Genomic DNA, 51,267 nt, shown 5'->3' with positions numbered 1-51,267 from the left:
AGGGCCAATTACAAGAATGTTTCCAACTTTATTGGTACCACACCAATAACTATCTATTGGACTTTTATTATGCACACTTAACTAACACCTTTCAAACAGTCACATCAGAAATAAAAGCAATTACATCCAAACCTACTGTACCAGCACTGCCCGAAGTAAGCAATAACTGCTTTATTGGACGCAACACACATAACAGGTTTTTGTTCTGTTTTTAGATGACACACTTTTCGGGGAGAAGAAGGATATTAAAGGGCCTGTTGAGATGTCATAGCCCTTTAAGTGTCTCATCTCCTCCCATCTCCTTGACATGGGAAGAAAATGAAGGCAGATCTATGCTGTATTTTGTTTGAACATAGTGTATCTCCCAAATGCCACCGCAGAGGTCAGTTATTCTTTCTGGGGATGGATTCTGTGGGGGGAGGCAGGTTCAACGGAGTTCCTGCTTTTATTAGACTATGGTACAGCCCAAGATCAGACTGTAAAGGATGAGGAAGTCTGAGACTTACCCCAGGTTTTCTATCTGGTTAAGGAACATCTTAATAGGCCCAATACATTTTTTTTTAAAAGGAAGCCAGGTATAGATAATTTTGCTCAAGGTTATAGTGATGCATTCTGAGAGTTTTGCAGAAAGGAGCATATTACTGCTTGTGATGCACACATTTTTTTCATAACAACCTTTAACTAAGATGCTTACATACAAGAAGCATCTTTTAGAGAACACTCTTAATCAGAAAAATCACTGTCAAAAAATAACGGGCAATATGTTCTAGTCTTCTGCTGGGCTGGTTTACCACAAGCAGATGAGTAATCATCAGAGAGATTGAGCCATCTCACTTGGTTTTCGGAAAAAGAGCTTTCTGGAGAGGAGCCTGCCCAGAAACTATTGTTTTTTGAACAAGAAAGATCCACTTTCTTTTTAACTCCGGACGTTACTGGCATATTTGGTATATTCTGTGAATTTTCATGGAATTGGAGCAGAAGTTGTGGAGACTTGATGGACTTAGAAAACCCTTGTCTGGCATTAGTAGTAACCTTTGAATGATTTCCTCCTTTCCTGGAGGAATAAAGTATTTTCTTCTCGCTATATTTTTGGGGTTCTCTTTTTATCCTGCTTCCTCCACCTTTAATTTGCATCATGCTCTCTCTGGCCAGCTTCATATTTTTGTGGCTGTCTGCACTGTCGATGTGAGTCCAGTTCAACTGTGGCTGCTTTGGCGTGTTAAGTCCCTTTGCCCGACTGCCTTTCTTGATCACTTTCCTCAGTGGTGTGGATAGACTTGGTCCTTGAGTATATAACAAGCATTCCTCGTGGCTGCCTGCAGTGGTGTCTGCACTGGAGCGGCAGGTGCAATGAAGACGGTCAGCATCACGGCTCCCAGCCCCAGAACGGCTGCTCTGCTGAATGTCAGCATTTTCTTTGCCCTGTGAGGCTGCGGCAGTAGAAATGACCAGGCTGCCTGGAGGAGCATCACTCGAGTGGGAATTGTTAGGTACCTGTCTGGACATCATGTCTGGGGAAGTCTGGGAAACACTGTCCTTTATATGAATTGGTACTCTGGGTGCAGAAATGAATGTTTGCAAATCAGCCAGAAGGCTAGGGAGCTGCAGGTGTTCTAAACGCTCACAGAGCTTCAAGTGTTGCTCTTTCTGCTGAGCTGTGAGCTGCTCCAAACTCTCCGTCAGCGATTGCAGGCTGGATTTCAGATCTGAGATCTCTGTATCTTTCTGCGGAAAGTGATGAGGGGAGTAGAATCATTAAACGGTATGAATTAACAATCTAGAACAGAAATGCTTTCAATTCTAAAACAAAACCAAAACAAAACAAAACGAAGAAATAGTGAAGCGAGCATGGATCAACCGATGTTCTAATTAGCCCAGCATCCTGTTCTCACAGTGGCCAACCAGATCCCTGTGGAAAGCCCACAAGCAGGACCCAGGAACAAGAAAACCTTCCTCTCCTGTGGTTTCCAGCAACAGCTTTTCAGAAGCATTATTACTTCCAAGTATGGAGACAAGAAGGCCTTCTTAAACGAGCAATGCAAACAAATAGAGGAAAACAACAGAATGGGAAGAACTAGAGATCTGTTCAAGAAAATTGGAGATATGAAAGGAACATTTCGTACAAAGATTACCATAATAAAGGACAAAAGTGGTAATGACCTAACAGAAGCAGAAGACATCAAGAAGAGGTGGCAAGAATACACAGAGGAATTATACCAGAAAGATATGGATGTCTCGTACACCCCAGGTAGTGTGGTTGCTGACCTTGAGCCAGACATCCTGGAAAGTGAAGTCAAATGGGCCTTAGAAAGCATTGCAAATAACAAGGCCAGTGGAAGTGACGGTATTCCAGCTGAACTATTTAAAATTTTAAAAGATGATGCTGTTAAGGTGCTACACTCAATATGCCAGCAAATTTGGAAAACTCAGCAGTGGCCAGAAGATTGGAGAAGATCAGTCTACATCCCAATCCCAAAGAAGGGCAGTGCCAAAGAATGCTCCAACTACCGCACAATTGCACTCATTTCACACGCTAGCAAGGTTATGCTTAAAATTCTACAAGGAAGGCTCAAACAGTATGTGGATCGAGAACTCCCAGAAGTGCAAGCTGGATTTAGAAGAGGCAGAGGAACCAGAGACCAAATTGCAAACATGCGCTGGATTATGGAGAAAGCTAGAGAGTTCCAGAAAGACATCTACTTCTGCTTCATTGACTATGCAAAAGCCTTTGACTGTGTCGACCACAGCAAACTATGGCAAGTTCTTAAAGAAATGGGAGTGCCTGATCACCTCATCTGTCTCCTGAGAAATCTCTATGTGGGACAAGAAGCTACAGTTAGAACTGGATATGGAACAACTGATTGGTTCAAAATTGGGAAAGGAGTACGACAAGGCTGTATTTTATCTCCCTGCTTATTTAATTTATATGCAGAATACATCATGCGAAAGGCTGGGCTGGATGAATCCCAAGCTGGAATTAAGATTGCCGGAAGAAATATCAACAACCTCAGATATGCAGATGACACAACCTTGATGGCAGAAAGTGAGGAGGAATTAAAGAACCTTTTAATGAGGGTGAAAGAGGAGAGCGCAAAATATGGTCTGAGGCTCAACATCAAAAAAACGAAGATCATGGCCACTGGTCCCATCACCTCCTGGCAAATAGAAGGTGAAGAAATGGAGGCAGTGAGAGATTTTACTTTCTTGGGCTCCATGATCACTGCAGATGGTGACAGCAGCCACGGAATTAAAAGACGCCTGCTTCTTGGGAGAAGGGCAATGACAGGCCTAGACAGCATCTTGAGAAGTAGAGACGTCACCTTGCCAACAAAGGTCCGTATAGTTAAAGCCATGGTTTTCCCAGTAGTGATGTATGGAAGTGAGAGCTGGACCATAAAGAAGGCTGATCGCCGAAGAATTGATGCTTTTGAATTATGGTGCTGGAGAAGACTCTTGAGAGTCCCATGGACTGCAAGAAGATCAAACGCTTCCATTCTTAAGGAAATCAGCCCTGAGTGCTCACTGGAAGGACAGATCGTGAAGCTGAGGCTCCAGTACTTTGGCCACCTCATGAGAAGAGAAGACTCCCTGGAGAAGACACTGATGCTGGGAAAGATGGAGGGCACAAGGAGAAGGGGGCGACAGAGGACGAGATGGTTGGACAGTGTTCTCGAAGCTACAAACATGAGTCTGTCCAAACTGCGGGAGGCAGTGAAAGACAGAGGTGCCTGGCGTGCTCTGGTCCATGGGGTCACGAAGAGTCGGACACGACTAAACGACTAAACAACAACAACAACATGGAGGCAGAACATAGCCATCACGATACCTCTCACTTTCATGAATGTGGACGAGTGCTGATAATTTACTCAGCTGAATAATTTACTGAGCCGATAATTTATTGACCTGAATGACATTTCACATGCATATTTTACCTATTGGAGTAGAAATTGGGGTAGAAATTTCCGTTATTAGAAGGTAGTAGATATTAGTCAAAATCATTCTCTTCCCCCCCTTTTTTTGCAGCATCCCTATTCTTCATTGACTTGTTTTAGATTCATTCTATTCCTGTCATGGCTTTTTCTCTGATCATTCATGAAACAGTGTTCCCAAATTATTCACCTAATTTCATTAATTTTATGACATTCCTAACTTCTCTTTTTTGACTCAAGAAGTTTCCTTATTTTCGTAGGAGTTCCAGGTTCTGAAAGCTACATTTTTAATATATTTGATTCCTGCATAGTACAGTTTTGAAAGCTGACATCTTAAACAGAGACAGCTCTTTGTGACCCTGGTTGATTAATTCCATCCTTGAGACCCTTATTAACCCGTGTCCCTTGTTAGGCTGACTTCAGAGGTGTTGCATTGGCATTCCAGGGCAAGATAATTTATTCTGCAAATCAAAGGCAAGAGGGTGATCGCAAGAGTATAGCAGCACTGCTCTGAATGTGCCTGATGCCTCTTTTTCATACAGAGCAATTCTCCTCATAGGCTTGAAAGCACCCACTCACCTGCAACAGTTAAGAATTACATGGGGGCAATCTAGCAGTTTGAAAGCACGTCAAAGTGCAAGTAGATAAATAGGTACCACTCCGGCGGGAAGGTAAACGGCGTTTCCGTGCGGTGGTCTGGTTCGCCAGAAGCGGCTTAGTCATGCTGGCCACATGACCCGGAAGCTGTACGCCGGCTCCCTCAGCCAATAAAGCAAGATGAGCGCCGCAACCCCAGAGTTGGTCACGACTGGACCTAATGGTCAGGGGTCCCTTTACCTTTACACTACAAACAACTAAAGGTACCTCCAAGGTTTCAGTATTTGCAAAAGTAAAGTAGATTAAAGCACCCTGTCACACTAGTGCAACAAATCCACTTTTTAAAGGACTTTGAGAAGTTGGGAAAGAGACAGAGAAAAGCATTGTAAAGTATGGAAAAACGCATGATTAATAGAAGGATGTTCCACTCCACAAGCAAATCAGGACACACGCCTATTGTCATATGGCCTCCTCGCAAACAAATCAGAACAAATGTGCAATAAAGACCCAATTTAAACTAACTTCCATGTAAGCTTTGTGCAAGCAAATTAGGATGAATGCTTAATAAATAGGTCATCCTGAGGAGCCCTAACAAAAATGTAGTGGACTGCTCTGGTAGTTTATGTTTTCTCATCAAACGTGTGCTTGGAAGGGAACTTGCAACTTTATTATTAAGGGGGAAATGATAATGAAGGTGATTTTTAGTTTCTTAATAAAACTGAATATCATTGTTTTTGTTAAGTCCACTCAATCCCAAGAAAAATATGTCAATTCCAGACCCACCCTGTTTTCCAGGGACAGTCCTGGATTTACAGAAGCTGTTCCAGTTTCTGATTTGATCCCAAAATGTCCCGCTTTTCCCCATTTTCATAGGATAAATTTTGGATGGTATGAAACAGGACACCCCTATTTTCACCAGAAAAAAATGTTGCAAGGATACACAGTTCCCCTGTGAAAAGTCCCCACTGCCTGAAAGAGGAGTCTATACATAAGTGATACTTTGGAAAAAATAATAATGGTGGAGGGACCAATTTATTCTGCCAGTTGTGAACCTGAGTGTTGGGGGTTTTCTTTTTGGCATTTTGGAGTCTTGTTTGTGGCAAACTACAGTCCCTGACAACAATGCACTACAGCTCAAAAGCTGGTTATTATTTCGTTACAGGAAATGTACAGATGTGTCTCTGAAGGCACCATCCGATAATTAGTCTGCATTTTCTGAAGAGAGAAAAGGAGAAGTAGGGGCAGAGTTCAGCTAAATAAAGTAGAACAATCTCCACACTTACGTTTTCCAGCCTTTTCTTCTCCACTCCTAGTAATGCTTGTTCCATTTCATTTTTGTCTCTCAGAGCATTCAGCACCAATTCATAATAGGATTGAGACGTTTCTTGCACTAGACACAGAAATCAATACAAACCACATTTATCCTGTCACATTTACTCTGTCAAAGATAAAATGCCACTCAGTGTTTCTCAGCGAGGTTGGAATGAAATTGTATACTGTGGGTTATGAAGTGGGCGCAACATTTCACAACGAGAACTAGAAAATGTCTCCACCACCACCACCACAGTGTTATTTAAAACTGACACAATGGTGCTTCCAAGTGGGCATGTGCAACGAAGGAAGATTCATTTTATAAATGTTATAAATGTTATAAAGCCCACTTGCTTCTTCTTTTATACATACAGATCCCTAGCCCAATCTCTTCCATATAATTCCAAGTAATTCAAGGCATTTTCACAGCACATCCCAACCCAATACACGTCATCATGCCACAGTTCTACCAATGACTAAGATGAGACATGTGCGGAAGGTTCTTGGAAATGCCACTTTTGGAAATGGCACTCAAAAGGCAAAACTTTTGTACAGTTTGTATAGTGCATGCTTGTTAATCAGAACAACAACCCCACACTATGAATAACAGAGCTGGAAAGAACTTTTGAGGCCCATCTGGTCCACCACATACCACATTCCACCCCTCCCACAAAACCCAGAGCCCCGTTTGCTGCAAGCAGGAAGTAAGTGTACAGTGCCAATGATATACCCACAAAGGGATTAGCTACAAGAGAAGTCAGAGAAGGGGGAGGTGGGGTTATGGGTTGTTTTGTTTTTATTACGTATTTTGTGTTTTTATCTTGTATTTTTATGCTGCGAACCACCCTGGGATCTACAGATGAAGGGCGGTATACAAATATTATTATTATTATTATTATTATTATTATTATTATTATTATTATCATCATCATCATCATCATCATCATCGTGGTTATTTGCTTGGTTTTTGGTACATAACACATAGAGCATGCATCAGCCGATGCAAGGTCTAGCTATAACTGAAAGCCCATGAAGTGCCTCTGCCAATAACTTCAAATCGGCCACTGCTATCTGCAATAATTTTGATCGTAGTTAACAGGCCTCAGTATACAAATTTTGGGTTCTGTGTATCCTGCATTTTTACTCAGGCATGGGAAAAGTGCCCCAAAAAGTGCAAAACTTTGTACAGTAGTTAATTTCCTGAAAATTTTTAGTATTGACTAATTATATAGTGCTATGTACTCTACGTATAGCAAGAAGAAGAGGAGGAGTTTGGATTTGATATCCCGCTTTATCACTATCCTAAGGAGTCTCAAAGCGGCTAACAATCTCCTTTCCCTTCCTCTCACACAACAAACACTCTGTGAGATGAGTGGGGCTGAGAGACTTCAGAGAAGTGTGACTGGCCCAAGGTCACCCAGCAGCTGCATGTGGAGGAGCGGGAAATTGAACCCGGTTCCCCAGATTACGAGTCTATTACTCTTAACCACTACACCACACTCCCTGCCAGAGAAGCCTACAATCTAAAAGGCTACACAGGATAGTCAACACAGGACAAACAGCAGAGGAAGAGGTGATGGAGCAGTAAATGAGGAAATTTATCAATTTATTTCAGTCACAGTCACACACACACACACACACACACACACACAAACACACACACAGCATTGGAAATAAAAGATTGTGGCAACTATTGGAATTTTATGTTGCTGTGCTTGTTTTTGTTCTATGATGAAACATTATGTAGACCACTTTTGTTGTGGTTTCAGGCCTAATTTGGGGATATGGGTGGCTTTGGCCACCCTGCTTAACATTGGAGAGGGTGACTCATCAAAATGGGCTTCAGAAGGAGAGAAGGGATTCTAACAGAACGATCACCTTAGTAGAACATTGAATTCCTCCTGATGTGTATAGCTAATAACCAATGCCAATGAGACAGGAAGTGGTACATCTATTCTGACCTTTGTTTTCATATATGATACCCATTTTACATTTTTAATATATTCCACCCTTTTCCTAACCATTCACATTTTGTCAGGAAAGTTGATGCTTTTCAATATTTCACTGAAGTCAGTAAAGTCAATCTTGCAGCTTATCAAATTCAAGATTATCTCCTGTTTACACACTGCTTCTTTCATATAATCCATCTGGCAAACTAGTGGATCTCAGGGTATTTTACAATTCATCATTTCCTCAACTGAATTGAATTTACCACCGTTTTCAAAAAGGTCATCACTCTTGTACAGTATCAACACATATGATTAAATAAGAAACTCCTTTTGTGTTATTACAGCACCATCATTTCTCATTATTATTATTTTTATAAATGTTCTATAGCTGTTTTCACGGCAGAAGCACATTTAGATCCATCACTGATGCCACAGTCGCAGCCAAGCATATTACTTGACCCCAGTCAACCTTGCTCAAAAACTAGACAAAAAGCAAAAGCCTCATTAAAAGTCTGGCTGCTACATCTAAGACAAGTTTCCTGAAATAAAAAAGGCTCTTTCCCTCTATGGCGGTTATCCTTATTAATGGCTAATACATTACCGCACAAGGCTATAGACTGAAAGCAGAATGCAGATGATGGGTTATCTTTCTTTTCCTTTTCAAAGAAAAAATAATACTGCTAAGTGACAGTTTCTCCACTAATAGCCAACACAATCGCTTTTGGGCTTATTAGTTTTAAGCAGCCCTGTGAAGTCTTGGTGCCCTGGGCATGGCTTCTAAATTTATTTGCTCAAAAACCCATCCATTTCCGTAAATTACTGGATTTGAATGCCGAGCCTCATGTATTATTTGGGTTAGAGTCCTAATGGGAATCTTGAACTTTTACAGTAATTCTCAGCAATTCTCCTGGTGACACCATCCAGTGGAGACGGCGTCAGTTTCTCAAAGGGTGCTTTCAGATGACTTGAGAAAAGGCACAGCAGTCTGGAAGTCATCTTTAGAACTGTATAGTTCGGGAGAGCTGTTTAATCAAATCTCCACACAGGTGTTTCACTGATGGACAGCAACCCATCCAGCCACCTGCTGTTTGTTCTTATGAAGTCGGACAACGGCAGTATAAGGGTTCCCTTTTAAAAATCTGTGAACACAGTGCAGCACCTAAGAAATTACAATCCTGTTTGATTTAGCAAGGGATGTTCATCCAGTTTAGGACCAACAGGTGCCTATATTCAGAAATACGGTTCTTTGGCAACATGACACCAGTATACAGTGGTGCCTCGGGTTAAGTACTTAATTCATTTCGGAGGTCCGTTCTTAACCTAAAACTGTTCTTAACCTGAAGCACCACTTTAGCTAATGGGGCCTCCTGCTGCCGCCGCACCGCCGGAGCCCGATTTCTGTTCTTATCCTGAAGCAAAGTTCTTAACCTGAAGCACTATTTCTGGGTTAGCGGAGTGTGTAACCTGAAGCGTATGTAACCTAAAGCGTATGTAACCCGAGGTACCACTGTATAGATATCAAAGCTGGTGTTTCTCTTTAATAAAATGGCTACAGCTCAGTGGTGGAGCCCATGTTTTGTATGTGGAAGGCTCAATCTCTGGCATCTGCATGTAGGACTAAGAAAGGAACTCTCGTCTGAAAGCCTGGAGAACTACTGCCAGTCACCATAGCCCAGCAGCAGGCAGCATTCAGGCTTGTTGAATCTACCTTTGCTACTTATCAGAAAGGTTTCCTATGTTTATGAATTACACCAAGGAATACCTCCATGTGCTGCTGTCTGCAGACCTGTTGCCCATTGCAATTATGCAGATGTTGCATTAGTTAATTCTAAATATTTTAATGGGCTACTCCGAGTCCTCACATCAGCTGCGGTAGTCACAATCAAAGGGGAAGCATTTCTTGCTAATGTAGCTTGTACATACAACAATTTTTCAGACATGCTACATTAGCAAGGATAATGACACCTTCGATTGTATCATTGTTGTTTGCCACAGCACCCCATTACTGTGATGGGTAGATAATCAAGAGACAAATAATGTCCAATCTCTGACTCCATTCATACACAATAATTTCAGTGACAATTATTTTGCTTTGTGCTCATTCAGATACTACATTATTCAGATATGTTGCTGAAGTCTGTAATTTCAGGCATGGATTTGAATTTGTCTAGTTTGTAATGTTCAGGTGTGCTATGTTTAGAGTGCCATTTACCCCCAAAATAATTTCTTTTGCTTGAAATGCAAATATGAGAAATGTAGAATTAGCAGTCAGGCTGACCTGGCTGCTTTGTTCATATATATGCAAAAGTTCTTGAAGGAAGCCCTTTACTCTCAATGAAGCTCTCATTGATTGCTGTTACGCTGTGTTAACTGCAAAGCTGACTGCTTTGTAAGTGCATGCACAGATGTTCTTAACTGTTGGCCTCTTACTTTCAATCAGACTCTCAAAGATCACCGCACAACCATACTACTTTTTGTTTGGTAAATATATGCTCTAGATTTGGCTTAATTCTCTTGATTGTTTCTTGCAAGCATGTTGTAGGTTAGCCATTCCCCCATCCCCACTTGTTCTCAGGTGTATCCGTATTGGTAGAAGCATAGCTGTCAACTTACAAATTTGAAAATAAGGGACCAGCAGCCTCAAAAATAAGGGATCAGCAGCCAAAATAAGGGATTTTCCAAGCACAGGTATGTTCAACTTCTGAGCCCCTCCAAGCTAAAGGCAGAAAGCCCAGCCAGCAGCCAAACGAAGCCTCAAGCGGTGGTTCCCACAGCGCAGCAACCCGGCAAAGGGGATGCAGCAAGGAAAACCACCGTCACCTCTCCGCTGGGAAGCGCTGAGCAAAGGCGAGTCCCCAGGCAACGCTGCCGATTTGATCAGCACAAGGCATGCAAGCTCCACCCCCAAGTCGTTCTTAGACTCCTTATTGAGTGAGCAACGCAGCCAAGCAACACAGTTCATAGAATCATAGAATCATAGAGTTGGAAGAGACCACAAGGGCCATCGAGTCCAACCCCCTGCCAAGCAGGAAACACCATCAGAGCACTCCTGACATATGGTTGTCAAGCCTCTGCTTAAAGACCTCCAAAGAAGGAGACTCCACCACACTCCTTGGCAGCAAATTCCACTGTCGAACAGCTCTTACTGTCAGGAAGTTCTTCCTAATGTTTAGGTGGAATCTTCTTTCTTGTAGTTTGGATCCATTGCTCCGTGTCCGCTTCTCTGGAGCAGCAGAAAACAACCTTTCTCCCTCCTCTATGTGACATCCTTTTATATATTTGAACATGGCTATCATATCACCCCTTAACCTCCTCTTCTCCAGGCTAAACATGCCCAGCTCCCTTAGCCGTTCCTCATAAGGCATCGTTTCCAGGCCTTTGACCATTTTGGTTGCCCTCCTCTGGACACGTTCCAGTTTGTCAATGTCCTTCTTGAACTGTGGTGCCCAGAACTGGACACAGTACTCCAGGTGAGGTCTGACCAGAGCAGAATACAGTGGTAGTATTACTTCCCTTGATCTAGATGCTATACTCCTATTGATGCAGCCCAGAATTGCATTGGCTTTTTTAGCTGCCGCGTCACACTGTTGGCTCATGTCAAGTTTGTGGTCAACCAAGACTCCTAGATCCTTTTCACATGTAGTGCTCTCAAGCCAGGTGTCACCCATCTTGTATTTGTGCCTCTCATTTTTTTTGCCCAAGTGCAATACTTTACATTTCTCCCTGTTAAAATTCATCTTGTTTGTTTTGGCCCAGTTCTCTAATCTGTCAAGGTCGTTTTGAAGTGTGTTCCTGTCCTCTGGGGTGTTAGCCACCCCTCCCAGTTTGGTGTCATCTGCAAATTTGATCAGGATGCCCTTGAGTCCATCATCCAAGTCGTTGATAAAGATGTTGAATAAGACCGGGCCCAAGACAGAACCCTGTGGCACCCCACTAGTCACTCTTCTCCAGGATGAAGAGGAACCATTGATGAGCACCCTTTGGGTTCGGTCAGTCAGCCAGTTACAAATCCACTGAGTGGTAGCATAGTCAAGACCGCATTTTACCAGCTTCTTTACAAGAATATCATGGGGCACCTTGTCAAATGCCTTGCTGAAATCAAGGTAGGCTACATCCACTGCGTTCCCTTCATCTACCAGGCTTGTAATTCTGTCAAAAAACGAGATCAGGTTAGTCTGACATGACTTATTTTTCAGAAATCCATGCTGACTATTGGTGATCACAGCATTCCTTTCCAGGTGCTCACAGACTGTTTGCTTAATGATCTGCTCCAGAATCTTCCCTGGTATTGATGTCAGACTGACTGGGCGGTAATTATTTGGGTCCTCTCTTTTCCCCTTTTTGAAAATAGGGACAACATTTGCCCTCCTCCAGTCTGCCGGGACTTCGCCTGTTCTCCAGGAATTCTCAAAGATGACTGCCAGTGGTTCTGAAATCACATCTGCCAGTTCTTTTAATACTCTTGGATGCAGTTCATCTGGCCCTGGAGACTTGAATACATCTAGACTAGCCAAGTATTCTTGTACTATCTCCTTAGTTATTCTGGGCTGTGTTTCCTCTGCTGAATCATTTGCTCCAAATTCTTCAGGTCGGGCATTGTTTTCTTTATCGGAGAAGACTGAGGCAAAGAAGGCATTGAGGAGTTCAGCCCTTTCTGTGTCCCCTGTTTGCATTTCACCATCTTCTCCTCTGAGTGACCCCACTGTTTCTTTGTTCTTCCTTTTGCTACGAACATACCCATAAAAGCCTTTTTTGTTGCTTTTAACCTCTCTAGCAAGCCTGAGTTCATTCTGTGCTTTAGCTTTTCTGACTTTGTGTCTACACGTGCTGGCTATTTGTTTGAATTCCTCTTTGGTGGTTTCCCCCCTTTTCCATTTTTTGTACACATCCTTTTTTAATCTTAACTCAGTTAAAAGTTCTTTAGATAGCCACCCTGGCTTCTTTAGGCACCTTCCATGTTTCCGTCTCATTGGTATTGCCTGAAGTTGTGCTTTTACTATCTCCCTCTTAACAAACTCCCAGCCATCATGAACTCCCTTTCCTTTTAGTATTACTGTCCATGGGATCTCACCCAGCACTTCCCTAAGTTTTATGAAGTCGGCTTTCTTAAAGTCGAGAAATTGAGTCCTAGTATGCTTGGCTGCTCCTTTCCGCTGTATAGTAAACTTCAGAAGAGCATGATCACTCGCGCCTAATGATCCTTCCACTTCTACCCCACTAACCAGGTCATCAACATTGGTTAGGACCAGATCTAAAATGGCTGTTCCTCTTGTAGCTTCTCCCACTTTCTGGACAATGAAGTTGTCTGCAAGGCCAGTGAGGAATCTGTTTGACCTTATGCTCTTGGCTGAGTTTGACATCCAACAAATATCCGGGTAATTGAAGTCCCCCATTACTACTATCTCCCTTCCTTTTGCATGCTTGGCCATCTGTTCCAGGAAGGCATCATCTATGTCCTCCGTTTGGCTTGGGGATCTATAGTAAACTCCCACAATGAGGTCACTGTTATTCTTCTCTCCCTTAATTTTGACCCAAATGCTCTCACTTTGGCTTTGAGGTTCTAAATCTTGGATCTCTTCACAGGTATACACATCCCTGACATATAACGCCACTCCTCCTCCTTTCTTGTCTGGTCTGTTTCTCTGAAATAGATTGTATCCCTCCATTATTACATTCCAATCGTGGGACTTATCCCACCAGGTTTCAGTGATGCCTATTATGTCATATTTAGTTTGCTGTACCAAGAGCTCAAGCTCATCTTGTTTATTTCCCAGTTGGCCGGCAGGGAGGGAGGGAGAGGAGCTGCTTCCTTTGAAACCAGGGAAAATTAAGGGACATCATCAATATAGGACAGCAGCGGCACACAGCGCTGGGATATGGGACTTTCCCACCAAGTAAGGGACAGTTGACAGCTATGGGCAGAAGGGAGGAAGCAGATAGATTTCCAAGCTGCTCTATGGCATGGTTGGGGCACAATTCTCTAGGGCGCATATGCACTTTGGTACTATCCATGCACACATGCCAGTGTTACAAGCTGGGAAAAAACAATTGGGGGAATATGCGAGTTTCTTTCTAATTGCTCGCTAAGAAAGCTAGTAAATAACAAGCCGGTTCTAAATTGAACATTGTGTTAGCTTACCATATATTTAGAAACTGCACACTCGAAACAAATCAGTATAACTCAAAATCTTCAGAGAATAAATTATTTGGTGGTAAATGCAGCAATCTGATGTTAAAGATGGTACCATTGCAGAGCCCATTCAGTAATAGTGAGTGGGAATTCCAACCATTAGAAATATGGTCCTTCAGCACCATGACACCAGTTTAGCTGTCCTAGATCTGTAGGCAACATTCTGTTCTCACAGCAGCCAAACAGATGCCTATGAGAAGCCTGCAAGCACAACCTGAAGGCAACATCCCCCTCCCCACTTTTGAGTCCCAGCAACTGGCATTCAGACGCATGCTGCCTCCAAACAGTGGAGGCAGAAAGAGACTGAAAGGCTCTGGTAGCTTTTGCATTTTATGTTATACTGTATAAAACTAAAAGGGAAGGCAGACTCTGTTATGCAAAACAAATGTTAACATTAACAGTTTTAATGTTTTGTTTGTTTTACTGGTTAGAATAATTTCCACAATTTGTTCATAATGCAAATGTGAAAAGCTGCCTTGAGTTTGGAAAGATGAGATATAGATGTTTTAACTGTGCTCACTTGCCTAGGGGCTTCGGACAGCAACTCCCCCTACTCTTCATGGGAGCAATTTTTCCAACTCTTTTGAAACTGAGTGGGCGAGGGGTTTAAGGAAAAACAGGGTGCACCAAACAAACATTAGCTCAATAAAATAAATTTGCTAGTAGTCTGTTTTAAGTGGGCAGCTGACCTGAAGCCTGCAAGGAAATGTAAAACAGACAGCTTGGTCAGTGCTTCATTTGCTGTTATGTATGTCAAGTCAAAAGCATCGCACAAAGGAGAATCTGGGCTTGCTCTGCTGAGTCCTTTTTGAAAGGTACACCTGACCTTTAGGTCAGCACTTCTGTGAAGCAGCAGATGGGAGATGGTTTCCTTTCATAGCAGAATTTCAGCATATATGCTTGAATTGCTCACTACTAGGGGATATTTGGAAGCAAAGGTGAATATGAATATATATATATATATATATATATATATATATATATATATATATATATCCCCTAGGTCTTTTAATCTTAGTTTTATCTCTGGTCCATTATGCTACTTTTATCTGCTGTTTTAAAAATAATATTGTTGTTTCACGATGTATTTTACTTAGCCGCTCATTGTTTTATTTGTAAGTTGCCCTGAAAATATGTGTTTTTTCCCTGCTGAAGGGCAGCACATGAATTCTTAAATAAAGATGCAATGGTGGGGAGGGTGCTGCTGTGCAGCTGAGTATGGGGGCACCAACAAGCTATGGAAATAGAAGGTGATATTAAGTCTGCCCCGCTTCCCCGGGGGCAGTATTGCAGGAGGGCACCTGGGCACCTGGCTGTGGGAGGGATGCCACCCACATCGTAGGGACTCCCGGCCGCGTTACGCCCCCCCAGCTGACCAATCAGGATAGCCGGGGGGCATGGCCACTAGCAGTTTAAATAGCAGCATGGTCTCCTTTCGCCTCCTCGCGTTTATGTGTTGCTTGACAGCGGCCTTGCTATGGACTAAGGTCGGCTGCCATATTGTTGGGGCCAGGTAGGAGTTTTTTCAGCTTGGCAAATTGGCACCAGCCATTTGGTTTTCGCCTACCTTGTAGCAACTGTCACAACTTTGTAAGGTTAGGCATTGGGTAAGCCTTGTTTATGGGAGGGGAGGTGGTGGCCTCCACATTAAGGGTACCCCGTTAAAGGGATCTAGGGGGTGTGGTTCCTGTCCAAAGCTTGGCCATGGGCTAGGGCCATGGCACGACCCCACTGGGACCCTGGGGGTGCCCCAATTTGACGTATATAATAGGGCTCCCCCTACCAGTGGTTTACCCTTATGAGACTCCCTGCAGATGGGCAGAAGTCAGGATATAGTCTGGTTTTACCCAATGCCTAAGCCAAACCACTCACATCTGTAACCAATAAAGTTGTAGCCTATTTTATCCCATTAACCTAAACATTCGTGTCTGTGTGTTTGTTAGCTAAGGGAACTGCGGGGCCCAGGGCCTCGCTATGCAAGTTCCCATTGGGATGAGCCACTTAGCTGTGAAGTTCCCAAAGTTGAGTTTAGGTGACATTCCCTTAGCTGAGTTTGTGTCCTTTAATGCCTCATCTAGAACACCTAAAGCTGTCTGGGGCTATGGCCGGGAGGAACCACATGGCAAGACAATGGATGGTGATGGAATAAACTGTTGATTTTCAAGCCAAAAGTCAGAGGAATTGGCCACCCTCCAGGTGCCCGGCTTGAATCCTTGTTGACCTCCCTGTCAGCGACTCCCGGCAAGACCAGGCGAGGTCTCAATCGGCGATTCTTCTCAACGTGAGAAGAACACACCTCCCCTCTCATCCCCAGGGAGGGGAAAGAGACAGACAGAAATGTATTTACATGCCTTTATTTCTGTCCTTCCAGCAGCACAGAGAAAACGTGACTGCACTCTCTCATCACCAACAGCAGAGAGAGAAAAAAACTCCTCCCATGTACTTCCAGTACAGATCATGTGCCACTCTGAGCTAACATCCGGTGCTCAGTGCACTGAATAGACCGTCCCTTGTTCCCACGGTACAGTCCCATAACGTCAACATCCTGTTTGGCTTTCCAGCCATCTGGAGCTCGCTGCTGCATTGCTCCTTTTTCGTAACATCAACTGCCCATGTGGAAGGTTTCGTTCTAACATCTGCCAGTGAAAAATCTGCCAAGCAGCAGGAAAGCTGAGATTTCTCCTGAAGTCATTATTACATTAAACGTTTTTGGATCCCACTGTGCTAAATCAATGGCATACATGTCTATGGAAATTCCCCGCCCTCCCCAGCTGACGAACTGCACAGCCAGGCACAGAGGCAAAAAAGGAAAAGGAGTAACAGCTTAGTTATGAGCAGCACAACTCTAAATAATGAGCTTAAAATGAGCTAAGCCATTGCCTTCTTCACATGAGGCCACATTCTCAAAACAAATTCCCTATATTCACAGCAGCTAGAGACTAGGGCATTGCCCATTTGATACACTGGGAAGTCTAATACATCGACCCAATTCCTGCTGCTTTCCCTATCTACCAATAACATATAATATATACAATATTCTCCCAGAGGCACACGCTGACAGCTGCAGACTGCAAAATGCCTGTCACTTGGAGGAGGAAAACTTTCTCATCTTTTTGCACCAGATGCAGGAGGTGAGAGACTTGGATTTCAAAGGGAACACATTTAACTGATATCTTTCCAAGACTCCACTGCAGTTACTTAATGGTAGGAAGATAATTAACCATCACTGTGATCCCAGTCGAACAGCAGGGTTTATTGGCAACCAGATATGTACAGATGAACCGGTGTAGATGGAAGAAGTAATATGCTGAACATGGCTGATGCAACATTCTGCTGAAATATAGCTTGTTAATACAGCAGATGCCAAGTGTTCTGCTATATGAAAACTAACATTTCACAATGCCTTATAGGAACATAGCTAAGTTTTCAAGCAACACTAACATATTTTGCTTTTAAATGATTGGCAGGTAGTTTTTTACACACACACACACACACACACACACACACACACACACACGTGTGCACCTGTCCAAAGCAATTTTTTCCAATATAGTAGCCAGTGTTTCAATTATACTTCAATATGAGTTTAATATTTAAATCCCAGCCTGCCGATAGACTTCCTGGACTACCTTATGTAAATCCTTAGCTCATGGCTGCACTTTCTCCTTCAGTACAAAAGGAAATTAGTTCCATGTTATTCAAACCAAATTTTCTAGTCATGCCATACTAGAATTCATACTCCTATTCCGTGTCTGAATTTGCCACTGTTGGTGCATCTAAAGTGCCTCTAGGCTGCCACTATTTTGCAGGAGGGATTCAAGAGCATACCATATATTTAGGTTTGGGCAATTAAAGTGGACTAATAATAGTACTAGCCACCTCAGGCGCCACTCCTATAGTCACCTAAGTGAAAAGGGATTTGAGGTAGCATTAGTGTGGGAAAATGAGCTGGCTCCATAGGGAAAGAGCCTTCATTTTCAGAAGTGAGTGCTCTAACCATGGAAAGGATAGGTGCACAATTTCTGGGGTTCACAGGGGAGACAGATGGAGGGAAAGTAATCTGAGTGAAAATAACACAGCTTAGCAGATTTGCCAACATGCCTCAAGTGCACCAAACAATGCCCCACCCCCCCTTCCAAGACACTAATACAGTGGTACCTCGGGTTAAGAATTTAATTCATTCTGGAGGTCTATTCTTAACCTGAAACTGTTCTTAACCTGAGGTACCACTTTAACTAATGGAACCTCCTGCTGCTGCCACCACACGATTTCTGTTCTCATCCTGAAGCAAAGTTCTTAACCCGAGGTACTATTTCTGGGTTAGCCGAGTCTGTAACCTGAAGCGTCTGTTGACCCGAGGTACCACTGTAAAACTATCCCCACAATAAGTGACTCCCAAACAGTCATGCTTTTATGGGGCAAAAGTAATTTACTAGAGATGTGGATAACTAGTGTGTCATTCACAACAAGTGGAGAGCCAGGATCACACAGTGGTTAGAGCGCTACTGTGTTCAAATTCCTGCTCAGCCTTGAGGCTTACTGGGCGACCTTTTGCCAAGTCCCTATCTGATATGGTTCTTTTGAGGATAGAAGTGTGTTCCTTGGAGGAAGGATGGGATAAAGATGAAATTAATACAGTAAATCACTGCATTTCCTATGGTGATAGTGGCTGGTTCATGATCACCCAGGTGAAACCATAGCACCTGGAAAGGTCTCCCATAGCTATGAAGAGATGCAGATGCAATGATCAGTCTGACCCCACACTCTGATGGGAATAGAAATATCCCAAGTACTTACTCGACTTAGAGAAGCTTCCGAAGCCATCCAAAATAGATTTCAGAGTTTCTTCAAACTTATCTAAGGAAAAGTGCAGCTGCAAAATAAATAGTTTTGTGAAAGACTTAATATTTATTCATTTCCCTTATGGTGTTTTCAGTATAGTCAGTGTTTCCAGCTGAATCGAAAAGCATTCAAACCAAAGGTTCAATTATATTTTATCATAGGGCATGACAAAAGGCAAATGCTCTATTAATTAGAAAATAGGAGAAATGCATGAAACATTTCCCACCCCTGCTTCCAGCTTATAATTTGGATTCACTTACCCTTTGAAGACTCTCTTTAGTGTTCAAAATAAAGGTGTTTAAAAGCTCGCTGAATGGGAGATACACACAAAAAACACAGAATTTGTATGCAAATTAGTCAAATGCAAATACAGGGAAAAGCCAAGATAATCTCACGAGACAGCATGCACCACACAGCAAAATGTAGATTTAACACATTTTAATTCCTCATTTAAGTATTTATCTCCGTGGAACTTTCACCTCTATAGTCAAGTAAATTCCATTAGCAAGAATCCCCAGTGAACTTGTTTTTCTGAAATGCTGACAGATGGCAAGTGCTAAATCAGGGGTTCTAGTAATTGTAGGAGAGCTTGTTTCAATAAGTCAGTTTTACCTGCTAAGATCTGATGATGGGAAAAAAGAAAATGGGGGGGGGGGGAGAGGACATGGTAGGTTTGTGGAAGAGGAAACATTTGAAAACGGTGCCAGCAACCAGAGGAAGTGAAGGAATAACAAATGAAAAGTGAACTGGAGAATGTGTCTGGGAGGTATTCCTTCTAGGTAGGTGACAAATGCAGAGGAAAAGATTGAGATTGTGGCTTGGGAGCCCTTACCTGGGTGAATGAAGGACACTCATACAGTGGTACCTCTGGTTATGTACTTAATTCGTTCCGGAGTTCCGTTCTTAACCTGAAACTGTTCTTAACCTGAAGCACCACTTTAGCTAATGGGGCCTCCCGCTGCCGCTGCGGTGCCGGAGCACGATTTCTGTTCTCATCCTGAAGCAAAGTTCTTAACCCCAGGTAGTATTTCTGGGTTAGCGGAGTCTGTAACCTGAAACGTATGTAACCTGAAGCGTATGTAACCCGAGGTACCACTGTATTTGGTGAAACTGTGGCAGAGATAGTTACAAATAAAAAACCGGGGGGCGGGGGGGAGAGAAATGTTTCTAAGAAAGGTTGTACCATCTTGAAAATGTAAAGTATTGTTGTATGTACCATTTTACATCTGTGTGCACTGGCTAATAAAAAGCCACAAAGTACCAGTTGCAGTTCCTGTAGCACAGGTCACACACATTCAGAATTTGTGGAGACTTGGGGCCATCCTAGATCATTTTGCTGCAGGAGCCAAAGGACAAGGTGGTGCCTCCTAAATTTTCCACATACAGAATCTGACCATCTGGCAGGTGACCTTACTTCAGCTTTGGCAATAAGACAACATCCTCCACTTAACCTCAGGGCAGCCGGCTAGCATAGGAGGCACAAAACGCCAGGCTATGGTAGGAAGGCTGAGGGAGAAGTGTGGGGAGCTGCTACATTCACTAAACATGTGAGGAATCAGGAACACTCCACAGAGAATCCAGTGAGGAACAAAGATTCCTGCACAGCTCAACAAGGGAACAAAGCTAAAATGGCAAGATTCTTTCCACCAAATGATTTTTATTTTAGAAGGCCTGCTGGATGGCCAGATGAGAAACCACTGCTCTCTCATTATTGGTATTGCCGCAAAACTTACTACAGAAGTAGAAGAAATCCAGATATGCTCCCCATTTAAAATAATAATAATAAATTTTGCTCCTCAAGCTGTTTTTTAAAAAATGATTTATCAACACCATTATTATTAGTTTTTGAGTGATTATGGAACTACAGAGACAAGTAAACAATAACAAAAAAAATCAGTATTATAGTCAATATGCCCTAATTTGTGCCCACAGGCACAACAGTTATTGAAATCTTTTTCATTTGCTCCTAGTCTTGCGGAAAATTGATGAGTGGCAAAGATGAACCATATTCACGAAAGGGCCTGCTTTCAACAAAGAAAACCGAAACCAAGGAAATCTACTGAGGCCATGAGAGGTGTCACTGCAAATTAATGGCATTGTGCTGACATACTGGAGCTGATGCAAGTGCGATCCAGAGTCTGTCTGAAGAAGTTTTTACAATCCACCCTGTCTCCAGCACGCTTTCACAGTGCTCGCTAGCTCTGGAAGACAGAATCCAAATTGTGCAAAATATTTCATGGCTAGAAACTCAATACAGAGGTAGAGATTGCACCCTTTAAAATATATGTGCTCCAAGCTGAGACCAATAATCTTTTGAGACATGTCAGAGCTACAACAATGGGCCTGGTGTGTGGCTGAGAATAACACTTTGCAGAGCCTCACAATGGGATAGGAATTTTGAAGACTATATCAATAAAGGTAAGACATGAGGAAGGAACTGTACCCTATGCAGCCCACATAGAATATCAACCCTGCTACTTCCCAAGGTACCAGCTGAACTAGAGAAGATGGTTCGATGTGGGGTTATAGAACCAATCATGGAACTCACTGACTTGTGCACGCGAGGTGCCAGTTCCGAAAAAGGATAGTACCTACATATGTGTGTGGAGTTGAAACAGCTGGATAAAACCGTAAAAAAGAGAAATCTACATTCTTCCCACCACGGATGACATCATTCCTCAGCTAGCAGGTGTTAGGAGTGACGGATAGTTTACTCATGACCCCAGGGTAAAATAACAAAAAACAGACTGTTAATAGGTGTTCATGATTTGTTCTTTAGCTCACTCCTTTGCTTCAGGACAGTTTATAACTCAAAGGAGGGGGAACTGTGATACTGAACAGACAGGCAATGCCTTATTGGTATGGCATGAAAAGTGAAACTAGAGCCAAGACTAAAGGACTTACAAGGTACACGAAAGGTCTGCATTCATGAGTTTGTTAGGTCTGCTGTATAGTCACTTTTAGATGATAAAAGAGTTAGTGTTAATCCACCGCAGTATCTGGCATTCATTAAACAAGGAGAGGGAGATATTGCTAGTGGCAGCAATGCTGTCATGCTTTTCATTGTCCTTTTTAAAATAAAGCTTAAAGGTACGTTCTCTTTCAAGAATTGTACAGCAGGAGAAGAGGCAGAAGCATAGGTGAGAATTAAAACATTTACAACACTTAGAATATGCATGAAATGGCATGAGCACTAGAATACAGTGATACCTCTGGTTAAGAACTTAATTCGTTCTGGAGGTCCGTTCTTAACCTGAAACTGTTCTTAACCTGAGGTACCACTTTAGCTAATGAGGCCTCCCGCTGCCGCCATGCGATTTCTGTTCTCATCCTGAAGCAAAGTTCTTAACCTGAAGCACTATTTCTGGGTTAGCGGAGTCTGTAACCTGAAGCGTCTGTAGCCCGAGGTACCACTGTATATGAAATGAAGCTATGTTTGTCACAGAGAAAACATCACAAAGGAAAAACAGTGGCCTGTTTAGCACTGTGGTGAACCCAGTCTTAGAATGTCTCAAAACAAAGGAAATGTCTGATCACCTATGATTGCGTGGGCACACAGAAATTACAGAGGAGAAAGTCCTGCTTAATATTTCAACTGACAGGAATACAATGCAACAAAATTACTACTGTATATTGACCTTTTACAAGAAGGGTGCATTTATTACTATGGGAAATGAGCTTTCTCAATGCATTATATCCAACTCCTTTTCACCTGTGGAAGTCTTCCATGTGGGGTGGGGTGGAGTGGGAGACAACATGTCATCAAGAGGTTCAACACGAAGTCACGTTACTGACACCATGGATAGGTGTCATGTAAAGATACCAAATTACCGTATTTTTCGTCCCATAGAACGCTCCGTCCCATAGGACACACCTAGTTTTTTGGGGGGGAAATAAAGGAAAAAATTTTCCCCTTTATTTCCCCCCCAAAACCAGGTCGGGGAAACCGAACCAGGTTGAGGAACAGCGGGATGGCGGCGCCGCGCCTCCCTGCTGTCCCCCAAGCTTGTGGGGCTGGCCGATGTCTGCCCGGTGCGCGGGGCGCTCTGCTTCAGGGTTGCTGCTATCCGCACCGTGGGGAGCCCTGCGGGGAACTCCTGCAGGGCTCCCCACGCTGCGGATGTCTGCCCGGTGCGAGGGACGCTCTGCTTTCAGGGCGCCCAGCGCTCCGGGAAGCAGGCTGCGGATGCGTTCCCGAAGCGCCGGGTGCTCTGGGAAGCAGGCTGCGGGTGTCTTCCTGAAGCCTGGAGAGCGAGAGGGGTCGGTGCGCACCGACCCCTCTCGCTCTCCAAGCTTCAGCGAAAGCCTGCATTCGCCCCATAGGCCGCACCCAGATTTCCCCTTCATTTTTGGAAGGGGAAAAGTGCGTCCTATAGGGTGAAAAATATGGTAGATTAGAGCTAACTTGGCAGGCTCTGCATTGTTTTGCCTTGCAGTTCTCTCTCTAGCAGAAAGTAACCTACACAAGGGAAGCAGAGTTGCAAAGCTGGCCTAATGGGCCTTCACTCTGAGGTCTCAGGGCAGGTTACAGTATTAAAGCACAATATTAAAAGCAATTTATAACCATAAAAATAAGGGGGCCTTAATAACATACACCTCAAATGTCAAAAGCCTGGGTAAAGAGGTGCATTATCAGCATCATCTGAAAGTCATATAATGAAGGTGCCCGGAGTATAGGAACCAACTCCTAGAAGAAGAAGAGTTTGGATTTGATATCCCGCTTTATCACTACCCGAAGGAGTCTCAAAGTGGCTAACATTCTCCTTTCCCTTCCTCCCCCACAACAAACACTCTGTAAGGTGAGTGGGGCTGAGAGACTTCAGAGAAGTGTGACTGGCCCAAGGTCACCCAGCAGCTGCATGTGGAGGAACGGAGATGCGAACCCGGTTCCCCAGATTACGAGTCTACCACTCTTAACCACTGCACCACACTGGCTCACCATACTAGGGGCTTCGGGGGCTTCGGCTCTCCCAATAAAATGTTTGAGGGGACTGCTCCTTCCCCCAGTTTATGGACAGTGCCATTCAAAAGGTGTGCGTGAACCACATCTTACCCCCAATATTTTATTCAAGAATATAGTTCTTAACCTGCGGTCTGAGGACCAGCAATGGTCCTTGATGTAGTTTCATACAGTCCTCAAGATTTCAGTGAAAATAACAGAGGAAAAAGGTTGGAGGTTTTTTTAAGTAAGTTCCAGATGCAGGAACTTACTTTGTAAACTATAAACTGAAAAGCTGCCTGCCTTTTCAGTACTTCAAATTGCTGCAGTGGAAAATTTCTCCTCCAAGCCCACAGAAAGCTTTTTTGGACTGTGTTCCTAGAGGACAAGCACGCCAATTAATTTTAATTTAGAAGCAACTTCCCAAGAGCGGCCGTAAGGAACAAAGTTGTGGTGATTTGTGAAAAGCAAGCAAAACAGAACCGTGATACTCAACACAACCAAGTTTCTTCCATTTTAACTGAACTCTAGATAAACTCATACCACATAGTGAACTTGTCAATAAACTAAGATGAAAATTAAATTTGGAAATTAGAAGGCAAAAGGTTTGAAAAACCAAGATAAAAACAATGTTGTAAAGAAAATAATTTGATTTTACACAAAACCATCAAAACAAAGTTGCAGATCTATAATAATTTTATGCCGGATATTATTTTTGTGTAGGGGCTGTATCCATTTGAAAAGAGAATTCTTGTAGAGGAGAGAGGTGTCCATAAACATTTGATAAACTTTATAATTTACAAGATGAGGAGCCTTTGTTATAGAAAGCCATAGCTTACCTGTTGCTTAATCATTCTGCTACCCAGAGGGGCCTTCCAGTCTCACATGATGCACTTAGGCACAACCCAGTTAAAGGGACAGTGTTCCCACAACACTGGCTTTCAACTGGGGTGCTGGGACCCAGTACTTACTGGATGTGGGTCACAACAGCAGCACTGCCACCACACAAATATATTATTAAAAAGAAAGGCCTGGGTTCCCAAATCCTTGTTTGGGTTAAAAGAGGGTCTTGGGTCAGGAAAGGTTGAAGACTACTGACTTAAATTAAATGTCCTCCTTTGTGTTGCTCAGTGCCAGAGCAGAAGGCCAGCATCTCTCCCTCCCTCTCTCTCTCTCTCTCTCTCTCTCTCTCTCTCTCTCTCATCCATCCATCCAACCAACCAAACAACCAACCACCCTTCATGCAAAGAGCTCAGGCTGCTTCACAGCATAAAAACACAAAATGAAGAAACACAAAATACATAACAAAAACAAGAACAAAAGGGGGGGACGGACCTCCACAATCCCCTCTCCCAAAAACACATTTAAAATGACATATAATCTTAATCAGCTTCTTCCTTTGGGGGGGGCAGGAGAGGAAGCATTTGGGGGATAAGGCTGCAGTGTGCATTAGAATGTTAACCTTTTCCTCTCCAGCTGCATTTCCCCCCTCTACAAACTTCACCCCCATCTACACAGTTGTTAGGCTTGGGGGAGGAGAGAAGCTTTAATCGGGCGCAACTGGCATTGAGGCTGTGAGTAGGATCCAAAGATGCCACAGGCCAGGTCTGGTCCATGGGCTGCCAGTTCCCTGTCCCTGATTAAGAAAGAACAACATCTTCAACAGGAGCAATTGAGAGATGCCAAATACAGTTCCAGATTTGTATTTGTTACATCATAGCAAAGGGCTAGTACTCAAGTTATCCTTTGCAATGCTGCTCTGTGTGGCATAAAAGAGGCATGGCCTCACAGAGACTTCTTTCTGCTCAGCCCTGGTTGCTGACAACGCAACAGAGAGGTATACAGTGGTACCTCAGGTTACATATGCTTCAGGTTACATGTGCTTCAGGTTACAGACTCTAGAAATAGTGCTTCCGGTTAAGAACTTTGCTTCAGGATGAGAACAGAAATCGTGCTCCGGCGGCACAGCAGCAGCAGGAGGCCCCATCAGCTAAAGTGGTGCTTCAGGTTAAGAACAGTTTCAGGTTAAGAACGGATCTCCGGAACGAATTAAGTATTTAACCTGAGGTACCACTGTATAGGCACAAGCTCTGCAAGCAGCAACAAGATCAGTAGCTGAAGTGGGGAGAAACGTGAAAGGTGGGAGGTGGGGTGATAATGAACAAGACACGTAACTTCAGATAGCAGGAATGGTAGATGAGAATTGCCCATGTGAAATCCAATCAAAAGTGGTCAAGCATATGTTAGAACTTGCCACATGTAGGGGGAAAATAATGGCTCTTGCATTATATGTGGGCTCAGAAAAACCAAAAGGGAACCCTACATTGAGAGAACAAAGCTCAAAGGCAACAATTCTTTGCAGATGTAGATGATAATGATAAGGGATGATGTTTTAGATAAGGGGATTATGACAGAACAAGAAGAAATTGCGTAAGGTTGTTTTTTAAAACAATAAATCTGCATTTAGAATTTTCTCTAAATGTTTATAAAATCAGATGGTTGTCGATCTTGCTTTTAATTTGCTTCTGGCTAATGTTTCCCAATAGATTTTCAATGGTTGTCTTATCAGAAGCTTTTTAATGTATTTTGTCAGAGGAGAGATAATCATTTGAGCAACTACAATTGCCTGAAGTCTTTCCATCAAAATGTAGCTTTCCTACAAGAACACACAAACATTTTTTTTTCATATTTTTCTCGCATCTTTTTTTCTGAACATAATATGTACCAAATTGGAATTATTCATCACTCCACAGGGGGGAAATCATTGAAATCCCTCACACTTGGTTCTGAAGTTATTACATAGCTTGCTGAAGGGGGGAAAAACTTCTGTGGTTTTTCTTGGGGTCCATCCTAATCCTCTCTTACTAACAAAGCATGTATTAAAGAATGCCATAGGGAGGCTGCAATATCAGTAGAACACACAGCTCTAAAATGCTTGTTTATATGATAAAGGTATACATTTTAAAAACACATTCCCTCAAAACATACCAATCATTCTAATCATGGCCTACTTTTAATCAAAATGTAAAGACTAGTGTAGCAGTGCTTTTGTTCAGCCATAAGGCATTTCTCTGCATTTTTTTGTTAGAAAATTCCTCCCTGCCCCCGAAATTCACTCGAATGGAACTTGACAAGACAGACTCCTCTCCTCCTGACAAAGAGCAGATGGAAAGTTAATGCCTATTAGGCTAAGGCAAACATTGTACACTCTCATTTTTCCCTTGAGAGGATCTGCTATATAGCCAATTCCCTGTTCAGACTAACATACATTTGTGTTTGGATGGTGCTGTGCAGGACATATTATCATAGAACTGTAGAGTTGAAAGGGACCACAAGGGTCATCTAGTCCAACTCCCTGCGATGCAGGAATCTTTTGCCTGACGTGGGGTGCAAACCCATGACCCTGAGATTAAGATCATTATACAGTCGTACCTTGGAATTCGAATGGAATCTGTTCCGGAAGTCCATTCGACTTCCAAAACATTCGGAAAACAAAATCGCTGCTTCTGATTAGCTGCAGGAAGCTCCTGTAGCCAATCAGAAGCCATGGAAGCTGTGTCAGACCCTTGGGTTCCAAAAGAACATTTGCAAACCAGAACAATCACTTGTGGGTTTGCAGCATTCAGGAGCCAAAACGTCTAAGTTCCAGGGCGTTCGGGATCCAAGGTACGACTGCATCGTACCTGCATCGAAATGATCGTCCTTAGCACCCTTCCACCTCCAGAGTTTGAAGTCGTATCCCTCTGAATGCCAGTTGCTTAGAATCTTAATGGGCTTCCCATAGACATCTGGTTGGCCACTGTGAGAACAAGATGCTGGACCAGATGGGTCACATGCCTGATCCAGGAGGCTCTTCTTCTTATGTTCTCAATGTTTTAGGGCATGTCCACAATATATATATTTTTCCAGAGGGACTGGATGTATTGAATGGCTCCATCTAATCCACAAAAGTCACATAGCAACTTAAGACAGATCGCTACTAGCCCATGTAGCAGATGAGGACACTAATGGCTATCACAGTACACACACACACACACACACACACACACAAGCACACACACATTTATAGGGCTCATTGTAGCCAGGGGATCAAATCCTCCAGCAGCACAAACACAGAAAGCAGTAGCCTACACAGCACAATCTTTATGCTTTATGTATGGAGGGAAAGCCAAACCCACATTGAAAAAGGAGTGCTTTTCCACTGAGAATGCTTTCAGACAACCAGTTTATTCAGTACTCATCTTGATTTGGGTAGGCTTGATGACACTGATTATTTAGTAAGCATTCACCCCGATTTGTGGAGGGGGGGTTAGATGATGTTGCATTGAGCAAGTGATACCTCACAATTTCCAGTGCGTTTTCCCATCACTTGCTGCAAAAAGTCCAATCTTTCAGGGAAGTGGGTTTGCTGAGCAAGACCTCTCAATCAAATGTAACTGTGCAACCTGAATTTGCCAGTATGTGATTGGATCCCATCCAAAAATAGTAGTAATTTGGAAGCACCAGTTCAGGCAACAGGAAAGAGAAGAGAGCTGCTATAGCCAGGGGTGGCACCCTTTAAAGGCCTTCTGCTGATCCTGCCCCTGGGCATCCGCCAGATGCAGTGACTGGCTCTTGAGCCACATCAGCCCATGACCACTCCTGGCTTTCTGTCTGCACCATGCTGGGTGCACAATGTGATCTGCTGCAGAGAGGGTGGTGAAGTTGCATTAACAGTAGAACCTTTTAATGAGGGTGAAAGAGGAGAGCACAAAATATGGTTTGAAGCTCAACATCCAAAAAACAAAGACAGTGGCCACTGGTCCCATCACCTCCTGGCAAATAGAAGGGGAAGAAATGGAGGCAGTGAGAGATTTTACTTTCTTGGGCTCCATGATCACTGCAGATGGTGACAGCAGTCACGAAATTAAAAGATGCCTGCTTCTTGGGAGAAAAGCAATGACAAACCTAGACAGCATCTTAAAAGCAGACATTACCTTGCCAACAAAGGTCCGTATACCGGTAGTTAAAGCTATGATTTTCCCAGTACTGATGTATGGAAGTGAGAGCTGGACCATAAAGAAGGCTGATCGCCGAAGAATAGATGCTTTTGAATTATGGTGCTGGAGGAGACTCTTGAGAGTCCCATGGACTGCAAGAAGATCAAACCTATTCATTCTGAAGGAAATCAGCCCTGAGTGCTCACTGGAAGGACAGATCGTGAAGCTGAGACTCCAATACTTTGGCCACCTCATGAGAAGAGAAGACTCCCTGGAAAAGACCCTGATGTTGGGAAAGATGGAGGGCACAAGGAGAAGGGGATGACAGAGGACGAGATGGTTGGATAGTGTTCTCGAAGCTACCAGCATGAGTTTGACCAAACTGCGGGAGGCAGTGGAAGACAGGAGTGCCTGGCATGCTCTGGTCCATGGGGTCACGAAGAGTCGGACACGACTAAACGACTAAACAACAACAGCTGTCAGTGTGGGAGTGAGACCTCTCTACTAAACAGTTTCTTAGCCAAGCTGCAATGATATTTATGGGGGGGTGGAAATCTTGTAGGACTTATACACAATTGTATTCAACAGAAGGGAGAGTCAACTGATTTCACAGCTGTTTGCTTACTTATCGTGTTTTTCCTTGATCTTTTTCTTATTCTCTTCAAATTGCTCCAATACACCTTTGAATCTTCCAGCTGGAAAACTAAATGGTCCTTTTTCCTTTCCATCCCCTGCAAAGAGCTGTGGTTTAGACTGGTATTTGGCAAAAATACTGGGCTCATTCTGTTTTTGAGAGAAAGAGAGACAACATGTGCTAATATTTAACATGCATTAACAGAAAGACAGATAAAAGACAGACCCAGGCTATAGCAACTACACTTTCACTGGGAAACGCAGCCTCTTTTTCAGAGAAGTACATTTGTTTCAAAAAGATTTACTCCACTGTTCAGTCAGAAATATTTCATAGCAGCTAACACATGGTATATTAAAATACAATTCAGTAAAAATGAAAAGGAAAGCAAGGGCTATAGCTTTGTGATGCAAAACATCTTCAACTCAATCCCTTGGAATCTCCAGGCAGAACCACTTTGAGTAAAGCATCTATATTTATTTATTTATTTATTTATTTCCTTCCTTCCTTCCTTCCTTCCTTCCTTCCTTCCTTCCTTCCTTCCTTTTTCTAAACCACCAATTCATTTTTAAAAAGCATGTACATAAGAGGAGAGTGCTGTTGCTCTCAGCTTGTGGGCTTGCCACATGCATCCGGCTGGCCACTGTGAGAACGGGATAATGAACTAGATGAGCCACTGGGCTGATCTAGCAGGCTCTTCTTATGTTCTTATGAGTTGTTGGCATTTCAGGAAGAAAAGGCCTGCTTTTAATCCACCAAACCACTGTAGAAGAAAATGAAAACCTCACTCCCTTGATCTTCAATTTAAGCAGAAAGCCTATCCTGCTGGATTACTCTCTTTCATCTTCAAAAATGTAGGAAAATCCATTTACAAAGTGCAGATGGGGCAACAAGTATCAGGACAACAGACAGGACCACAATGTACTTTTGAATCTCGAACATTAGGGGCTCGTCCATACTTCCGCTTGTCCTGTACTTAGAAAGCACAGCTCTGGGCAGTTTTCCGCTTGCCCCACTGTTGTCCCAGGGAAAACGTGTTATTTAGCACTAAATTGGACCAAAGGTCAATCTGCAGAAACCTCACTGATGTTTACTCCAATTCAGCACTAAAAAGCAGCTTTTACCCCAGGGAAAGAGTTTGAGAAAAGTGGAAGTTTGGATGAGCTCTAGATTTCTTTTTTGTTTTGACCGTTGAGGATGTACAGTGGTACCTCGCAAGACGAATGCCTCGCAAGACGAAAAACTCGTAAGACGAAAGAGTTTTCCGTTTTTTGAGTCGCTTCGCAAGACGAATTTCCCTATGGGCTTGCTTCGCAAGACGAAAACGTCTTGCGAGTTCTTGCGAGTTTGTTTCCTTTTTCTTAAAGCCGCTAAGTACCGTTAATAGCCGTTCTTCACAAGACGAAAAATCCGCAAGACGAAGAAACTCGCAGAACGAATTAATTTCGTCTTGCGAGGCACCACTGTACCCTGATTTAAGCGTGATTTCAGTGAAAAATGACGAATGAGTTGTAAATGGCACACTATTCAGAACAGCACAAAAAATGGCTACACAGATGCACACACTTCCAACTACTGGGTTTAGCTGGAGACGCCTGGCCTTCGTCCCAATGGAGCTCATATTTGCATGTGAGTCCCCATCAACTTAAGGATATGGTTACAGAAGTCTACTTCTTTACGTAGAAGTAGCCTCTAGCCGTATCAGAGAAGCAACTATTTTGTAGCATTGCACACCACCCCAATCTCTGAGCTGTGTGAAATTCCAGGGATTCCAGGTACTCACCTAGGGTTTAGGATTGGGGCACAGCTGAGACTGTCTGTGGTGTCTTTATGATATATGTTTTATTTACACATATTTACAACCTGAGCCTATAATAGAGGGGTTCACAGCATTACCACCCTAAAATTGTCTTGTTTCTCTCATAGCCTTCGATTCAAACAGAAATCGAACCTTGTTCTGCCTCTCTCCAGCTTGCTTCTTTTTCATCTAGCTCATATCACTGTAATAACTCTGCCTTTTCCTTCTAGTTGAGGGAGGAGCCCCATCCATTTGCTAACTCACACAGAGCCCTTTTCCTTTGTTCTCTTAATGGCCCATCACCCAGGTGATCACCTCATCAAGAACTTAGCCTGTCTTATATTTCAACACTTTCTGGATCCAGGGATTAGAAGGGTCTCTACATACAGCCTATTTCCCCAAGCTCTTAACTATCTGCACACACCCCACACATCTGTTCCAAGATATACAAGCAAACAGCAAAATACAAGTTCCCTGTAGAAAAGTAACAAACAAGTTAGCAAAGGCATTAGAAGACACATAATCAAAAACCGATAATAAAACACAATTACACTTTTAACCCAACACCAGTATAGTAACACCTTATTCCTTTCAAGCAAATTTCCAGTCCATCAGGATCTCTTCAGGCCTTCCTCTGTCTCCTTGGTCCGCACGCCCTAGGCACAGTTCTGCACCCCAAAGCAGCTTACTCAGTCTCCCACATTTGAAACCCCTCCCCTTGATTGGGTTATTCCATGCCTTTTTCTCCCTGCATGTGTCCCAGGTAATGAAGAAGGAAGTAGTGATTGTGATATTGGTATACAGTCATCCTTCTTCTTCTTCTTCTTTGGCGATCACTCATAGCCGAGTAAGATTGCCTTCCATAAACACGGTTTTAACAATGAGTCCATAAGTGACTGTGGAGGCCAATTCTGGATCCACATGTCCTTCCACAGTGGGGACATTGGTTTCCAGGCGGAGCACAGCTTTCTCCCGATTGAAGTCCAGAGTGTTTGAGGACATTCGCAGGAAAACCAAAATGCTTGTTTACAAAGCTATTGTGCTACCAACCTTACTTGTGAAACATGCTTGTGAAACATGGACCATTTATAAACGCCATCTCCAACTCCTTGAAAGATTCCATCAACGGTGTCTCCAAAAATTTTTACACATCACTTGGGAAGACAGGCAAACTAATATCAGTGTACTGGAAGAAGCAAAGATCACCAGTGTTGAAGCAATGATTCTTCAACATCAACTTTGTTGGACTGGTCATGTTGTGCGGATGCCTGATGATCGTCTTCCAAAGCAACTACTCTATTCTGAACTTAAAAATGCACCCTTTTTCTGGGATGGATGTATTGTGGGGTAAAGCAAAATCAATTTGCAATGAGCTTTTATTTTCAGAATGAAAATAGTTTCTCAAGAGGTGTATTTCAGGGGGTAGAAAATATGCAATAGATGTAGATTGCATGTGGACTACATAGATTCAGGCTCCATTGGTTTTAGAAATAAATTGTCATGGGTTACACAGCCACATTTGTTGTGAGGTTAATATGCCACATAGAGCTTCTGCAGGAAGCAGTGTAATAACAAACTCTATATAATGTTCAATTTTTACTAATTCCCCAAAGGCAGAAAATTACCAGCATAGAAACATTACACATCAGACTCACATCCTGAGAATTTTGCTGTGAACTTTTGTCTTGTTTCAGTTCAAGTGGGGTCAGTGCTGACTGTGAATTTTCTGGGCAGAACTGGGAACCAAAAAGGAACTGAGAGTCACTCATACTGCTGTAATCACTGGTCCAGTTCAATGGTTTGTTAGGCCTGAAACAGGAAAACAGAGAAAGGAAGTGTAAAAAATAGTAATGACAAGATATGAAAAACATACAGCACAGCCAAAATATATTTGGTTCTTTATCATGCCCAAAACTGCCTAAACTCCATAACAAAACAGTATTAAATGCTTGGCAATCCTGATGAATGTTCATTTGGAAGCAGAGGAACTTCCACTACTCATCAGAAAGAAATAAGCCACAAAACCTGGAATCCTAAGTATCATTGATTTAAGGCCTGTATCATTCTTCTCATGGCATTCAGAAATAACATTTTTATGTTGCTAGTAATACAATTGATCATTCCCCTCTTCCAACAAATTTAAATGTCTGAGGTTTTGGTTGAAATTACATGAGGAGAATGAACAGAAGTGGAAAATATGTCAAGAGTTCTCAGCAGCAACTGCAAATTTGTATCTGAAGAAGTGTGCATGCACACGAAAGCTCATACCAAGAACTAACTTAGTTGGTCTTTAAGGTGCTACTGGAAGGAAAAAATTTTTTTTGTTTTGACTATGGCAGACCAACACGGCTACCTATCTGTAACTGCAAATTTGATGTAACTGATTATTTTGTTATTACTTATGCCTTAGGTCACTTGTATTTTACAATTCTATATAAGGACAGAACTTTGGAAACAGGCAGTGAATCCTGCATCATCCTGAAAATCTTATTTATTTTTAAAATGAGCTTACAGTTGTGTAGAAAGGTTATAGGTGAAATGTCAGAAAACTGGGGGGTGCTGAAATCCCCAGAATTCCCTGGGAAGAGGGATTGACTGTCAAACCGCTCTGGGAATTGTGACTTACTGAGAACAGGGGTCTCCTAAAAACTACTGGCACCCTTAACTAACTACAGTTCCCAGGATTCTTTGGGGGAAGATGTGACTGGTTAAAGTGATATGATATAGCTTTAAATGGATAGGGCAGATGGGGTCTATGTTGCTACTCTGTCAATCATCCTAGACAGGGCTAGTCCTAGTTCTGGACTGGGCTAATATCAGCAGCAGTATTATTCTTCCCCACCGGAGCAAGAATGAGTAAAGCTGAATCTTTGGAGCCTCTGAACCCCAGTATCACGTTTTCTCTCTGCAACTTCTTCAAAATCATCAGAATTATTTGAAGACCCATGGTATGAGCCTTTGGTGTGTTTAGAACCCTAGCATACTGCATATAACAAAGCTATTCATTTAAATCTACATGTTTAAAAAGTAAGTTTCTTCTTTTACTTCTGTGTCCTTAGCTATCCCCTAGTTTAGAGAACATTTTGAGGATTGATTTCTACTAGGCTTGCCAGATCATTCCCTTTTCATCCTTTCAGATCGTGCTTTTCTGTTGCAGCTCAAACACCGACATGCTTATTTGATGTCAGAGGCCCTATTCCAACAAAACAGCACTTTTGCTTTTAATCTTTGCTATTTATAGGATGCCAGCCATGTTGGAACAGGAGTACTGACACATCAGAAAAATGACTGGGAAGCATATGACTGCAGAAATGCAATAAATATGCAAATGTTGTTTTAAATTTAATAACATCAGACTATGAACTCAGCTGTGTACCAGATGCAGACAAAGCTCTATGCTATGCACAAATTACATCTAAAAAGGGATTGAATACCACCTACAACTGTGCACTTTCCCTCCATCCTACATTAGTAATGGAAATTGATATTTGATAAAAGTCACAATGGATTCACATAAAAATTCTTCCCTTCATTTAATCAGCGTGGTTTTAACATACAGTATGGGTCAGCCTTTTTCAATGCAGTACACCAGAACTACATATTCTGTTCCAACAAAGAGGCCATCACCTGCCTATGAGATTCTGGAGGCAGCTGGCTGCTGTTAGTGACAGACTGCTGGACTAAACTGACACTTGGTTTTAAAGCAGCCTGACCTTTTACTTGCCGCCCCAGATTTCTTTTTCCTCAGGTCACCCTGAGGGCTAGTGAAGGGAGCAGAACAGTTTTTATATGCAAAGGTTGGAGGCTGCATGCTTCTGAATACCAGTTGCTGAAAAACATACGAGGGAGGAATGTGTTGTTGTGCTCAGGTCCTGATTGCAGGCTTCCCATAGGCATATGGTTGGCCACTGTGAGAACAGAATGCTGGACTAGATGGGATACTGGCCTGATCCAGAAAGCTCCTATGTACAGTGCTATACCACCTCCATCCCTGGTGAAGCAGCAATTCTTGTTGGTGAGGAATGTTCTTCTGGGGCTTCAGGAATAGGGATTTGGTGAGAGAAAGAGCCTTAGATTTGTACATTCAGTGCTTGTTGTTTAGTCGTTTAGTCGTGTCCGACTCTTCGTGACCCCATGGACCAGAGCACGCCAGGCACTCCTGTCTTCACATTCAGCGCTATATTAGTGCAATTAACTTTGCTAATTCTGCTGAGTGGAACCCTGGACAGTTGCCTCAAAGTCCTAAACTGACAGCACCACTATGTTGCCCCCCCCCCGAAAAAAACAGGTTTTTAGGGCTAACATTATCCCATATGGAACACACCTTTCTAAATTTATTTATTTCTTGCACAGAGGTACCTCAGGTTAAGTACTTAATCCGTTCCAGAGGTCCGTTCTTAACCTGAAACTGTTCTTAACCTGAAGCACCACTTTAGCTAATGGGGCCTCCTGCTGCTGCCGCGCCACTGGGGCCTGATTTCTGTTCTTATCCTGAAGCCAAGTTCTTAACCTGAAGCACTATTTCTGGGCTAGCAGAGTGTGTAACCTGAAGCGTATGTAACCCGAGGTACCACTGTATATCACACTTCTTTCTCCAAAGAGCTCAAGGCGGCATACATTGCTCTCCCTGTCCTCTTTTAATCCCCACAACAACCCTTTGAGGTAGTCAAAACAAAAAAATTTTTTCCTTCCAGTAGCACCTTAAAGACCAACTAAGTTAGTTCTTGGTATGAGCTTTCGTGTGCATGCACACTTCTTGAAAGCTCATACCAAGAACTAACTTAGTTGGTCTTTAAGGTGCTACTGGAAGGAAAAAAAAATTTTGTTTTGACTATGGCAGACCAACACGGCTACCTTTCTGTAACCTTTGAGGTAGGTTAGACTGAGAGGCAGAGACTGGTGCAAGGTCACCCAGCAAGCTTCAGGTCTTAACCCAACTCTCCAACCATGACACCACACAGGCTCTCAGTATGTGAAAAGTATCTTCCTTTGTAGTAAGCACAAAAGTCCAGCAATAGGGGACAGTGGAGAGGGCACTCTATTTGCCTGGGGGAGATCTGGCCTCCTCTGACACCATCTGTGGTTCAGGCACTAGCATCCCTGCTAGCACTTTTCACGTTTCCATCCTCTGTCATTGAGGCCCTTTTCTTGCCCTGGAATGGTGTTTCTGCAATCACTGCCTACAAGGGCAGTTCATGATAATAAAAAAAAGCAGGCAGTGCTCTCATCAAGTTGTATCACAGGACTGGACCTGACCTGAAGTTTAATTCTCTGCCCTGATCACCACACATTTACTTTAATTTATTTACGGCTAATAGCCCATAAAATATGTACAAACATAAAAACACAGAGACATAAAAACCGATATATCCGACAACAGAAGGTGAACACCACGATGCAAGGGTGGGCCATTGAGCAGAGCCAAATGACAGCTTGGGGCCAGGAGAGCTCCAAGGGACGGATCACAGAAAAAGGAAAACTGAAGACGAAATCCGACATGCACTCTCATCATAACAGTCCGATTAGTTTTGATGTTGTTGTTGTTTTCTGGTGGTTTTTGAGTGTGAGATAACCGCATTCAGGAATCTCGCCACCTGCAGAGTTACAGAAGGATCTGTATCCTGCAAAAGCAGTGCGGCGTGTGACTCAACAGGCCTGCCAACCAAGCGCAGTAAAGCAGGACCCAGGAATTTAGTCCTGGCTATGCTATGTAGGGGACAGTTGAACATTATATGTGAAAGAGATTCAACAGTTTCCCCGTCACACACGCATAGCGGAGACACCAAACCCTTGGAAAATCTGTGGCTCAGCTGGTTCGATGGAAGGACATTGAACCTTGCCCGAATAAATGCAAGTCGGTGTGGTACTGATGAAACAGATGACATGTATGATGGAAGGCCAAGTGGTGGGGTTATTCCGTGATACCTGGGGGAGCAGACACCCCCACCCCTGGCGAGGCTGTGTTGATTTTCAATGTCCGCTAATCTTTGCTCAATAAGGCTTTTGGCTGAGCGTAAGTTCATCTTTAAGGAGTCCGCTGGGGAAATTCCGATGCTCAGAAGTTTGGCATGGATTTTTCCTACCCACGGGTTGACAAAGACGTCCCGCCAGAGGCACTGAAAAAGGTAATGGTCGGGAAGCCTATGCCAGCTGGACAGCCAATAGCCAAAGACTCGCTTCCAGATGACAGTCTCCAATGATGCAATCCTTAACTCCAGACGTATGGCTGCGTTGCTCACACACATGGGGAGTTTCAGAAGGCGACGGAGAAACTGATTCTGCAATGTCCCCAGCGATGTTAAATTGGACTCTGGGGCCCAGAGCGGGGCAGCATAACAGAGGGTGGAGACCACTTTTGCGTGGTATACCTTCAATGCAGAAGGGATGTGAGAGGCTCCGTCGGCCGCAAAAAATTGGAGTAGAGTATAAAGTATTGTTTTCCCTTTGTTTAGTAAATACTGTATCTGTGGCTTCCAGCTTAGATTGTAATGAAAAAAGACTCCCAGGTATTTAAATTTGAAAACCTGTTCTAATTGGACTCCATCTAACTTCCAGCTGTAAGTTTTCCGAGACCTGGAAAAGACCAGGACTTTAGATTTCCCATGATTAATTGTCAGATGGTTAAGTTTGCAATAAGCCGCAAAAATCTTTAGAGCTCTGCATAAACCAACTCTAGAGTAGGAAAGGATCGCTGCATCATCGGCATATAGGAACAGAGGGCAGCGAAAATCAGCTAGGCGGGGGGCATGAATGTTGGCTTGAGACTCATTCAGAAAGAGCTTCATATCGCTAATAAACAAGTTGAAGAGGAGTGGGGCCAAAATGCAGCCTTGGCGCACACCTCTATTTATTGGGACCTCGTTGGATAGGTTTCCCGCCGGTGTGAGTCTCACTCTAGCCGACGACCCATGATGTAATTGGGTTATAAGCCATAACAGCCTTCTATCTATGCCCCATCTCTCTAATTTCTTCCATAGGCAGTTTCTTGGGATACTGTCGAAGGCAGCCTTTAGGTCTATAAAAGCGACACATAGGCGTCCCCGACTCGGGGCAGAATATTTTCTGGCAAGATGATACATGATTACCATATGGTCAGAGGTCGAATAATTGTTCCTAAAGCCCGCTTGCTCATAGCCAATCAAATTTGAGTCGTTTGCCCAATGGGACAGCTTAGACAGCAAAAATTTTGCATAGATTTTCCCGATGATAGACAAAAGGCTGATGTTCCGATAGTTCTCCGGGTCAGCAGGGGGACCCTTTTTATGGACTGGCACGATCACGGCCTCCTTCCATGACCTAGGGATAAGCCCCGTAGAATTAATTGCATCAAAGACTTTGGCCAGAATTTCAGCCCACCACCTCGGTTGCGCAACAATAGCCTCAGCAGGGACTAGATCCGGCCCGGGGGCTTTGCCCGTTTTCAGATCTAATATCAAGTCCATTATCAGGTCTGGGTCGGTGGAGGGCCACAAAGGTAGATGGTCGGCTCGGAATTCCGTGGGTGAGTTGGATTCCTCTGCCAAGGAGAAATATTTACTCAAGAATTGTTCCCATGTGGGCGCAGGGATAATCGTCAGTGGGTACTTCCTTCCTCTTTTGTTTATCAGAGCCCAAAATTCCTGTGGTCTGCGGGATCTCGAGGCCGCAATCAAGGCTCGCCAACGCTTTTGATGCCACTCGCGTTTGGCCAGCTTTAAAGTCTGTTTGTATGCTCTTTTGGCTTGTAAATAGGAGGATGGTAGAGCCTGGGCATTAGAGTTTTTGTATTCATTATAGATGGAACGAAGAAGGGATCTTGCTTGTTTGCAAGAGGTGTTAAACCAAGGGGCCCCAGCACTGCAATACGCCACTTTCGCCTTTTGAGGAGGTGATGTAAAAAAAGTGGTAAGGTTTGTTATAAGAAGGTTAAAAAATTTCAAAACCGAATTGGAATCTTGTAAATCAGTAGTTATTTGAGGTAAGTAGGCAGTGATTTCCCTATGGAAAAAAACCTGGTATTTTTGGGCCACAGCCTCCGACCATTTGATCCCTCTTATTTTGATCGATGATGAGGTTTCCAGAAGGACTGAGTGTTTATTGTCGTTCTGGCACCGGAACAATGACAAAGTGGTCACTATTGGGAGGTGATCACTGAAATGTTGGTTTTCAACTTGGAAGGAAAGTACATTAACGGCCAGATTTGCGGAGATCAAGAAGTAATCGATAACACTGTTAGATGTTAGTCCCAGGTGAGTGAACTCCCCCGGTATATCGGGGGGGAAGGTGCCGTTCAAAAATACTAGATTCAAGCGAATGGCCATTTGGTAAAGGGTCACTCCTGCTTTGTTTACTCTGTTGTCCTTTGAAGTTCTAATTCTGGCATGTTCCAAGTCAAAATTGTCCAAACATGGGGGAGTCCACCATTTGGACTTGGTTAGTAGGTCCCAATTTGTGGCAATACGAGCATTAAAGTCTCCCCCAATTAAGGAGTACGAGTTAGGGCATTTGGTATGACATGACAGTAGGTGATTTTCAAATGATTCCCATCTCCAATCAAGATCAGGCGCTGAGCCTTCGGGGGGGAGATAAACATTAGTAATTAGTAATGAGGACTTCCCTTCTGTGATCAGTCCAGATAGAGCAAAAGGCGGGGAAGCCCGTACCAGAGTGAATTTGGCGCGAAGTTGGAGTGAGATCCCAATCAAAAGACCCCCTTTGGGGCGTCCACCTTTCAAAGAAGGGGAGGCCGGAAGTGTTAGAAGATCAAAGCCGTCTATGGTAATCTCTTCCTCATCCCATGTTTCTTGGAATAGAATGATTTTAAATGAATTTATGTACTTCCTGAATTCGGGGTCTGATTTTTTGGTTCTCCAACCAGCAATGTTCCAGCTAAGTATTGATAATGTCGGGTCCTTGTGCTGTCCCGGTAATTGTCACTTTGAGTTGTTTAATGGGTTCTTGGGGGTAGAATGAGGACCCATAAGGAAATCGGTAATTTTAGTTTGTGCGGATAAGGTCTTCTTCTGTGTTAATTGTATCGATGATTTGGTAACATTAACAGACAGGAAGGGCTTTGCCGGGAAGGAAGAATCAGGCAAAGTTGGTGAGGTCGGATGCAGTTCATTGAGGTGAGTAGTAACAAGTCTTTGATGGGCTACACTGGTAGATCCGTCAGAGTTATCAGTCTTAACCAGGGTAGCGCTCAGAGGTGTTCCAGCCATCACTTGTAGTTGCTGCGCAGATGGAGAAGAATTATCACGCAGATGTATTAAGGGACATGAACATGAGGATGGTGCATGCATAGTCATTTCCTGGTGATCTTCAGACAGGGTAGATTCTAGCTCAGGCATTGAGGCAAAGGAGTCATCAACTTCCATATTTTGATTGGGCATAAGGTCTGAGACGGGAGTATTGAGTTTATCGACTTCCTCCACGGTAGAATGGTGCTGTTGGTCAACAGGTGACTGCTGATTCAGATCAGTAGGGGGTAACAAGGTAGCAGGTTGAGAAATTATCAAGGCATTTGATGGAGATGCCGTGTGGGACGTGGAGCGCCTGCTCTCCTCTCTCATCGGTATAGAGGGGTCCCCTTGTGATAGGAGTCTTTGTTTGAGTAGATCCAATCTATTGAGAATAGCCTGCTGTTCTTCTGAAGGGAGTTTTCCATAAGAGGAGATAAGATTTCTCTCTTCAGGGATATTCCAATCTCCGCTTGCAATTGGATCATTCCTCAACGTAGCTAGATGGGCACTTGGGGTCGCAGGTGGAACAGGGGATACCCGGCTAGGTGTTTTTCCCGTTATTATAGGAACAGAAGAGGGAAACGAGCGTTCATTGCCAGTTAAGATGTTGGCAAAAAGAGGTTTAACACTCGTGTCTTTAAAGACTCTTGTTGTTACAATCTCCCAGGGTGCCAGCCGGTCTTTTTGTCTTGCAAGAAGATGTGGGATCCTTGCAGACTGGAAGGAGAGCATAAATTTCCTTGGCCAGGGCGTGGCATTTAGGGGTGCTACAGATATAAGATCTATCTGGAAAAAAGGAATATTTAACAAATCACGTAGGTACCCTTTAGCCATCCTCAGGTTATTCCACCTAAGACTGGGGGCGTCACGGGAAAAAATGGATAAACATATTTTATTAGGTTGAAAAATCAAAGATTGCTTATTCCTTTGGAGCAGTGGCAGCCTGCATCTTAGGCCCTTAAGGAGAGATTTCTGATCAAGTTGTCTCTTTAAGGCACTTACAAGCTGCACAGGAGATTGATGCAAATTAGATAGCTCAGTTGAGGAAGGTAGATGAGCCAGAAGGGCCCGTGAAAGTTTGTTCAATGACAAAGAAATCCCCTCCAATTCCTTGAAAATGAAGCTTAAAGTCCTGATTACCAGTTGTATTTAATCAGGTACTAATTCATGGGCAATTTGCCCTAATGCTTCCCGTTTCGGTGACGGAGGGGTAATTAAGGTGTCAGGGAGGAGGGCTTCCCTATGGCTTCCATCTCCCGCTGGATCAGCTAGCTTTTCCAACTCTCCTTGATCATACAGAGGCCAGAAGCGGTTGTATGTTTCGACCGCAGGAACAATTACTTGCTCCGTTTTGCTGTTATTGTTAGTAGATGGTGGGGGAGGTTCAAGCTTTGACTGCTTTACTCTTGGAGGTGAACAACCTTTCTCAGCAGATCTTGGTCGCTTGCCATGACCCATTTGCCGCTGTCTCACTAACTACGGTGGTTCAAAGTAGAGGAAAACGGAGATAAAAGAGAACTTATCTTTTTTGGACGCAACTCCTCTGCTACTCCTCCTCCACTGCTCAACGTAACTCAGTCTTCAAGGCGGCGTTACTAATCAGCAGAAGGTTTGAATATCCTTGTTGATACGTATATTGGCCAACCATAGAAGTAAAACGATTAAAACTTCTAACAAAGGTAAAATGATTTAAAAGTCTAATAAAAACAGCTAAAAAGACGGCTGTAAAAAGCTATAAAAGGCTATAAAAGGTTTGTAATCCGGAGGGTTAATGAAGGAGAAGTTGTTACAGCCGCCATCTTCGGGCTCCTCCCCAACTTTTTCCCCCACATTACTCCACATCCATCCTGCATGTCATCCTCTGATTGACTCCCATGATGATCATAGTGTGAACAAGCTGCCTTATGTCATATGTGTTTGCCTGATTCAAATAACTATTTATCTTAAAAAGTGGTGGGGAAAGATAGGGAGGGAGCAGATTCTTCCTGAGGGCATCATACAGTACAGTGGTACCTCGAGTTACATGCGCTTCAGGTTACATACGCTTCAGGTTTCAGACTCTGCTAACCCAGAAATAGTACCTCAGGTTAAGAACAGTTTCAGGTTAAGAATGGACCTCCTGAACGAATTAAGTTCTTAACCCAAGAGACCACTGTATTTAAATCAGGGGTGAGGAACCTGCGGCCCTCCTGATACTGCTGGACTACAACTCCCATCATCTGGCTATAGACTACTGGCTATATTAGCTGTGGCTTATGGGAGTTGGAGTCCAGCAACATCTGGAGAGCCACTGGTTCTGATGCCCCCTTATGAGTCTTCCTATATAACTGTGCTATCCTTACACTGGGAGAAAACATTAAAATTGATTTAGATATGAATCTAGCAAGCCTTGTGTAAAAAAACAGACCTTGAAAACTACTAGATGGTAACACAATTAAGCAGCATGTGTTTAAATAAACGGTAAATCATGCCAGAGAAAATTAATCACACTGTTCTCCGTTGGCTTTGTTGACTCCTTCTGCCTTACAAAATTCTATTAACTCGCCTGCCTGACGTGAGTACATTTCCCTTAATTGGCAAATAAATTATTAATTTATTTTCTTGTTTTAATCCTCCTCCTCATCCGCCATCATAGCAAAGCACAATAGCAGAGGATTTAGTGTGTACACTGGTAAATTTATGTGACAGTTTTAGAAGGTTAATTTAGAGAGCATATGCTCGGTGGGCCAAATTTGTCACGTGGCTGTGCTAGTGTTACACAGGGGATTAATCAGTTTGTGAAATGGGTCTACTTTGCTCCTCTCACTTTTATAAATTGCCCTGCCGCTGCTTTCTCTCGATGTCTACAACAGGAAAAACACTGGGTATTTTGCTACATCCTAGATGTAGAACCTATTCTTCTGTTACTTCTTAAATGAAAAACTTACAAGCAAGCTCATAAATGCAGTAGAATAAGCTCCACAGTTATATAATGAGTAAATTGTATTCTGAGCATCATGATTCATTTCAGCACTGTCTTCATCATGACTAGAGAGGCCCTTCCACATAATAAGCTTTGTACTGTAAACAGCACAAGGGAAATTACAGAGATAAAATGCTCGCAAAGCCTAGAATAATTTAATCTGGCGGTAAAACAGTATCTTCCGCACATTTTAATATTCCCCCTCAAGTAAAATTAAAATATATTACCATGTCTGTGTTCTTGTAGCATGATATAAGATCAGACATTTTCAGAAAAAGTAACAAATTATACATCACCTTCCATTTGATGGATGTATTTGCATGTCACCTTAAATACTACTCATATCAACCATATAAATGCAGTCTGCCCTACTTCTAGAGATGCCTTTTTTAAAAATCACAAGGTCGTGGGCTTCAGATTGCATAATCATGCATTGCATTGTAAATTCTAATTTAGACTAATGAAATGCTTTTCGAGCCAATTCACAGAGGCAGCAATTCCTTATTTCTCTAAAAGCAAGGACACTAGGCTGTCCAGATCACTAAGAGCTAATCTGCACATTATGAAACAGCTCTGATACGCACAAATAAGTGCTCTGAGCAGTGTAATGTTCAAAAACCATACTCGAAGACCCAGCAGGAGCTCTTCTATGTGGAGATTTCTTTATCTTGTTTTCTCCTGCTCTAGAGAGTAGGACTCGACCCAATGGCTTCAAGTTACAAGAAAGGAGATTCCGAGTAAACATCAGGAAGAACCCGGTCAGGCGGCGTATAAATAATAAAATTATTATTAGTAGTAGTATTCCTATTATAGCTGTTCGAAAGCGGGACAGACTCCATTGGGAGGTTGTAGACTCTCATTCATTCGAAGGTTTTCAAGCAGAGGTTAGATGGCCATCTGTCATAGACGCTTTAGTTGAGATTTCTGCATTGCAGGGGATTGGACTAGGAGACTCTGGGGTCCCTTCCAACTCTACAATTCTATGATCCCCAGCATGCCACTGACTTATTATTATTATTATTAAAATGTGTATACCGCCCTTCATCTGCAGATCTCAGGGCAGTTCACAACATAAAAATACAATATAAAAGCACAACATACCTGATAAAAACAATACAGTGGTACCTCGGGTTACATACTCTTCAGGTTACATACGCTTCAGGTTACACACTCCGCTAACCCAGAAATAGTGCTTCAGGTTAAGAACTTTGCTTCAGGATAATAACAGAAATTGGGCTCCGGCAGCGCAGCAGCAGCAGGAGGCCCCATTAGCTAAAGTGGTGCTTCAGGTTAAGAACAGTTTCAGGTTAAGTACGGACCTCCGGAACGAATTAAGTACTTAACCCGAGGTACCACTGTAATAAAAAACCCATAACAAACCAATAACCCCCCCCCAAAACACATTTAATAGGGGTATAACATGTTAATCAACCAAACGCCTGGTTGATGAGGAAGGCACATAATGAAGGTGCCAGACCTCCCTGGGGACAGCATTTCACAAATGAGGAGCCACTGCAGAAAAGGCCTGTTCTTGTGTTGCCATCCTGCAGACCTCTCATGGGAGGAGATGCATGAAGAAGGGGGCCTCAGATGATGATCTCAGGGTCCCGGTAGGTTCATATGGAGGGAGGAGCTCCTTGATGTATTGCAGTCCTGAGCCGTTTAAGGCTTTATAGGCCCAAACTATAGTTAGGGTTAGTTATAGCGTCCAAACCAGAATTGGAACCCATGGTTGGAATTTATGCACTGTCAACGATAATGACACAAGAATGCTACTATAACAATGCCAGCAATAACCTGCTTACCCCATCTTTATAGGAGTGCTAAACATCTCTTTGACATTCCAGAGATTTGGATTCATTTCCCAGACTTGCCTGTTAAAACATAAAGAGAAATTGTGAATGTTGCAGTGTGGTACATTCTTCTTCTCATACACTGTTTCATCAAGGCATCAATTTTAACAACTGTTTCCCCCACGATTGCCATGAAAGCTAGGCAGTGGAAGAAACTACCTTAAAACAAGACACAATCTCCAAGTAAATTGCTGACTACCTTGCTTCAAGAATGGACACTACCCAGGCAAATATATTGCTTTGGCTTTGTTGTTATTGTCAAGATTCTAGTGCCACTCAGCATTAAAAATCAACAGGAGTGAAATACAGGGTGCTTCAAGATGAAGTCACCTTCATCAGAATGCCAGCCCATAGATGTTTTTTTACATGTAAACTAGATTTTTCACTTCCCACAGAAAATCCAATATGTAAAAATAGCCCATTATACATTGGCAATGGGGAAGGCCATTGTGGTTTTTCTTTGGGGTTTTTTTTTGGAGGGCAGTTTGTCACATGTATGGTGTGACATTTTGATGAGTGGCTTCTGTCACCATATCTGATCCTCTTTGTTCTTCAGCTGAGCACAACCTACAGCCATTTTATTTCTGGAGGTCCCCAAAACCAAATGAAAGACATCTATTTCCACCGATTTCTACATGTTGAAGGCACCTTCAATTTGGAAGAGCAATTCTCTCATGATCACCACAAAATAAATGTGTGGGGTTACCAAGGAAACTGTAATCACAATCCATATATCAGGATTTCTTCTGCTGCTGTTTTAAAAAATAATAAAAGAGCTCTTGTGGAAGGCTTCTTAATTACTCTTGCACAAGCCTTATGCAAGTCAAATACTAGTCTTGTGAGAGGCCTCAGTATCAACTTTTTCTAACAAATAGAAATTGATAATGCTGTTACTCATTTCCTGGCTTCTTCTTTTTTTAAGATGCTGCTGTAGTTGTAGTTGTAGTTGTAGTTGTTGTAGTTGTTACATTTATACCCCGCCCATCTGGCTGAGTTTCCCCAGCCGCTCTGGGTGGCTTACAACATATCTAAAAACATAACAAAAACATCAATCCTTTAAAAACTTCCCTAAACAGGGCTGCCTTCAGATGTCTTCTAAAGGTCAGATAGTTTTTTATTTCCTTGACATTTGAAGGGAGGGCATTCCAGAGGGAGGGCGCCACTACCAAGAAGGGTAATGGAGGGTGGAAAAGTGATTGAGGGCAGGTACAAAACAACAAACAACACCCAAGTTCACAATACATATAAAACACATTTACAGTGGTACCTCTGGTTGCGAAAGGGATCCGTTCCGGAGGCCAGTTCGCAAAATGAATAGAACGCAACCCGTCAGTGGCGCATGACATCATTTTGCACGTCTGTGCATGCGCAAGCGGCGGAACCCGGAAGTAACCCTTTCCGGTACTTCCGGGTTGCCGTAGGACACAACCTGAAAAAACGTATCATGAAGCAAACGTAACATGAGGTATGACTGTATACACAGTACATATGAAACACTACAGTTTACCCCTCACAGAGCTACAGTTCCAAGCACCTTAAACTCCTGTTCCCAGGATTTTTGGGGGTGGCAATGTGCTTTAAATATATGGTGTGTCAAGTTCCTCCAACTGGGGTAGATGAAAAGCCCTGGAATAGAAACGTATATTTGAAAAAGAAAAAAGAAATTTGGATTTGAAAAACATGCCTTTTGAAAAAATGTGTCGAAGCTAACATGCTTAGCATGCACACAGAAAAATCAGGGCTCAGTTATGACCCATGTGCCCTCCTATTACAATAGCAAATTGTGTCCCTGGCAAAATAGTGCCAACAAAAGGAGAGGAAATTGATAGCAGCATGCTTTGGGGAAAAGACGACATGAGAACATGGGTGTAGCCGGGCGGGGCAGGGGGCAGTTGCCCCACCTAAATCAATACAAATCAATAAAATGACATAGCTGAGGTTCTGCACCTCCCCTAACAAAAGGCCTACCCTCCCAAACAAAAAGTCTGGCTATGCCCATGCATCAGCATCTTTGGAAAATACCCCCACAAGGAAAAACTAAGGGGCAAAACACCCCTCGCAAAAAATGATAATATTAATTATTATTATTATTATTTATTATTTATACCCCGCCCATCTGGCTGGGCTTCCCCAGCCACTCTGGTCGGCTCCCAACAAAATATTAAAATACAGTAATGCATAGATGCTTAGATGGCCACAGGACGCTGCTGTCGGTTGGGCTGGTGGTCAGAAAACGAAATTCAAGATTCTGCAAGGCGGCTCCACCACGCTGCACCATTTTGTGACAGGTCCCATGGGCGTCGCTTTGACTTTTTTATTTTTATTTTTGACGCCCTGAACGGTTCATACCCCACACCCCCGGCTACTGTTACAAAGTCACTCGTGCCTGAAAGGCGCTTAAGGTATTGGAGGAACCATTGCTGCCTCTGCATGATTTGCAACCTGCCGCATCCCTTCCCTTCCGCCCCCAAGTTCCAATGTAAAACCAAGAGGGACTTGAGGCGGGAGCACGTTTCCCCTCCTGGAGTTGGGCTGCTGATGCAGCTCCTCCTCCCCTTTGAGAAATGTCCCTGGGTGTGTGGAGCTGACGTGTAGGCATTAACTGTAAACCTAACGTGCCTCCTCCTCCTTTCTTTCAGCAGACCTTGCTTTCTTCCGCCTTCCCTGACTTAGTGGGCGCGCAGCGCGCGAGAGGCGCCTGACGCTCTTCCTCCGGCGAAACGCCTCGAGAGGCTCCCTCACGGTTCTCCCTCACGCAGCGAGGGATCCTCGCTATATAAAGTTTTAATGGTGGTCCACGCGCAAAGCATATCGCACAAGTCTCTTTCCCACCACCTCCCCCCCCCGAAAGGCAGCGCCTCAATAAAAATAAGTATTTTTTAGTTCCTTGACCGAATTAACGTTATCGCCTCCCTCACAGGAAACGTCCTCATCCCCTTTCCACGTTCTCTTCACAGCCGAAACTCCCCATTTGGGAGTGGGCAATCTTGTTTTTCCTAATCTCACCGTCTTTTCAGAGCCTCAAGAAGATTGAAGCACCACAGATTTGGGTTACATGTACCGACATATCATCATCATATTTATTATTTGAAACTGCTTTCTTTTAAAAATAAATAAATCGGATTCCTCCTCAAGAGAAATTCCATTCGGGAAGATCTAAACCCCTCACAGTTGCTGTTTCAAGAGATCTCAGGGCTCTTCATCCCCTGAAAAAACAATCTGGAAACCCCATTACTCCGAATATTAAGACCTCAGCAATCCAGTTTTTCTGTGTAAAGAAATGGTAGCCAAGTCACCAGGGAACAAAAATCACAATTGTTAAGTCAGTGCATATAATTGTAAAGCAAAAGTTACATTTGCCTGTTGCCTAGCTCTGAACAGTCTCTTAAAAGTTCATGTGAAGAATAATATTGATGATAACAATTATAATGTCTGTGTGGTCATGCATGTCTATTCAGAAGTAAAAGTACCTTTGAATCCAATGGGGTATTTGAGTCTCAGGTTGGGGTATATAAGCTTACAGCCTGAAAGTCAGAGAGAAAGAGATGAAACCTATTTGGTTGCTTCAAAGCTGGTTTAATATTCATTCTCTCTACTTATAATCCTTGGAATTGAGGGAGAGGCTAGGAAATTTCTAACAGACTTTTTAATACCTCACCAATTTCCAAGATTTTTTTTTGGGGGGGGAGCCATGACAGTTAAACTGCTAGAACACAAATGAAAGTCTGTAGTGTAACTAGGTGGTCCACATAATTTTTATGCAAAGCCACCCCAAAAAACTGACACTTGTGTGGTCATTAAAGAAATGGGGGCAGAGCAAGGTGCTCCTCTCAAAGGACAGAAACGTCTGATTCAAGAGACAAAAAGTGGCTAATCCAAAGAGATACAGACATGATATTATTCAAACTGGGTGTGAGCAGATCTGACCCAAGCATAGGATCCTGATTCCTGCTCTTCCATCAACATGCCCTTCATTCGACCCATATCCCCCGTGGCACTGTCAGTGTCTCGCAGACAGAAGAGTTGTTGCAAAAAGTGTCCTTTTTGATTGCCAGTGTGAATGGGGATTTGGGAGCAATCCTACTTTACCCAGCAAGCATAAATTGGGGATCGGATGACATTGTTAGGTTCCTAATGAGCCATTCCATTAATCCTAGCCGCTGTGATTCAGGATCCCCATTCTTTTTTCCTTTATGTTACACAAAGCGCTTTGCAGTAAACCCCGACAAAGGGCAGAACAAAGGTGTGCGAAATAAAGTGAGTTTTGGCAGGCAGCCCATGATATTCCAAAAATTAAGAAGTGGCTTTGAGCTTGCTTCTCACTGGGTGAAAGTGGGGGGAACATATGCTTGCAATCTCCCCATTTACTAACCTCTGCTTATCCCATAAAGAACAAAATTGAGGTAGGAAATCTCATTCCAACAGTTCAAAGGATAGAAGTCTGAAACATTCCCTCAAAACAGGTTGTGCAAACTGGCTTCCTTTAAAAAATATAAAGGCAGAAGAAGCTATAGCATGTTTTTCCACGCCATATTGGAGAGGGGCAAAGTTCAGTCTAGTTAAATTGCCCCATGGACCTTCACTCAATCCATATCCAGCATTCTTGTGCTCCATTGATTTGCCTGTAGGCAAATGGCATTTTTGCTCCTAGTGAAGTGTAAATCAATCTTGAAGTGATGCAGTGTGGTATCTTAAGTTTTGATAAGTTTTTGTTCTTTTGCATACAGCCTGATCTGCGCTGGCCCAAGACCTTTTGGCACTTGAGGCAAACCACAACATGGTGCTCACATCCACTGGCCAGGGAAGAGGGGGTGAGTGAAGATCTACACCAGGAACAAGGTGGAGGGGAATCAAAGCAACCTTACCCAACAGCTGAAATGGGAATCAAAGGTCATGGGGGAGGGGAAGGGGCCAGGTCAGAATCAAGCTGGGTGGGCGCAGAGGACCCCAGAGGGCAGCCCCCACCATTTCCTCCCTGGGAGTGGGAGGGAGACCAAGATGTTGCTGTAGAGGCGGCATTGGTGGGGGGTGCTAAGAAAGAGACAGATCCAGCCTCCAAGGAGTGTGCCAAAGCCATTGCCACCACGGCAGTAGCAGCAGGCAATGCATATATTGGAGGTCAGATCTGCTGTCCCCATGGATCCGGCCACCTGAGGCAGTTGCCTCAGCTTGCCTCATGGGTGAGCCGGGCCCGAGTCTGATCTTGTTCAAGTTTTCCCTAGAACTCCGCTCCCACTGATTTCAGTAGCACTTACCGTATTTTTCGCTTTATAACACGCACCCGACCATAACACGCACGTAGTTTCTAGAGGAGGAAAATCCGTAGGCATGCCACCCGTAGGCATTCCCTCTATAACACGCACAGACATTTCCCCTTACTTTTTAGGAGGAAAAAAGTGAGTGTTATGGTGCAAAAAATACGGTAATTACTTGTATTTTGGATTGCAGCCTGAAGAACTTTGGTCACTATCTCTACTGTATTGGGCACAAGAATTGTAGGATTCATACTGACTTTACAGAGAGTAAAGTGAAAGCTTTACCCATTGTAGGCTTGTAATTTATGCAATCAATGATTTACTTTAGCCTTGGGGTGGTAAGACTTTCCAGTTTTTTCCTGCTGTCAGAAGGGCATGCAAATATGCAAGCAAAACCAATGTTTGTAATATATAAACACCATGGGAATTTCACTTACTGAGGAAATTAGAGGGAGCTAAATTTTCCCATCACAACAACTGGGTAAATAATCCATGAGCTACATATTCTCCAAGGGAAAGTTTATCAGCGTTGGTTATGCAGATGTAATGACTTATTAACTATTCATTGTTTCAATATCCTGCTAAAGAGTTGAAAAGGGAGTAATAATATTTATCTGTATTTTCCTGTGTAATGATCCCACGCCCCCCAAAAATAAAAAGTCGGTGTTACTATTACTAGATACAGTAATTTCTTTTATTTTCCTTTTCTTTTTCAGTACAGTTATTTCTTGAGTATGATGGTACCGGGTATATAGCCAGTACACCATAATGCCAACCTGTGCAAACTGAAGAGATGGTATGTTCTGTTTCA

General features: G+C 43.2%; 1 protein-coding gene across 7 annotated transcripts; it reads right to left on the bottom strand.

Moving 5' to 3' along the window:
* Positions 1 to 286: 286 nt before the first annotated feature.
* Positions 287 to 50,650, bottom strand: IHO1 (interactor of HORMAD1 1). Of its 7 annotated transcripts, none has more exons than XM_053378481.1 (10): positions 50,632 to 50,650; positions 48,672 to 48,725; positions 46,736 to 46,827; positions 45,154 to 45,222; positions 32,821 to 32,974; positions 29,362 to 29,519; positions 19,079 to 19,127; positions 18,774 to 18,849; positions 5,810 to 5,916; positions 287 to 1,725 (listed from the first exon to the last, which is right to left on the bottom strand). In XM_053378481.1, exons 4-10 carry the CDS (start codon positions 45,207 to 45,209, stop codon positions 724 to 726), a joined length of 1,602 nt encoding a protein of 533 aa, XP_053234456.1. In that variant the 5' UTR covers positions 45,210 to 45,222; positions 46,736 to 46,827; positions 48,672 to 48,725; positions 50,632 to 50,650; the 3' UTR covers positions 287 to 723. The 7 variants fall into 7 exon arrangements, with proteins under 7 accessions (XP_053234456.1, XP_053234453.1, XP_053234455.1 ...); XM_053378478.1 differs by lacking the exon at positions 50,632 to 50,650 and adding an exon at positions 49,574 to 49,845; XM_053378480.1 differs by lacking the exon at positions 50,632 to 50,650 and adding an exon at positions 49,129 to 49,153.
* Positions 50,651 to 51,267: the final 617 nt, after the last annotated feature.

Source organism: Podarcis raffonei, chromosome 2 (genome assembly GCF_027172205.1).
Source record: "Podarcis raffonei isolate rPodRaf1 chromosome 2, rPodRaf1.pri, whole genome shotgun sequence".
NCBI lineage: Eukaryota > Metazoa > Chordata > Lepidosauria > Squamata > Lacertidae > Podarcis > Podarcis raffonei.
The sequence above is the reverse complement of the archived record's forward strand: the minus strand, read 5'-3'. Positions and strand labels throughout refer to the sequence as shown.

Bases quoted from the DNA above. Each gene is read 5' to 3' on its own strand.
- IHO1 (XM_053378481.1), bottom strand. From the start codon at position 45,209: ATGAATCCAAATCTCTGGAATGTCAAAGAGATGTTTAGCACTCCTATA. The intron at 19,128-29,361 runs GTAAGCAAACAG...TCTCCCATTCAG, and splicing joins ATCAAGGAAAAACACGATAA to CGAGCTTTTAAACACCTTTA. The intron at 18,850-19,078 runs GTAAGTGAATCC...TTTATTTTGCAG, and splicing joins CTAAAGAGAGTCTTCAAAGG to CTGCACTTTTCCTTAGATAA.